Source organism: Bufo gargarizans, chromosome 4, assembly GCF_014858855.1.
Source record: "Bufo gargarizans isolate SCDJY-AF-19 chromosome 4, ASM1485885v1, whole genome shotgun sequence".
Classification (NCBI taxonomy): Eukaryota; Metazoa; Chordata; class Amphibia; order Anura; family Bufonidae; genus Bufo; species Bufo gargarizans.
The window spans coordinates 479853824-479921808 of NC_058083.1; the positions used below are offsets into that span (position 1 = coordinate 479853824).

General features: G+C 46.1%; 3 protein-coding genes across 3 annotated transcripts in view; 2 read left to right on the forward strand and 1 right to left on the reverse strand.

Moving 5' to 3' along the window:
* The window catches only part of RBM7 (RNA binding motif protein 7), a 13791-nt gene extending 3377 nt beyond the window's left edge, over window positions 1–10414 (forward strand). Inside the window, exons 2-5 of the mRNA XM_044291330.1 lie at window positions 2018–2180; window positions 4902–4995; window positions 7406–7505; window positions 9495–10414. Coding sequence (XP_044147265.1) covers window positions 2018–2180; window positions 4902–4995; window positions 7406–7505; window positions 9495–9803 — 666 coding nt within the window. The 3' untranslated portion in view covers window positions 9804–10414. The remainder of the gene's footprint in view (window positions 1–2017; window positions 2181–4901; window positions 4996–7405; window positions 7506–9494) is intronic.
* A 14291-nt stretch (window positions 10415–24705) lies between these two features.
* VPS11 (VPS11 core subunit of CORVET and HOPS complexes) lies at window positions 24706–53890 on the forward strand. Its single transcript, XM_044290614.1, has 16 exons — window positions 24706–24881; window positions 28481–28629; window positions 30038–30173; window positions 30363–30526; window positions 32952–33184; window positions 34414–34591; window positions 35444–35595; window positions 36304–36490; window positions 36755–36898; window positions 37021–37185; window positions 38273–38434; window positions 38762–38901; window positions 38990–39192; window positions 41081–41252; window positions 44951–45173; window positions 53075–53890. Exons 1-16 carry the CDS (start codon window positions 24740–24742, stop codon window positions 53237–53239), a joined length of 2715 nt encoding a protein of 904 aa, XP_044146549.1. The 5' UTR covers window positions 24706–24739; the 3' UTR covers window positions 53240–53890.
* An 8900-nt stretch (window positions 53891–62790) lies between these two features.
* The window catches only part of KMT2A (lysine methyltransferase 2A), an 87457-nt gene continuing 82262 nt past the window's right edge, over window positions 62791–67985 (reverse strand). The window contains exon 29 of the mRNA XM_044291275.1: window positions 62791–66455. Coding sequence (XP_044147210.1) covers window positions 66180–66455 — 276 coding nt within the window. The 3' untranslated portion in view covers window positions 62791–66179. The remainder of the gene's footprint in view (window positions 66456–67985) is intronic.

The window sequence follows — 67985 nt, forward strand, 5'->3', positions numbered from 1 at the left end:
ATAAGTCGTTAATATCTTACTCCCAGGGCCCTTGTATACATTATACTTACCTGATCCCCAGCACGCTTGTCGCTCTGGTTCCCTGCATGTCCGCCGCTGCATCTCCCAGTCTCATGGATCAAAACATATGAGGGGGCGGACAGCCTCAAGGGGTCACCGTCGCGGCCTGCTATTGGCTGCTCCAGAACACACACCCCCTTGCCGAATGTTTTGATCTGCGTGCTGGGGAGATGTAGCGGCTGTGCAGGGAACCAGAGGGCCAAGTTTGCCGGGGAGCAGGTACGTATAATGTATATGAGGGGCCCGGGCATTGAAGGGGGTCTTCTAGAATTTGGGTAACTCCTTTAATAAAGTGTATTACTAAATACGTTTAACTTTCCCTGCACTTTTAAAGGAACACTGACAGGCCCTATAAACATATGTAGTTATTCCTATGCAGTCATAGATCTATTAAAGTGTATTCCAATGATATGAGTACCCCCTGTCCGCTTTGTAAACCATGTAAAAACAACGTTATATTCATCTGTCAATCACATTTCTTTATGCCCAAGGGGTGTTTTTTCTCATACTTTTGTGCCCAGCCGCGCCTCAACTGTCGATTCCTAGCGCCGCCCAGCTCATGGATATTCACTGCACTGGGCGGCTCTTACATTCCCCCATCCTGTCACCCGAGAGAAGAGTTTCTTGGCCGGCGTAGGCGCATTAACCATCTGAGTTTCTGATGACGTCAGCGCTCTGAAGCGCTGGATACGAGTGCCTTGGAGGAGAGATCAGACGCATTCAATTACAGGCTTGGGAGGGTGCCGGCGCATGCGCAGATGGTCCGATTGAGGCCGATGCCCATAAGTATCTATCGGGCATGCGCGGGAACTGACAGGATCGGGGAATGTAAGAGCCGCCCAGCGCAGTGAATATTAATGAGCTGGGCGGCGGTAGGAATCGACAGTTGAGGCGCGGCTGGGCACAAAGGTATGAGAAAAACGCCCCTTGGGCATAAAGAAATGTGATTGACAGATGAATATACAGTTGTTTTTACATGGTTTACATTGCGGACAGGGGGTACTGTTATATCATTGGAATACACTTTAATAGACCTATGACTGCATAGGAATAACTAAATGTTTATAGGGCCTGTCAGTGTCCCTTTAAGGGGTTGTTTTTTTTTTTTAAATATAACTGACGACATACCCTCTGGGTCAGTCGTCAGTATCTGATCAGTGGGGAACAACCCCTTTAACTGCCAGTTCACACTGAGGTTTTGGCTCTGATTTTGAAGCTTTTTCTGCCTCAAACCTGCCTTCTGTTAATTCTAGTGTTAGTGCTGTTTTCTAGAAAGTGTGATTTTATTTTTTCAGAAAGCTGGAAAAAAAATATAAAAAAAAATCATCATGTGCTATCTTCAGATAGAATTTGCAATGAAAATCTATTTAGTTAATTTGAAGCAGAAAAAAGTAAGTAATCAAAATCTGCTCCAAAAACAGCCTGTAGTACAAAATCTGCTTATTCTGAGGCGATTCAGGTCCTGATCAGCTGCAAAAAGTGTGAACATGCTCTAAGGCCTCTTGCACACTAACGTTTGCGTGCCGTGCTGCGGCCTGCAAATTGTGGGCCGCAATGCATGAACACCCACCATGGGGCAGCGGATCGCGGACCCATTCACTTTAATGGGACTGCCATCCGCAAAAAGATAGGACATGTTCTATCTTTTTGCACAACAGAAGTACGGGACGAAACCCCACGGAAGCACTCTGTAGTGCTCCCATAGGGTTCCATTCCGCATCTCCGGACCCATTGAAGTGAATGGGTCCGAGTCCGTGATGTGGAATGCACACGGAACGGTGCCCATGTATTGTGGATCTTCAAATGCGGTCTGCTATACGGCCATTGAGCGCACACGTTCGTGTGCAATAAGCCTAAGGATGTATAAGGTGACTGATGCAGGGGTTAATAGACATAATACGAGCGTCTCCTCTTCAGATATGGCTTTGTATTTCTAATGGGCTGCTTGGTTTTCCAGGCTGGACCTGCACTGAGCGTTAAAATCCCCAAGGATAAAGATGGCAATCCGAAATTATTTGCTTTTGTAAACTTCAAGCATGAAGAATCTGTTCCCTATGGGATGAGTCTGTTAAATGGAATCAAACTGTTTGGACGGCCTCTGAAAATCCAGTACCGATCAGGTAAATGGGTCGTCTCTCGTGTTCTAGGAGGACATGGGGCAGTGACTATAGCTGCTGTGTCTAGGAGGCGGACATGGCTCCTCCCGACTGCTAGGAGCGAGCTAAGCAGTTTTAGCTTGGTGTCTATAGATAGCGGATGGTGTCGGTCTCCCTCACCATTCTGTCCTCCCCCCAAGAAGACAAAATGGGACCGGGCAGCCCTGTCACCTGCCAGCCATGAAGTCTCTTGGTTCACAACAGCCTTCCCATTCAATCAATTCTCCTGTGGGTGCAACGTATTGTTTACAGTTCTTTATGGAGCTACTCCAGCCTCCCCTTGGCTTCCTCAGCCCTGTGAGGGATATTCCAATTTGGGCTTCCCTTCCCAGTTCTCCCAAACCAGGCAGCAGTTTCTTCTGGATGACTCCGTCTTCTGTGGCCTATAGGGCCTCATGCTTCTGGCTACTGCGGCCTTCCTCCTCCTCTTGGTGGCGTGGAGCACATTCTTTTCCTGACCTTTAGTGGGGGACGTCCTACCTCTCCTGCTGTCACTTGCAGCCCAGGGCTTTGCTATTTTTCTTTCTTGGGTACATCAGGGCCAGGATATTGCCCGTTTGCTCTCTGGGATCCTTATCCTGGTAGCACACATGATCTAGTAGCATCCAACCAGTCTCGCACATGCCAAGACAGATGGGCAGAGACTTGGGGTCTGTTTATATGTCAGCATCCGTTCCGCAATTTTGGCCTCAAAAGATGCAGACAGCACAACATGTGCTGTCCGCATCCGCATTCTGTTTCGTGGCCCCGCAAAAAAATAGAACATGTCCTATTCTTGGCCACTGACAAGAAAAGGCATTTCTGTCATAGTGCCAGCCATATGCGGTCCGCAAAAATTCACAACACACACGGCTGGTGTCTGTATTTTGCGGATCTACAATTTGCGACCCGCAAAACTGTTGCGGACGTGTGAATGAACCCTTCTCAAAACTGATATAAAGTAAAACTTAGTTACCCGTAGCAACCAATCAGATTCCGCCTTTAATTTTTCAGAGCTTGGAAAATGAAAGGTAGAACCTGATTGGTTGCTATGGGCATCTAAGCTACTTCTCCTTTACTCTAGTTTTTATAAATCTTCAGTTTATTTATGTTGTTAAATCCAACTTGTCCCGCTTCCCCCGACTGTGGATTGTATGCAGAGGCTGATGGCTATTGTACTCTACAGCTGAGGCAATTAACAGAGAAGTGGCCCTATCTATAATACTTTTAATCATTCAATAAAAAATAAAAAAATTAACAAATCACAGCAAGTAGTGCAAGTAAACCAGTGCACAAGTTAAGAAAAGGAACGGTCTTGCTGCTTTGTAGATTATCGGTAACGGGGGGTCTCCCAACATTGAGCCCGGGGTCTTGCCCCCTACTTGGCCTGAGCTACGTTTTGCGCTGATAAGGGCGACCCCTCTGAGCCGTCCCTCAAATCTGACTAGGGCTTCTTGCTGTACCCTAAGGGCTTGTTCACATGACCGTTGGAAGCCTGTGCTGTGGACCGCAAATTGTGGTCTGCAATGCCTGGGCACTGACCGTGGCCCAGCCGCATTAGGATCACGGACCCATTCACTTGAATGGGTCCGCGATCTGTCCGTTCCGCAAAAAGATAGAAAATGGTCCATCTTTTTGTGGTGCAGAGGCACGGAACGGAACCCCAGGAAGCACTCCGTAGTGGTTCCGTTCCACATTTCTGGATTTGTGGCCCCATTGAAGTGAATGGGTCCGCCTCCATGATGCAGAATGCACACAGAACGGTGCCTGTGTATTGCGGGTCTGCAAATGCAGTCCGCAATACGTCAACGGGCAGCACACGTTCGTGTGAATGAGCCCTAAGTGAAATGGTTTCCAGACTCTGGAATGAAGAAATAGGAAACGCTGCAGGGAAGTCCCAGATAATGATTCAAAAATGTCGGGACCGTAGCTCAGGCCAAATAGGGGCATTTCTGGGCAAGACACCCGGCTCGACATTGGGAGACCCCCTGTTAGCAATATTCTACAAAGCGGTAAGACCGTTCCTTCCCTTAAACTGCGCACTGGCTTACTTGCACTACTTGCTGTGATTTAATATTAAATATATTATAAATTAGTTTTTTGTTGTTTTTAATTGAACAATTAAAAGTTTAAGTATTCTAGATAGGGCCACTCTTTTGTTTATTGCTTTTGAAAATGGGGGCGCCCGACCTCTGTATCCTACTAACCATATGTGATGTTGGTTGTGTTACGGTCTACTCTACATCTAACAAATATTATTTGATCCATTTTCTTAGTCGCTTCCATGTATTCTGAATATTAAGGGCTTGTCCACAGAATAGGTGAAAAGTGTCAGTGGGGCTTCAACAGCTGGGACCCCCACCAATCGCAGCGTAGGTTGTGTCCCCCCTGTTTGAATGGAGTGGTGGTCAAGCATGTGCACTACTGTTCCTTTTTAAACTCTATGGGCTGCCTTTGACAGTGTACCCATTTACCCACAGCTTCATTTACATGTGAGACTTGGGGACCCCCATTCTCAAGATCAATGGGAGTCCCAGCAGTCGGACTCCCACTGGTCAGAAACTTTTCTATCCTGTGTCTTTCTTCCGGAGGAGAGCTTTTTAATGACTTTACCAATTATGTATAGTAGGAGAGTTTACCCAAAGGCGAAAAAGAAAAATGTAAAATTCTGGTTCTCTTATTGCCTCTATTTTCTTATTTTGCCAGGGAGCAGTCACGCCTCTCAAGATGCAAATAATGCAGCATCCTCTCCACATGGAAACGGTGGCTTTGGCAGTGGTCCATCACCCAACGGCAACAGGTAAGCTGTAACCTGAGCTGCAGTAGCAGAATGGTGACTATATGCTGTACGAGCGCCAATTGTAAGACCCCACCAATCTGATATCGTAGACTTATCATGTAGACTGGTTATCAATATCTTGGACCTGAAAAACCCCTTTAACTGTTCATTTGCATGTGGATTAAAGGTACTGATTGCTGTGCGACAGGTATTACACTTGGCTGAGGTAGCCCTACAAGGCAAAGTGCCTGGTGTAACGGTGAATTTCCTGGGGACACACTCCGTTAAGTGTGTGTATTAATCCCTTAAAGGTGTATTTCTGTTGTGACAAGCTATCCCCTATTGACAGGATAGAGGATAACTATTTGGTCATGAGGATTTGGATTCCTGAAGTGAGCGGGGCAGCAGGTCATGAATGATCCACCCCCTCACCTGAACGCCGTAGAAAAATTTAAATAAACTGCTAAAAAAAGTTCAACACCAAGCGATCAAAAAGGGCCCCCCCCCCCCCAAATAGTACCAATAAGTCACATCATACAAAAAAAATGTGCACCTACACAAGACGGTCGCCCCAAAAATTGAGAATATGGAGAAACTAAAATATTTTTTTTTTCAAAAATGCCTTATGTAAAGCAAACAACTAAAAAAAGTAGTCATGTTTGGTATTGTCGTGTCTGTAACAATCTGCTGTATAAACATACCACATGATCTCACCTGTCAGATGAACATTGTAAAAAAAATACAAAATAAAAACTGTACCAAAACAGCAATCTTATTTATTTTGTTACCTTGTCTCTCAAAGTGTTTTATATAGAGCAACCAAAAATCATGTGTACCCTAAAATAGTACTAACAAAACTGCCACCTTATCCCGTAGTTTCCTAAATGGGGTCACTTGTTTTGGAGTTTCCACTCTAGGGGTGAATTATACCAGTGAAATCTGCCTTCTAAAAACCATATGGCGTTCCTTTCCTTCTGCGCCTTGCCGTGTGGCCATACAGCAGTTTCCGACCACATATGGGGTGTTTCTGTAAACTACAGAATTGCTATTAACCCTTGATTTGTTACTGGAAAAAATGGATTAAAGGGATTCTGTCACCAGGTTTCACCCCTTTAAGATAAAAATATGGTTATGTTCAGGGAGCTTTAACCATTCCTAATGTGGTCTTATAAATGTAATCTGTAGGCTCATTTTGCTAAAAATACGCTATTAATAACCTGTCAGTCATAAAAATAAGGTGCCCAAGGGGATGTAAATGGCTCCAAGCTGCCGCCCTCACCTGCTGCCGTTCGTGCCCAGCGCCGCCTCATAATCTTCTGTGATGCCTCCAGCTCTCCCTCTGTAACATCGCTGTGAAAGCCTCCTGCTCGCTCTCTCTCCCTTCTCCCTCCTCCTGCTGCAACATCGCAATGTTACGGAGGGGGGAGAGAGCGATGTTACAGAGGGAGAGCTGGAGGCGTCACAGAAGATTGAGGCGGCGCTGGGCACGAACGGCAGCAGGTGAGGGTGGCAGCTTGGAGCCATTTACATCCCCTTGGGCACCTTATTTTTATGAATGCCATTACTAACCTGGCAGATTTTTAGCAAAATGAGCCTACAGATTACATTTATAAGACCACATTAGGAATGGTTAAAGCTCCCTGAACATAACCATATTTTTATCTGGAGGGGGTGAAACCTGGTGACACAATCCCTTTAAAATGGAAATTCTACCAAAAAAAGTGAAATTTAATCTCCATATTACTTTAATTCTTGTGGAACCCCTAAAGTGTTAACAAAGTTTGTAAAGTCAGTTTTGAATACCTTGAGGGGTGTAGTTTCGAAAATAGGGCTATTTATGGGTGCTTTCTATTATGTAAGCCTCACAAAGTGACTTCAGATCTGAACTAGTCCTTTTTAAAAAGTGGGTTTTTGAAATTTTCTGAAATTAAGATTTGCTTCTAAGCTTTCTTGCGTCCCAAAAAAAGAAAATGTCATTTACAACGTGATCCAAACATGAAGTAGACATATGGGAAATGTAAAGTAATAACTATTTTAGGAGGAATCACTATCTGTTTAAAATGCAGAGAAATTGCAATTTTGAAAATTCCGAAGTCTTCAAAATTTTTGGTAAATTTTTTTTTTTTTTTTTGAGTCTTGGCATTAATTGTGTGCCAAAAATGACATGGAGACCTTATTTTGCGAGTTGGTATAAGTGGTTGTGCAAAATTTTCTGTCGCTTTTTTTTTTTAACTTTCCTTTAACTTTTTTCCCTCCGTACACCATGCAGGATAAAAACATTTTTTATATTTTTGAAAATTGAACACTTCTGGACGTGTAACTTTTTGTAACAAAAAAAAAACTCTCTATGCAGTAGGAGCTAAAGAAAAAGGTCATGTGTGTCTGTATCGTGGGTTCATTGCATTACTTTTTTCTTTTATTTTCTTTACAGATACGACTATAGTTCGGACATGAGACACGACTACTCGCCGCCTGTTCCAGGCTATCAGAAACCATACTCTTCTCCAGACAGTCTTCAAAAACAAGCAATGGTGACTGCACAAATTTTCTGTCTATTAGCGTAATGTGCATCAAATATATTAAGAGGGCTGTGCTTGTAAATAAACTTGTTGCATCTTGTGGTGTCCGTGCACCAGATCCTGAAATGAAATCTAGGCCAGAGTTGGAAAACCAGTGTTGGTTAGATACATTTACCTTAATAAGACTGGCATATGAAGCGCCATTGTTTAGCAAATGTTTACCAAGGCGTTGTTGGAAAAGACACATGTCCATCAAGTTCAACCAAGAGATGGGAGCATGAGGGGTAGCGTCAGATCTAGAACTCTCTTGTATCTACCAGTTGACCCAGAGGAAGGTAAAAAAAATTAACCCCTAAAGCATGAGCCTATATGCCCTACAGTGGAAATTTCACTCCAGATTCCCCCAGTGGCAATCAGACTTGGTCAGCCTGCACAGTGCATGATAATGGACATTCTTGTAGTGGAATCTGCAGGGAAAAGCCACAGATTAGCTCCATGTCAAAGTCCCACAAGTATTCTGCTGCCATACACCAATTCAATGCCCAACTAAGGGTACTTTCACACTAGCGTTTTTCTTTTCCGGCATAGAGTTCCGTCATAGGGGCTCAATACCGGAAAAGAACTGATCAGTTTTATCCCCATGCATTCAGAATGGAGAGAAATCCGTTCAGGATGTCTTCAGTTCAGTCACTGAACGGCGTCTTGGACGGAGGAAATACAGCAGCATGCTACGGTATTATCTCCGTCCAAAATTCCGGATTAGATGCCTGATCCAGCACTAAAAATACTGCAATGCCGTCCTTCCGGTCTGTGCATGGCGTTTGACATCCGGAGAGATGGATCCGTTTTTGCAATGCATTTGTAAGACTGATCCGGATCAGTCACCAAATGTTGTCTGTTTGCATGCAGATTGCCTGTTCCGGCGACGGAGCTGCTTGCCGGATCACTCTGCCGCAAATGTGAACTTTTGTTCTCTGTAGGATAAGTCTGGACAAGAGATCTGTGGCAGAGGTTTCCTCCCAGTTCACTGCACATGCATATGTATGGGTAGATCAGCAGGAATGGCTATCTGCCAAACGAGTACTCGGCTGACTAATTTTGTGTATTGCCAGCAGGGCTGTGGAGTCGGTAGATAAATGCTCCGACTCCTTCGTTTTTTTGTACTTCCGACTCCTCTGTATTTAATATGCGAATGTATTTTATACATTCCTTGAAGGAAAGAAAGGCAACATACATGTCATTACCAAATGACTACTGGCTGGGAAGCCAACAGTCTACTGTATTGAATAGTTTAAGCAAAAGACAAACACAATGAAAACAACAGTTTTATTCATTTTTTTTAATCAAGTGGCTGGATAGTAGCAGCAGGCATAAACATCAGGAACTTTACAAGTTAAAAAATACAAACCACATTATTTGGTTGTTTTAGAACAAAAACAAAGCTTATCTATATGAACCAAAAACAAAATCTGTAAAACCTAGAAATGGTTTATATTAATCTTCACATCACTGAACGCGTTTGTTTTGCGGTTACGTGAGGCACTGCATGCATTGGCCTTTATTCTTACAGTAGAGAAGTCATTAATTATAACTGTTTATGAATTCGGACATTTAAACTTGCTTTTTTAATTTTTTTTATTCCAATTTAAATTTCGTCGGAGTCGGTTAATTTTTTGCCGACTCCGATTTTTGCTGACTCCGACTCCAGGTACCCAAAATTGACTCCGACTCCACAGCCCTGATTGCCAGCTTTAGAAGCAGCTGACTGACATTGCATACAGTTATTTAGTCTATGACCTACAACAGGGATCAAAAATCCACAGCACTCCAGTTGTGGTCCATCTACAACTCCCAGCATGCACACTTCCTTAGTTATTCTCTGAATTCTCAGTTGAATGTGCCAAGTTGGGAGTTGTAGATTCCCTTTATCTTTAATTGCTTTGGCTATGCAGAAAGTATTCACAACTTTTATTAAATTAACGTATTTCTCTTTTTCCCCAGATGAATAACTTTTACAGACAAGGATCTTCTCATGGTTCCAACTCGGAGATGTCTAACACTAATTCCTCTGCATCAAATTACTCCCCCTACTACAGTCCATATAATCCAAGCTCCTCCCAGTCCGCCCCAGTGCGCTATGAGTCCTCCCACAGCCACCGAAAAATAAGGAACCAAACCTCTCATCCTTATCAGAACGATGGTTACCAAAGCAGTAAAGACGCCTATTACAGGGGAAGTCCGGAGGAGCACTACTACGAAGATCGCGGTCCTCAGAGAAAAGAGCCTAAGTGGCGCCATTCTCGCTATTAAAGAGTCTCGTTTATACCTGTAAGGAGAGATCGGTTTCAAGGAGTCTTTCATAATTGTGTGTTCAAGAAGAAAATACATTTGCCTAGAGTCCCATACAAGGTTGGAGACAAAGCTCACACATTTTGGAGTGGGAGAATGTGACGTCATGTATCGCCCTTTTTTTATATATATTTTTAATTTTTATTTTTTTAATGGGAGTTTTAAAAAAATTGTATTCACTGTGGGGAAAAAAATATTGGTTAATTTAAAAAAAAAATTGAAAATTGTTGCATGTACATGAAGCTACATATTCTATTCTGTATTGGAATACCTCATGTCTGGGGGTCCTGCATTGTAAAAAGAAGGAAAAAAAATGTAATATTGGAGATGATCAGTGTTGTACTTAACGGAGCAGTTCACTTTATCACTACCCCTGCATTAGACAAGGCTAGAAAAAAAAAATCCCATAGCAGAAGTGTCTCCATGCTGGGGGTATATGCTGTGTATTTTTCTGCTGCAAAAATTTTACAGTAGCAGCAAAGTGGATGATATTTAAAGGGAACCTGTCACTGGGATTTTGTTTCGAGCTGAGTACATGGTTTGCTAGATGGCCACTAGCACATCCGCAATACCCAGTCCCCATAGCTCTGTGTGCTTTTATTGTGTAAAAATAAAAAAAACGATTTGATACATATGAAAATTAACCTGAGATGAGTCCTGTACATGAGATGGGTCAGGACTCATCTCAGGTTAATTTGCATATGTATCAAATCAGTTTTTTTTACACAATAAAAGCACACAGAGCTATGGGGACTGGATATTGCTGATGTGATAGCGGCCATCTAGCAACCCATGTCCTCGGCTCTATACACAAAATCCCGGTAACGGGTTCCCTTTAAACAGATCTCATCCACACGCAGTTTAAAAAAAAAAAAAATCTTCAGCGTGTCGGCTTATGCTGCAGAATTTACCCTTTGCAATGCATCGGGTGAAAAATGACAATCGCGGTACAGTTTATCCTGAAAGCTGCAAACATGGAGGGGGCGACAGAGGTAACCCCAGCCATAGTTTGTCATTGCTCCCGATATGTGCTTAAAGTGGTTGTCTCCATTCTCTGCCATTTGGCGTGGTGCTCATGCTTGCACGCTACCACTCTATTCAGCTCTGAGCGCTCGTCTGTCCGGTAGCCCCCTAGAACTGAATGGAGCAGCAGGGCATGCACATGTCTGCCACTCCATTCAAAAGGGGAGCACAAGCCCCCATCCTTATGATTAGTGGTTGGACCCCCGCCAATCAAACACTTATCTCCTATTCTGTGGATAGGAAATAAGTGGTCTTATGCCTGTCTCACACTGTCAGCAGACAACAGCCTGCCAGACCTCTGGATGTTACCATAATACCTGACGGCCCCATTGGCTATAATTGGGTTCAGAGGGGATCCGACCACTACTGGGCAAATGGCTACATAGCGCTGGCAGTGTGAAATAATCCTTAATGGGACAACCCCTTTAAATGGTACTAGGTTAGCCAGGTGCCTGGTCTAATGACCCTTGGTAGTGGATCGTGAACTTTCCCGTAAGGTTATGTTCGCACCTGGCCAATTTGTTGCAAATATTTGTGACTGTCCCAGGGGCTTGCAGAATTCCACTTGTATACTGCCGAAATAGTCCCATTCAGTTGCAGACCTTTCTGAACAAATGCCATATGTGAATATCCTGTAATGGGTCCAGTTTTATGTAAGCTGAATATTAACAAAAAATAACTTTCTATCCAGCAATAGTATGTAAGTATTACGGATGCTTCTGTTAAATATTAATCTTGATAGTGATTTTTCTTATATAGTAGAAGTTACAAGAGTGTATATAGACTTTTATGTATTGTGCCATTGACTCAGCCAGCATTTACACCTATTAAGTATTCAGATTAGGACAGGGATCGGCGACCTTTGGCACTCCAGCTGCTGTAAAACTACAACTCCCAGCATACACACACTGTCATAAAAGTGAGAGGAGTTTCTGGGAGTTGTAGTTTCAGAACAGCTGGAGTCTCGGAGGTTGCTGACCCCTGGATTAGGGCATATCACAAGATGGAAGTCAGTCTAGAATTGTGGCTAATGGCATGAAATTAGATTGACAGATGTTGCGCTGGTATGTGGAATAAATCCATTTCTACTGACTTGTATCTCGGCCTCTGTTTTATGTGTAGTCTCAGTGACTGGACAAATGTATAAAGGTCCTAGGGGTTATACACAGTTAAGTCCCATCATTATGAACCCTTCCTACTCTTGACGTTGTCACGGGAAAATTTTGATCTTTTGGAAGTGCACTATTTTAATTTAAAGGGGTTGTCCAGCAGTATTAAGGGCATCTGTCAGCAGTTTTGTACCTATGAAACCGGCTGACCTGTTACATGTGCGCTTGGCAGCTGAAAACATCTGTGTTGGTCCCATGTTCATATGTGCCCGCATTGCTAAGAAAAAGCCGGAATTAGACTTACCGGTAATTCATTTTCCACGAATCCACCATGACAGCCCAGAGAGATTGACCCCTGACCTCTGTAGGGGCAGGAACAGAGGTTTAAAAGGACCCCTCCCACCACCATTCACCAGTGAGTTCCAGATTATAGTGCTACAACCACCAGTTACAAGTGAGACAACTCAGTGTTTTTTTTTTTTTGTTTTTTTTGTTTTTTTTTAGGGCGGGATATCATGCAGTCATGGTGGATTCGTGGAAAATGAATTACCGGTAAGTCTAATTCCGGCTTTCCACTTCACCACCATGACGGCCCAGAGAGACATAACAGAATATATACGTCTTAGGGTGGGGCAACGGCCTGAAGGACCTTGCGACCAAATGCGAGGTCGGAAGACCTGGATAAGTCGAGCCTATAATGTTTAATGAAGATGTTAACGTTAGACCAGGTTGCAGCCTGGCATATTTGATTTAGGGAAGCTCCTGCCCTTTCAGCAAAAGAGGCAGATATAGCTCTTGTGGAGTGAGCCCAAATGACCTCTGGACAACTGATGCCTTCGATCTTGTAGCAGTCTGTAATAGTCTGTCTTACCCAACGGGCAATGGTAGATCTGGAAGCTGCCTTCCCTTTATTTTTACCACAGAAGAGCACTAGTAAGTTGTACACCTTCCTCAGGTCTTTAGTGACCTCTAGGTATTTTAGTACTGTTTGTCTGATGTCTAGCGTATGGAAACGTTCCTCTCCAGAATTTTTAGGATTTACACAAAAGGAGGGAAGAAAGACTTCCATAGAAACCAGGAGATCAGTTACTACCTTTGGCAAAAACGTAGGGTCTAGCCTCAAGGTAATACGATCCTCCTGTATCGTGAGATATGGTTGTCTTACCCTAAGTTCACACCTGAGCGTTTTACAGCGCGTTCAAACGCGCTGTAAAACGCTCAACACATGAAAACCAATGCTTCCCTATGGGAATGGTTCTCACCTGGGCGTTTTACAGCGCGTACGATTGCGCTGTAAAACGCCCGACGCATAATCAAGTTCTTGAGCTTCTTTGGGGCGTTTTGACGCACGTTTGTGGCCATAGGACACTGCAGTCAATCACACAAATGCGCATTTACTATTACAAAAAACGCTTGAGAAACGCTCAGGTGTAAAACGAGGTTAATTGACAATGCTTGGATCTCACTCAGTCTTTTTGCTGATGTTATGGCTATAAGAAAAGCCACATTCTGAGAGATTCTTCAGGGAACTTGCGTCCACGGGTTCATACGGTGGACCTGTGAGTCCTCTAAGGACAATGTTTAAGTCCCAGGTAGGCATCTTTGATCTGAGGGACGGTCTAAGTCTGGCTGCAGACCTTAGGAATCTTTGGATCCATCTATGGCTGGCTAATTCGGAATCGAAATAGGCGCTAAGTGCTAAGACCTGGACTCTAAGGGTAGAAGGACTTAACCCTTACTCTAGTCCCTTCTGAAGGAAATCCAGAATCCTCTGTATATTTGGTCTGGTTTGATCTGGGGCTTCGTCGCCTGACCAGGTGCAGAATCTTTTCCAGATCTTAAAATAAATGGAGTTAGTCACCTTCTTTCTGCTGGCCTTCAAGGTAGATATAACACCCTCAGACAGACCTCTCTGCCTTAGGAGGTTGGACTCAGGATCCAGGCCGAGGAGGCTGAAGATTTCCGGATGAGGATATCCTTTCTCCCTGGGAGAATAAATGCTTCCTGTGGGGAGAGTTTGGTTAGGATCGAGAACCAGCTCCTCTTGGGCCAGTACGGGGTGACCAGGATTACTCTGGCTCTGTCCCTGATGATCTTTTGGAGAACCCTTGGGATTAATGGGAATGGAGGGAAGGCATATGCAAGGTCCCAGTGCAGGGAGAAGGCGCCGATCGCTAGGGGCCAGTCCCTTGAGTTTAGGGAGCAAAAAGTTGATACCTTTGCGTTTATCCCTGTAGCGAATAGGTCTTTTACTGGAAGGCCCCATCTCTGGACAATCAGATTGAAGATCTCTATGTTTAAGGACCATTCTCCCTGGTCTATGGTAGTCCTGCTGAGGAAGTCCGCCGCACAGTTTAGGCTTCCTTTTAAATGAACTGCCGATATTGATCTTAAATTTTTTTTCTTCTCTCCAGAGGAAGATTTTTCTGGACAGACCTTCCAGCTTCTGAGACTGTGTGCCCCCCTGATGCTTGAGGTAGGACACAGTCGTTACATTGTCTGAATAGACCTTTTATATGTTGGCTCCTTAGTTTTGGAGCGGCTGTTCGTATGGTCTCCCAAACTGCCCTGAGCTCCCTGTAGTTGGAGGACTGAGCTGCAATCTTCGGAGGCCAGTCTCCCAGGTAAAGATCGGAGTAAATTTTTGCACCCCATCCTTTTATGCTGGCATCGGTCTGAATATGTACTGCTGGGGTCTTGAACCAGACCATGCCCTTTTTTAAATTTTTTTGTTTGAAGCCACCACCGGACTGAAGATTTTACGTGGCCCGGGATCAGGATCTTTCTGTCCAACGAGGTCAGATTTTTGTCCCATTTTCTTAGATGCCAGGACTGAAGGGCTCTGTAATGGGCTTGGCACCACGGGACTGCTACAATGCAGGCTGTCATCTGACCTAAAAGGCTCATCGTTTCTCTGAACAAGGAGCGACGTCTCAGGAAGGCCCTGATTGATGACTGTAGGTTCTGGATTCTTTCTGCTAGAAGGAAGGTTGTTTGTTTTTCCTGAATCCAGCAAAACCCCCAGGAATTTTACCCTGGTATTCGGAACTAGGGAGGACTTCTTTAGGTTTATCACCCAACCTAGATATGTCAGAAGGGAACAGAAGATTTCTCGATCTGCTATAGACTGAACCACCGTGTTTGAAATTAGTAGAAAGTAGTCTAGATAAGGGACGACCGTCACCCCCTGAGGTCTCAGGGAGGCGACCATCTCTACCACCAGCTTTGTGAAAATCCTTGGGGCTGAGGCCAGCCCGAAGGGGAGAGCCACGAACTGGAAGTGGTGAACAGACCCCCTGTGATCCTTTACTGCAAAACGCAGGAACTTCTGAGACTGGGAGTGAATGGGAACATGATAGTATGTGTCCTTCAGGTCGATTGTACAGAGGGACGCATCTTTTTGAATTAAGGGGATGGTAGAATTTAAAGATTAAATCTTGAACCTTCTGTAGATCACAAATTTGTTTAGCCTCTTTAGATTTATGATCATGCGGAAGGAGCCCCCCTGGCTTTTTTTTACCAAGAAAAGGCTGGAGTAGAACCCCTGCCCTTGTTGAAGCTCGGGAACTGGAATTACTACTCCTAGGTCCAGGAGATTCTAGACCTCCTTCCAGATCTGGCTGTACTGAAAAGAAGGGTGGTGAGAAATCAGAAATACATTCAGGAGGGGGGGGGGGGGGGGAAGATAGTTCTATTCTGTATCCAAACCTGACAAGATTTTGCACCCAGAGGCTCAGAGAAGTCTGCTGCCATTGAGCAAAATGTTGGGATAGTCTTCCCCCTATCCTGGCGTCACTGTTTCTCACCGCCCTTGTTTTGGGGATTAAGCAGGTACCCTCTACCCCTTTTGGGGTAACTCCAACGTCCGGTTTTACCTTTACCATGAAAGGAACTACTTTGGGTATATTGACCACGAAAGGAGGGTTTCTTTTTAGGGGTCTTATCCTCAGGCAACCCCTTTTTATCAGTAGCCTTCTCGAGGATCGTGTCCAGTACAGGACCGAACACGTATTCACCCGAGAAGGCTATGGAACACAATTTCATCTTGGAAGAGATGTTTCCCGACCAAGATTTCATCCAAAGTGCCCTCTGGGCTGCATTGGACAAGGCTGCATCCTTGGCTGAAAATCTAATTGTCTCTGCAGAGGCGTCCGCAAGGAAACCTGTGGCAGATTTTAGCAAGGGAATGGAATCTAGTATTTGTTCCCTGGGCGTTTTGCTGCATAGATGACCTTCTAACTCATTCAGCCATAGGTACATAGACCTAGTGACTGAAGTAGCGGCTATGTTTGTCTTGATACTAAACATAGCTGCCTCCCAGGACCTTTTTAATAAGCTGTCAGCCTTTCTTTCCATAGTGTCCCTTAACTGACAGGAGTCCTCAAATGGAAGTGAGGTTCTCTTATTGACCTTGGCCACCTGGATGTCAATTCTAGGGACCTCGTCAAAAATTTTAGAGTCTGATGGGTCAAATGCAAGGCGGTTTCTGAATTCCTTGGATATACCCAGCTTCTTTTCTGGATGGGCCCATTCATCCATCACCATCTCCTTAATGTTTTCGTTTATGGGGAATACCCTGGAGCGTTTGACCCTCAATCCCCCAAACATCTCTTCCTGAACCGTATGGGGTTGCTGAATGTCTTCTACCCCCATGGTATCCCTGACAGCTTTTAGAAGGTCACTCATTTCACTGGGAGTGAAGAAAAATTTTCTGGAATCCTCAACGATCTCGCCCTCAGATAGGTGGTCGTCATTCTCTTTTTTTTTTTTTTTTTTTTTTTTTTTTTTAGAGGATGAGGCATCGTCCTCTAAATCTTCGGAGTCAGAGGGGATGTCTGCCCCCCCCCCCCCGGGTCTTTTAGGTGGGCGGATCTCCCTGGTATCCTCACGGAGGGAGGCCAGTGAAGACTTAACCTCCTCCTGGATCATGGATCTAAACTCCTGCATAATTGAGGGCTGTTCGTCTCTCACTATTTTAGCGGTGTAATCCTCAGGAAGCCTGACGGAGCACTGGATGCATCTGGCGGTCGTCTTTACTTTTTTTTAAAGTAAGTTTGGCCTAAGTGAGAGAGGCAGCCCATTAAATTTGTTAATCTGGTATAGGAGCAAAGACTAGATGCAGTATACCAGCAGACACCACAAGGGGGAGGGGATAGTGGTTACCCTCTAAGGCGCACCCCCCTCCCCCACACACCTATGAAGCTGCCGTCTTGCCCAGGTGGGCTACTCACGCAAGGGCGCTCGGGAGTGCTTCTTCTGCTGTGGCCTCTTTCCCCTGATCTGACATGTTCCGGTAGGAGAGCGATGCAGCGGGAAAGTGCTTGGTAGCATCTTTTATAAAAATCCGTCCACTGCCGGGTTTCGGCCGGCGGTCCGGAAGTGACGTCAGACGCGCGCGACAGTGCAGAGCGTCTTTCTGGTCGGCTACTTACAGAGAGGTAGGTGACCCACGGCAGCTCAGGGCAGGCTTCCCACAACAGGGAGCGTGACCCCGGCGTCCCCTGTCAGCTTGAGAACGAGTCCGCCGGAGAGCCTGGGACGCATCTCTGGGTGAAAAGGACCCGCAAGGGAGGCAAGGAACACCACTGATGCGGTCACCCAGGTATTTCAAAATAATAAAAACGAGGTCCACTTCACCTCCCTGAAAGCCAGAGAGGACTTTACTCTGTCCTGGCCACTATAGGGGCAGGAACACACTGGTGAATGGTGGTGGGAGGGGTCCTTTTAAACCTATCTCTGTTCCTGCCCCTACAGAGGTCAGGGGTCAATCTCTCTGGGCCGTCATGGTGGTGAAGCGGAAATCATGTTTTAATATATGCAAATGAGCCTCTAGGAGCAATGGGGGCGTTACCATTACACCTAGAGGCTCTGCTCTCTCCAACTGGTGTAACATCTGCATTTGACAGGACCATGTATAGTTCCATTACCTGGTCCTGTCAAAGTGCAGAGGGAGCTACATTTGCAGAGAGCAGAGCCTTTAGGTGTAATGGCAACGCCCCCGTTGCTCCTAGAGGCTCATTTGCATATATTTTCTCAGTAATGCAGGCACGCATGAACATGGGACAAACACAGATGTTTTCAGCTAAGTGCACATGTAACAGGTCAGCCGGTTTCATATGTACAAATCTGCTGACAGATGCCCTTTAAATAAGGGTTTAGCAGTCATACATAGCTGGTAGCCTTTCTTGCTAAGAGAGGTGCTAGGAGCATTATAAGGGAGGCTTCCGGTGTTCTGCCTAATTTGCTGACAGACTCCTATCAGGTATGTACATGTTATGTTGCTGCATATTCCCCCCCTTGCTTCCATTGTGAAAAGCTGCACAAAAGGTAAATGTTTTAGCAGATCTTCTATTCAAATTTTTTTTTTTTCCCCCTGTACGGCGTGTGGAGGAGATTCGTTTGGCATAAACGTGTTTGTATGGATTTTATGCCCCAAAATAGACTAGAAATCTGCAGCATTTCTGGAACATCCTCCACATGGTCTGTGTCGGGACTGGAGCCCTTGCTTATAAAAGACGTGATCACACAGAGAGCAGCCAGTGTGAGCAGCTGATGTTCTTTTAATTAGCTTTTTCTTTATAAAAACTCACTTTTGTTATTAGAGTACTCTATTACAAAAATAGTTGATAGCTGCAGCCCTAATCTGAACGGAGAGGGCCTTCTGTATTATAGCTCTTCCTCCCTCCAGAAGGATTCCACTCCGCACAGCGCCATCACATATGTATCAGATCTGCTAGTTCCACTAAGCAACAAGGACATTCTGCATCAGATGACGCCCATCCGGGGTAAAAAGACTGGTGTTTTCTACTCTATGGACAATAAATAACTGTGGAAGCGTCCCACATAGAGGATAAAGGCACTGCTTCCAAAATATTAGACCATTGCTCCTATGAGATGTTGCCCAAATATTGCTCTCATTTACACATATGGGTCAGTGGATGCAACTCCAGAAATGTATTAAGCATCTGATATCATCCAAGAGATGCCCCACCCTTGTTGCCCCTCTCCTTCCAGTCTCCGAACCCAGTCAGATACATATTCAGTCATAGCGGGGTATACTGATTCCTGTAACTTCTTTCAACTATTTGATATTTTCCAAACCCCCCCCAAAATGCACTTTCAAAAGTGCCATTAATTCCTGACAGCTCAAATTATATCCAAGTACCCAACTAGTCATATCATTGGCCCCCAGTTCTATTCACCCTTTAAAATACTGACTTTGAGCCGCCAAATAGTACACCTACAGGTTGGAGATCGTCAGTCGTCCCACCGCTTTTGGATTTTGCAATGTCTTGAGCTTTATTCTTGGTTGTCCCTTGCACCATAACAAAGTCCTGGGAAATTGAGTTAATCTTGTGAAACCTGTCCAGGGGCAACCAGACCGGGGCATTATCACCATTTTAATGAAAGGTGTTGTCCTGGTTTAGAGCTGGTCCCGGACATATCCCCCTTCTTCACCCAGACAGCCCCTCTGAGTGGAGCATTTCATGCTCTCCCATGCCTTGTGCTGGATCGCGCAGGCTAAAGGCTTTTTTTGTTTGTTTTTACACTGCTAGGCGGAGACTTCCACCTAGCAGTGTTCCTGTTGACGTCTCCGGCACTAATGGGCAGGCTTTAGCGCCGCCCTAGCCTGTTTTGCAGGAAGCCTCCGCCTAACATTCCCATGGTGGGACCTGGTATGTCACCGGATCTGCAGAAGAAGCCCTTGACCTGTGTAATTCAGTGCAAAGGGGAGCATTGGAGCATGAAATGCTCCACTCAGAGGGGTTGTCTGGGTGCAGAAGGGGGTATGTCCGGGTTCAGCTCTGACCCAAGACAACCCCTTTAAGAAGATTGGTCCTACCCACTACAGAAAGATACAGTTCGCACCAGGCTTTAAGCTTAGTATGAGGTTCCGATCTTCAAAATCTGACTAAGTGACACATTTATTCCCAGGTATTTTTAGTTTTTTCCACACATGGGGCTGTTTCTGTCCAATATAATACATGATCTAGGTCTAGGCTGACCATCAATGAGCATCAGAACGGACGTGTGCCAGTTAACTGTTAGCCCGGACAACCGGCCAAATCTAGCAATAAGGCCTCATGCACACAACTGTTTTTTCACTGTCAGTGATTTGGCTTCAGTGGTCTGTGTCCGATTTTGTTTCCTTGTCTTCCTTTTTTTTTTTTTGTCTGACGGGGAAAAAAAAGGAAGGTTAATGAAAAGTGTAATTTTATTGCACCAAGGTCTTATAGCAAAAAAAACGGACACGGATGACATGCCAGTTGTGCATCTGTTTCTTTTTGATGGACTCATTGACTTGAATTGGTCCGTCCTCCGTTTTCCACTGACAAGAATAGGACAGGTTATATTTTTTTGATGGACTGGAATCGCGGATCACGGATGTGTAGAAAAAAAACCCGGAGGACTATCAGTTTTTTTTTTTTTCACAGCTCCATAGAAATGAATGGGACCTCCGCTAAACTGTTAAAAATTACTGAACGGACGCGGATGCACACAACGGTCGTGTGCGTGAGGCCTAAGAGACATAACAGCAGTCGAGGAAGAGAACGTGTCACCTAAGAACAGCAAAATGTCATCTGCACACATGGCCACATTACCGTATTGAAACCCCTGTATATTAGCGGAACTGCGTACAGCTGCAGCCAGAGGCTTTATTGCCAACGCAAACAGCAAGGGTGACAAAGGGCAGCGTTGCCGAGTGCCACATGCAAACTGAAACGTTGAAGATTGACCCTTATTCACGCCTTAAACTAGAGTACGGGTACTTTCACACTTGCGTCAAAGTTTTCCGGTAGTGAGTTCCGCCTTAGGGGCTCAATACCGGAAAAAAAAAAAGGTTTATCCTAATGCATTCTGAATAGAAAGCAATCCATTCAGGGTGTCTTCAGTTCAGTCCTTTTACGGTATTTGGACAGAGAGAAACCGCAGCATGCTGCATTTTTTTTTTTATCTACGGCCAAAAATCCTGAACGCTTGCCAGAACGCCGAATCCGGCATTTTTTTTTCCCATTGGAATGTACTAGTGCCCCATTGACGGTTCCGGTCTGCGCATGCGCAGACCTTTAAAAACAAAATACCGGATCTGTTTTTCCGGATGACACTGGAGAGATGGATCCGCTATTGCAATGCATTTGTCAGACTATTCCGGATCCGCCTACAAATGGTGACAATTTGCATACAGATTGCCGGATCTGGCAGGCAGTTCTGGCTTTGAAGGGGTGTGTCCAGGATTTTGATATTGATGCCTATCCTGAGGACAGACCATCACTGTCAGACTGGCCTGTCAGCTCTTAGCTTGTAGTTCCTGCGCCAGAACTATAAAATCCAGTACATAGCGGATGGAGATGGTGACTGCAGAGCTGCACCATGGACAATGCTGTGTAGTTCAGGTGCTACGGCGTAACTACCGCTGGGAACCTCGCCAATTTGATATTGATGGCCTATTCACATGTGCCGCCAAACAGTTCATGTCTTAAAGGTATTTTCCCAAGAAAAATATGCTAGAGTTTTCAAACCAGCACCTGGATCTAAATTATTTTGTAATTAAATGTAAATAAAAATTTAGCATAGCCTCTGAGTTATTCAATAAAATGCATCTGTATAGCGCCACCCGCTGTTTTTTTTTTTTTTTTTTTCTTTCTTATTATTACTTTGACCTGCTCACTGAGATGGCCGCACATGCTCAGTTTCATCCTTTAACAGCCTCCTGAGCTGTGATAGGGAGAGCTGAGACACGCCCCCTGAGCTGTGATAGGGAGAGCTGAGACGCGCCCCCTGAGCTGTGATAGGGAGAGCTGAGACACGCCCCCTCAGCTGCAGCACAGAAGACACTCCCCTTGAGCTTGATATAAATCTAACAAGAATGTGGAGATCTCTGGATCCATGTGAGGTACAGGGCTGGTTCTAGCTTTGTTAAAAAGAGATTGTCCTGTACTATATGATGTCTGATTTTCATTTTTTCACAGTCATGGGATAACCCCTTTAAGCAATGATGTTTTAAAAAATGGCACAGAGCAGTGACTGGCTGCAGCGGTCATCACTTCCAGTCCAATAGAAACTTGGAGTGGTGGGACTGCTGGCCAGAAGTGGTTAGTTAAAAAGAAGAAAAAAGACTAGGGGCTCATGCACATGAAGTTTTTTTTACAGGTCCGTATGCAGAAGTATTAATTTTAATGGGGCTTGAAAAAAAAAATAATGGAAATTACTCTGTGTGCATTCTGTGTCCACATGTCTGTTCCGCAAAAAAAATAGAACATGTCCTATTCTTGTCCATTTTGCAGACAAGGGCAGGCATTGTTACAATCAGGGGCAGATTGGAAACTTGAAGTAGCTCATGTTGTAGGAGGGTCTAAATTGACAGGAGGGGTCAGCAGTACTTGATTCTCCCAGCATTAATTTCCGCTGAAAGCTCATTATGTACCTGGCCAGCGGCAGAGAGGAGGACTTGGGCGGCCCCATGAGGCATCGGCCCACTGGGAAATTTCCCTGTAAGGTCTATGGCCAATCCGCTCCTGGTTACAATGGATCTGCAAAAAAAAAATAAAAAAAAATAAAATGGATGCAACACGTGTTTTTGTGGACCTCAAAATACATACGGTCGTGTACATGAGCCCTAAAGGGGTGCTAGCTGCACAGGCGGACTTTTCACGGTTGTAGATCAGCAGCAGAAGTGCCCGGGCTGCACTGGTAAGCGGCTCTAACATGGGAGCAGGTGTTCCCATTCGTACCTGTGGTGAGGTGAGTATTTTTTTTAAATTTGTTGGCACTACCAGGGATGGGGTGTGGCACTGTTTATACTGGGGGAAGGACATTATATCTACAGAGGGCACTGTGCAGGGGCATTATTTATACTGGAAGCACTACAGAGGAGCATTATTTGTACCAAGGGCACTGTGGGGGCATCAATACATAATGAGGGCACTGCATGGGTTGGGGGTAGGGTTGCCTCCATTTGCTCCTGCTGCAGACTGGAAGCTCAGGACAGGACCTGCGAGACGTCATCACGCTGGAGCGCAGTTCCTGTCCTTAGCTTCCAGTCAGCAGAGGGCATTAACAGCAGCGGGAGCAAATGGATGAGGTGAGTGTTTTTTTTTGCAGGAGCAGAGAAAGGCGCACTCATGGGGGCCATGGGCGTAGGGATCACCATAGCAGCCATAGCAATGGCTATGGGGCCCTACGCCACTGGGGGCCTGGGCTGCCTGCTGAGGATTATTATAGTTTTTTTAATTCATGTGGTATAGCTACAGGGGTCGCAGGCCCCTCCAGGACAGACAGAGAAGGCGCTATCTGCAGGGCCTGTAGGCTGTGGGCAGTGCAATAGGGCGCGGCCGGAGGCAGAGAGGCCTACCTGCAATGAGGAGATGGAGTGGTCCCGCTCCCAGCCTGGGCGGCAGTCCTACTGGCCGGAAGTGGAGGAGGCGGAGCGTACAGCAAAGCTGCGTGCTGCTGGGCCTGGCAGCACTGCTGGAGTGTGGGCGTGCAGACGTTCAACTGGCTGTGAGGTGAGGGCTGGCTGACTCTGGGACTGGTAAAACTTACTGTGGAGTCCTGGACCATTATATCTAGGGAGGAGGGGGGAGCAGGACCCTGGAGGTCTGGACCAGTACATTTAAGGAGAAGGGGGGAGCAGGACCTGGAGGTATGGTCTGGACCATTATATAGGGGGGAACACGACACTGGACCATTATATCTTGGGAGGAGGGGGAGCAGGACCCTGGAGGTCTAGACCAATTTATTGAGGGGGGAGCCGCAGGATCTCCAAGGTCTAAACCATTAAATTGTGGGGGGGGAGTAGGACACTTGATGTTTGGACCATTATATCTGGGGACTGGCGGTGGGAGATTTAGGATGGGTGTGGGTGTGGGGGTGGGAGGTCTTGGAGGAGTGTGGGGATGCTGGGGTGGGAGGTACTGGAGAGGTGTTTGGGTGGGAGCTCTGGAAGGGGTGGGAGGTCTGAGAGGTATGTGGGGGTGGGAGAGACGGGAGGGGGCCCATAAATTTTTTTGCTATGGGGCCCAGTCATTTCTAGTTACGCCCCTGATGGGGGCATTATTCTTACTGGGGGGCACAAATGGAGGGCATTATTCTTATTGGGAGTACTAGTGGGGGCATTATTCTTACAGGAGAGCAATAATGGGGGTATCATTTTTACTAGGGGGCACTAATGGGGACATTAATATTACGGGGGGCACTAATGGCAGCATTACAATTACTGGGGGCACTAATGCCAGGCCCCCACAACAACACCCCCTTTGGGGTGTGGCTTAACTTGGCCGGTATTTTTTGTTGAGGTATTTTTTGTTGGGAAAGGCGGCAACCCTAGTTGGGGGTAACAAAGGAAAAAAATATGAAATTTATCCGATTTTTAACAGCTATTAAAAATGGATGACAATGACAAATGGATATTAAAAACAGATAAGATGGCCCAAAAATGATTTATCGGTTTAAATAGCCTTTTCTTTCCCACTGTGGTGTAAATGAGACCTAATTGGATAGGTAATTTTTTTTCTTAACCAACCCTCCAACTCAAATGTGAACACAAGAACATCATTATAAAAATAGTTTTATAAGGGATGGAGAATACTTCTTTCCCTCTTGGTTGCCATTTGCTTTTACACAAAGTATGGGCATTTTGCCCTTAGTAAAGATGGCTGCCGCGCACGAGGAAGCAAGGGCGGGCCGAGTGATGTTTTGACAGCTCATCCCATCACGTGCTAGCCCTCCGATGTCATGTGACCGGCCCGCACGGAAGACGGAGGAATGGCGGCGTATCTGCAGTGGAGGCGATTCGTTTTCTTTGAGAAGGAGCCGGTGCGGCTTACCGGGGAGGGCGGGGAACCTCTCACCCTGCCGCCCGGGCTGAGCGTCTGCGACTCCAGCCGCGGTAGCCTGCTGTTTGGGGATATCCTTTTCTAGGAGTGCTCTGTGGAAGCTGGGGGGTTGTGGTTTTCCAGCATCATACAGATGTCAGTAATGTAGGTGTGGAGCCTCCATAAGGGTGAATTCACACACTGCAGATTCTCTGCGGACGTCTCGGTCACCGCGCTCTACGTCTGAATGCGGTTTACAGAAATTTTTGCGTAAATTTAAAGTGTTCGGTCGCAGAAATGTTTCCAGCAAGTCGGCTGCATGTGAATTCGCTCTTATGGAGGTTGCAGGCTCGCATTGGAAGTACAGGGGCCCCTGAAGAAGGCGTGCACAGGGCCCCGCGGATCCTGAAGGGCTCCTGTATACCGTGAGTCCTTACCGCTGGCTGACGACTGTGCCCCTCCGTACACTTGCACACTCGGCGGAGCGCAGCTTACAATCCAGTCCGTACCATTAAGAACCGTAGAGTGTCGCGTGTTACGTGCACAACACGTGTCCCCTCTGATTGCGCTAGGGGGTCCGCACTTTACATTGGGTGCTTCATAGGAAATACCACCTTCAGTTTGACTCAGCTTTTGGGGTCCTCCGGGCTCAGAGGAAATCATTCCTGGAAATACAAGTCTTATAAGCACTGAGTATTGAAATGGGTCGGGGGGCTTAGAGCCCACCCAGTGGTCATCTATTAAAGGGGTCGTCTGGCCTACACATACTGAGGATAAGTCATCCATATTGGATAAGGGGGTCCGACAGCTTATCAGTGGCGGTCGGGGGGGCCGTGTGGAGGACCGCCGCCAATCTGATATTGATGACCTTTCCTGAGGATCACCACAGTTTCCATTTATCATAGAATTTTACTTATTTGTGTCTCAAATATATACAGTATATAGGGGGTCACTCATCAAACTGGTGTAGAGTAGAACTGGCTTAGCTGCCCCCTAGCAACCAATCAGATTCCACCTTTCATTTTCCAAAGGAGCTGTCAAAAATGAAAGAAGGAATCTGATTGGTTGCTAGGGGCGACTAAGCCAGTTCTACTTTACACCAGTTTAAAAAATGACCCCAATATTTTCCAATTGGTCTTTATTAAAGAAGATTTCTCCAGTTTTGCCACTCTGCAGACCGTTGCTTCTCTGTCAGGGAGCTGATCTGTCTGCAGACCGTTGCTTCTCTGTCTGCTGAGCTGATCTGTCTGCTGAGCTGATCTGTCTGCTGAGCTGATCTGTCTGCTGAGCTGATCTGTCTGCAGACCGTTGCTTCTCCTCTGTGAGTCTGTCAGGGAGCTGATCTGTCTGCAGACCGTTGCTTCGCCTCTGTGAGTCTGTCAGGGAGCTGATCTGTCTGCAGACCGTTGCTTCTCCTCTGTGAGTCTGTCAGGGAGCTGATCTGTCTGCAGACCGTTGCTTCTCCTCTGTGAGTCTGTCAGGGAGCTGATCTGTCTGCAGACCGTTGCTTCTCCTCTGTGAGTCTGTCAGGGAGCTGATCTGTCTCCAGACCGTTGCTTCTCTGTCAGGGAGCTGATCTGTCTGCAGACCGTTGATTCGCCTCTGTGAGTCTGTCAGTGAGCTGATCTGTCTGCAGACCGTTGCTTCTCCTCTGTGAGTCTGTCTGCAGACCGTTGCTTCTCTGTCAGGGAGCTGATCTGTCTGCAGACCGTTGATTCGCCTCTGTGAGTCTGTCAGTGAGCTGATCTGTCTGCAGACCGTTGCTTCTCCTCTGTGAGTCTGTCAGGGAGCTGATCTGTCTGCAGACCGTTGCTTCTCCTCTGTGAGTCTGTCAGGGAGCTGATCTGTCTGCAGACCGTTGCTTTTCCTCTGTGAGTCTGTCAGGGAGCTGATCTGTCGGCAGCTCATAAAAACCCCCCACCCATTTACCCTAGATTATGACTGGACGGATAAGACTTTGGCATAAATGAGTGTTTAATTTAAAGCTGTTAGGAAAGTAAAGAGAAGGGCGACAGACGGAGCCGTCAGGGCGACTGTCTGACGGATTCACTGAGGAGGAGAAGCAGCAGAATGAAGTCAAGCAAAGCTGTAAAGGAAAACTTTAAAAGGGTATTCCCATCACAGCCAATGGGGGCGCATCGCTGGAATATGCCCCCATTGTCTCATAGGTGCGGGTCCCACCCCTGGGACCCACCCCGATAACGGAGCCCTGAAATTGCGCAGCCGCCCTCTATTCATTTCTATGGGGTTGCCGAAAATAGCCGAGCTCTTTTTGTCGCCCACCATGGAAATGAATGGCCGCCAAGCGCGTTGCACTTCCATTCACTACTGGTAGCTGGACCCGGGGAAACCTGGGGTCCTCCGGCTACCACTTTCCCCGCTCCGTTCTCGGTGTAGGTGCCTGCACCTCACAGGCAATGGGGGCATATCCCCAATTGTCTCAAATGTGATAACCCCTTTAATAAAGACCAGTAAATTTTTTTTATTTTTTCCCCCCCAAAATAAGTAAAATTAATTTTAATGGGACCCGTTTCAGCGATCGTTTAGGTCGACAGTAGTGGGTCCCCAGCGATCACCTGCCATGCGGATAGATTGCTGAAATTGACGGTAAGGTGCTTTTTTTTTTTTTTTTCTTTCCTCATGGAGATCTGCAGACGGACAGCCTTAGGCCTATTGCACACGACCGTATGGCTTTTTCAGTGTTTTGCGGTCCGTTTTTCATGGATCCGTTGTTCCGTTTTTTGTTTCCGTTGTGTTTCCGTTTCTGTTCCGTTTTTCCGTATGGCATATACAGTATACAGTAATTACATAGATAAAATTGGGCTGGCCATAACATTTTCAATAGATGGTTCAGGAAAAAACGGAACGGAAACATTTCCGTATGTGTTCAGTTTTTTTTGCAGATCCATTGACTTGAATGGAGCCACGGACCGTGATTTGCGGGCAATAATAGGACATGTTCTATGTTAAAACGGAACGGAAATACGGAAACGGAATGCATACGGAGTACATTCCGTTTTTTTTGCGGAACCATTGAAATGAATGGTTCCGTATACGGACCGTATACGGAACGCAAAAAACGGCCAGTAAACGGGAAAAAAAAACCGGCCGTGTGCAGGAGGCCGTACCGTGATACGGAGATCTAAGGCGTCTTTCACACGAGCGATACGGATTGTGTCCAGGGACTAGGGGATGGTTCGGCACGTAGGTTCAATCACTTTCGTCTGCGATTGCGTTCAGTGTTTCAGTTTTTCCCGCGCAGAGGTGATCAGTTAATGATGTTTTTTTCGTGCACGTGATAAAAATCTGAAGAATAACAATCTACAGTACATCTCCTAGCAACCATCAGGGGAAAATGCATTACATCCGGATGCAATCCGTTTTTCACCCAAGCCCCATTCACTTCTATGGGGCTAGAGCTGCGTGAAAAACACACACTATAGAACAGGCTGCGATTTTTCCTGAACGCAGAGATGATGCGTAAAAAAAATAAAACGTCGCTCGTGTGCACAGAGCCATGGAAATTAATGGGTCAGGATTCAGTCCGGATGCTATGCGTTTGCTTCACGGGTCCCCACCGGACGAAAAACTAAAAGCTTGTGTGAAAGAGACCTAAGGGTTCTGCCTCCACCCTGAGCGCCTGTACATGCATCTCTATGGAGTCCGCTGTGTGTCCTTAACTGAGAATCAGATATGACCGGCCAGATTTGGTTCCTGCCCCGTTCCCTCCAGCTCACCTCTTTCCAGGCTTATAAACTCCGCGTCACCCACCTGCATCAGCTAAAGCAACACAACATCCTGGTCTCTGTCGGCGAGGATGAGGAGGGGGTGAATCCTGTGGTAAGTGAAGGGAATGAGTTTGGGATGGAGCCTGCTTGTTTTTTTCTTTTGTGCTTTTGGATTAACCTCCGTCCTTTCCCATCATTCAGGGTCTTCGTCAGTATGCGTGCGCTTCTTCATGCCCACCTGTTTCCTCTTAGGGTGCATTCACACGGCCGTATAAATGGATCGACATCCGTTCCGCAATTTTGCGGAACGGGTGCGTACCCATTCATTTCAATGGGGCCGCAAAAGATGCGGTCCACACGGCTGGTATCTGTGTTTTGCGGATCCGCAATTTGTGGACCGCAAAACACTTACGGTCGTGTGAATGCACCCTTACAGTAAACAATTCAAAGAGGATCACTACAGGGGTTATCCTAAGGATTGGTCGTCAGAGTTAGATCGGGGCTGGGGGTCTGACTTTTGGCACACCTACAGCTTCATCCAATTCACCGGAATAGAACTGAGTTTTAACCTCTTAGGCTCCATTCACACGTCCACAATGTGTTTTGCGGATACACGGAGACACGGATCCGCAAAACACGGAAAGCGGCAATGTGCGTTCCGCATTTTGCGGACCGCACATTGCCGACATAATAGAATATGCCTGTTCTTGTCCGCAATTGCGGACAAGAATAGGACATGTTCTATTTTTTTGCGGAAACGGAAGCACGGATGCGGAAGTGCTGATCCGCAAATGTAGATGCGGACAGCACATTCCGTCCCCATAGAGAATGAATGGGTCCGCACCCTTTCCGCAAAATTGCGGAAAGGATGCGGACCCATTTTGCGGACGTGTGAATGGAGCCTTAGTGACCACTAATACGTCTTTTTACTGATGTAAACAATGGGGGTTTTAGCTAAACAGCTGGCTTTAATCAATCATTACATGTTTACAAAATGGTTCATTAAAAACTATAACTCATCCTGCAAAAAATAAGACCTCATACAAGTACATTGATGAAAAAACAAAGAAGTTATAGCTCATGGAATGCGATAAAAAAAAAATTTGCGTGGTCACTAAGGAGTTAATGATGGGCGTAGTCGCTACTACAAATACGTAGCTGTGCCTAGTATGCAGTGAAGGTTTCACGGCGCCGGCCTGGTCACAACGGCCTCTCTAAACAGCATGTTGTCGACGGTCTGAGTGTATGACCCCCACGATCTAGTGTAGTCAATGGGTTCCTGGCCACACACTTCTGATAGCTGTTGGCCAAATGCATGTTCAGTGGAGCTATTTGGCTATTCCTCCCCCCCCCCCCCTTCATACACATGCAGGCTTGGCTTGGCAGAGCATGCATATGTTATGAAGATTCAAAGGGGAAAAAGCCACTGACAGACACCGCTCCTCTATCCCAGCCCAAGCGCTGCCGGCCATCTCCCTCTGTCCTCCATATCGGTTTTAGCATTCTTCTCTTTTTCCCAGGTCAAGGTTTGGAACCTGGAGAAACGGGATGGAGGAAACCCCCTTTGCACAAGAATCTTTCCTGCAATTCCTGGTAATAAGCCGACGGTTGTTTCGTGCATCACAGTTCATGAAAATCTCAACTTTATGGCCATCGGTGAGTATCTCACATTGTAGACCTTTCTGTCCAGGGCTTGGCCTGATGCGTCTCTGCGTCGACCTGTATTTTGTGGGGTCGCTTTCACCTGGCAGTGGGGCTCGTGTGTACATGGTTAGATCTGTCATTGGCATAGCTGGGCCTCCTTTTTCTGTTTCATTGATTTCTTTTCTTTTTGCTTGCCTCAAGGTTTTGCCGATGGAAGTGTTATCTTAACCAAGGGGGATATAACTCGAGACAGACATAGCAAGACGCAGATTCTGCAAGAGGGGAGTTATCCGGTCACAGGCATGGCTTTCAGACAGACCGGCAAGACCACCCATCTCTTTGTGGTCACAACTGAGAGTGTCAGGGTAGGCAGTGAGCCCGTTTGCGTATTCGTCATTATCCCTTTAACCTCTTTTTCTAGATTAAAGGGGTCGTGCCTGTTTGAGGGTTTTTTGGCAAATACTACATTCGAAGCATACTTCCCTGCTTCCCGACGGGGTCTTCCGCCTCCTGCGCTCTCCTGCCTCTGCTGGGGTCCCTGGATGTAAACTTTCATTTTGACGCCGCTGTAGTCAATCCTCTGGCTGCAGTGGTTACTTGCGCCCCTTACGGCATGGCAACTGGTCACGTAACGCAAAGGGAGCAGGTTACTGCTGCAGCCAGCGATTGGCTGTAGCAGCGTCAAACCGGAAGTTTACATCCAGGGACCCAAGCGTAGGCTGGAGAGCCCGGGAGCTGGCGTTGAGTTTTGCAGGTCTGCTCCGGGAAGGGGGTTGCCAAAACACCCCCAAATGTGCGCAACCCCTTAAAAACATTGATGAGACACACATTTTAAAGGGGAAACCAGTGACTGCACTGGTTACCTATCCGCTATAATTTATACTTGCCACTCTCGCCCACAAAGCTCTTGACATGGCAGCCCCCTCTACATCTCCCCCCTCATACTGCCTATGTTCTCCATTCTTACAGCTTCCATATTCTGAAGCCCTCGCTCCCGTCTCCAGTTCTCTAGAATGCACTGCCCCAGACAATCCGATTTCTCCCCACACATATTTAAGTGGACCTTTTACATTTCCTAATCTGACCTTACACTGGGTTCACACCTGAGCGTTTTACAGCGCGTTCCTACGCGCTGTAAAACGCTCCACAAGGAGAAACCAATGATTCCCTATGGGAATGGTTCACACCTGGGCGTTTTACAGCGCGTACGATCGCGCTGTAAAACGCCCTATGCTCAAAAAAGTACAGGTCCTTCTAAAAAAAATTGCATATTGTGATAAAGTTCATTATTTTCTGTAATGTACTGATAAACATTAGACTTTCATATATTTTAGATTCATTACACACAACTGAAGTAGTTCAAGCCTTTTATTGTTTTAATATTGATGATTTTGGCATACAGCTCATGAAAACCCAAATTTCCTATCTAAAAAAATTAGCATATTTCATCCGACCAATAAAAGAAAAGTGTTTTTAATACAAAAAAAGTCAACCTTCAAATAATGATGTTCAGTTCTGCACTCAATACTTGGTGGGGAATCCTTTTGCAGAAATGACTGCTTCAATGCGGCGTGGCATGGAGGCAATCAGCCTGTGGCACTGCTGAGGTGTTATGGAGGCCCAGGATGCTTCGATAGGCGAACAGAAGTTAGCCGCGCCCACTATAGTTGATACAAGTCGTGACGTCAGTGGGCGGGCGGCCCGACGGTAAATAGTGAGAAGGCAGCGGCGGGGGTCCGACACCCGGGACCCTCGCCGATCAGCTGTTTGAGAAGGCAGCGGCGCTCCAGTAGCGCCGCTGCCTTCTCACTATTTACCGTCGGGCCGCCCGCCCACTGACGTCACGACTTGTATCAACTATAGTGGGCGCGGCTAAGTTCTGTTCGCCTATCGAAGCATCCTGGGCCTCCATAACACCTCAGCAGTGCCACAGGCCGATTGCCTCCATGCCACGCCGCATTGAAGCAATCCTTTCTGCAAAAGGATTCCCCACCAAGTATTGAGTGCAGAACTGAACATAATTATTTGAAGGTTGACTTTTTTTGTATTAAAAACACTTTTCTTTTATTGGTCGGATGAAATATGCAAATTTTTTTAGATAGGAATTTGGGGTTTTCATGAGCTGTATGCCAAAATCCTCAATATTAAAACAATAAAAGGCTTGAACTACTTCAGTTGTGTGTAATGAATCTAAAATATATGAAAGTCTAATGTTTATCAGTACATTACAGGAAATAATGAACTTTATAACAATATGCTAATTTTTTTTGAAGGACCTGTACATGAGCTTCTTTGGGGCGTTTTGTCGCGCGTTCCCGTACACAATGGGCGTTCGCTTGTCTCTGTATGCGCGATTGCAATCGCGCATACAATCGCGCATACAGAGCGCTCCTTTCAGAACGCTCAGGTGTGAACCCAGGGTTAGTCTTCAGAACCCCCTCCCTTCACTCATCTGTGTCCCCCACACTCCTAGCAATATAATGCATTTTATAACAATGACTGGCTCATACAGCTTCTGATTTTAAAAAATCACATATAAAATGGCTGGACCGCTATTCTACCTTTTGTATCAACCCTGTTTCCTCACAGATTGTAAGCTCTTGTGATGAGCAAGGCCCTCAGTCCTCTTGTTGAACTGTACATTAGTTGGTTGCAGGTTCCTCAGAAGCTCCCGCTCTCTTACGTTCTGGTTACTTTCTTTTTAGGCCTATGAGTTAAGCCAGAAGGATTACCCGTTGCAGGTTCCTCAGAAGCTCCCGCTCTCTTACGTTCTGGTTACTTTCTTTTTAGGCCTATGAGTTAAGCCAGAAGGATTACCCATACACCGAGTTGGACTCTCACGGCTGTGGCCTGCGTTGCTCTGCGTTGTCTGATCCCTCTCAAGACATGCAATTCGTAGTGGCCGGTAATGAATGCGTATACCTTTACCAGCCGGACGAGAGGGGACCCTGCTTTGCCTTTGAAGGACAAAAGCTTATAGTACATTGGTATCGCGGTTATCTAGTCATTGTATCAAGAGAAAGGTATGAAAATAAACCTAAAGACTCTCTGCACAATGCACCGATCTGTATTTAAAGGGGTTTTCCCCATATCAGACAATGGGGGTATATCGTTAGGATATGCCCCCATTGTCTGATAGGGACTGCACCTACACCGAGAACGGAGCCCTGAAAGTGGTGGAGGGTGCACTGTGCATGCGCAGCCGCACTCCATTTATTTATATAGGGCTGCCCAAAAATTTCCCTCGGCCCCATAGAAATTAATAGGAGCGGTGGCGGCGAAAGCGAGGTTCGCTCCCGTTCAGTACTATGGGAACAGCCACCACTTTCTCTGCTCCGTTCTCGGTGTAGGTGCGGGTCCCAGACAATGGGGGCATATCCTAGCGATGTGTCAGACAGGAATTCCCCTTTTAGTTGATTTCTAATTAATAACTTTTTTCCTGGATTTACATATTGATGACCTATCCTCAGAATCCTGCCGATCAGCTGAGCTGTTAAAACGGGCTGTGGCTCTTGGACGGTCACTGCGGCCTCTTCCTTGGCCTATGACATCACATCCATCGGTCACAGGGTCAAGTGAATGAAACAGAGCTGCAATACAAAACACAGCCACTATACAACGTATGGCGCTGTGCTTGGTATACTTTGAAGAGTCTGCCTCACTCATCCAAGCTCCGCAGCCCCTTCTAAGAGCTGATCTGTGGGGGACCCCCTACTGATTAGATACTGATGACCTATCCTGAGCATAGGTCATCAATATTTTAAATCCTGGAAAATCCCGGAAAAGGGCTCTGCTACACGGACCAAGGATCAAACCACGTATTGGGTATGACCACTCATATGGACTCTCATTCCCAATAACTGGGCCATGTAAAGTTGCGCTGTTCACCCATGTACACGACCATTATTGGTTGGTTTTGCATGATACCAGCCTGTATATTGGTCTCGTTGTAAGTGTGCACATACTTATGCTTCTAATTGATTTGGCACCACACAAAGATGAAAATCGCTAGAGTGCCGATAACAGGATAATTGATAGTAAAGATGATCATTCATCCCCTTTTCCTTTCAGGCCATTTGGTAGGAATTTTAAGCAAGCGTCATTTGTCAAAAGCTTGTTATTGTCCCGGCCTTAATCCATATAACAAGACCCTTAGATCTTCGTGTATTGAAATTGCAAACAAAACTATGAAATTGCTGCAATGTTTTTTTGTTTTTTTCTCTTGCACATCGGATTTTGCTGGACGTGATAGCCATGCACCGGACAGGCAGACGCTGACCATATATGACCTGGGAAACAAGTTCATTGCTTATAGCTGTGTTCTGAATGACGTGGTGGATGTACTGGCAGAGTGGGGCTCTCTCTATGTTCTTACACGGGATGGACTCCTGCATGGCTTACATGAGAGAGACACGCAAACCAAGCTGGAGGTACACAAACGTTCTCTTTCAATCTGTACACTGCGCTAGCTAAAATATGTATGGGGTAGTTCCTGTAGATGCCTAATACACTAAAAGCTGCTGCATTATTGTGATTATTACATGGCGGGATTCGAACTCCCTACCTTGCACATTAGAGGCAAAGACGTAAACGCTACACTATACAGCTACATATAAATGTTTCTGCCGGGATTCGAACTCCCTACCTTGCACATTAGAGGCAGATGTAGCTGTATAGTGTATTGGTTTACGTCTTTGCCTCTAATGTGCAAGGTAGGGAGTTCGAATCCCGGCAGAAACATTATCGTGATTGTTGTAGTCTATAATAAGCGATTGCTGGTACAGACAGGAGAATTGTAGGGCTTTTGCTGCTTTGTTAAGGAAGGGTCCTTTTCGACATGAAAATGTCCGATCCCCTTTGCCAGTGATTGACTGACTGGTCACATTTCCATGTTGATGGGGGTCAGGAAGTAGAGACAGAAAATGCTGGAACAGGAGTGACAGAGAACTGGTAAAGTGAGGTCTTTTTAAACTTTTTTTTTTTTATGTGGTCAGACAACCCCTTTAAGGTGATTCCTCTAACGGGAATTTAAAAAATGCCATATCCTAGCTTTAATATTGCATCGATGGTCAGATCAGTTCATACCCCCTCCCTTCTCTGTCTGCAATGTACAAGATGCCCATATATTGCCCAGAGAGTGTGTCCTTTCTGTAACCACATCACATACTGTCAAATACGATTAGATAAATATTATATTAAATTTGCACAGATTTCATTTACGGTAGCTTTTGAGCAGTAGTTTAAGCTGCAGTATTTTATTTTATTTTTTTGTTTCTTTTCAGATGCTTTTCAAGAAGAATCTTTATGTTATGGCTATCTCTTTGGCCAAGGGCCAGCACCTGGACAGTGATGGACTGTCTGAGATCTTCCGCCAGTATGGAGACCACCTGTACAGCAAAGGAGACCACGACGGAGCTATCCAGCAATATATACGGTATCCTCTAGTTCTATATAATCTTATAGGTGAATCCATTTTTTGTCCTGTATGGAGATGCATGAATTTTCCTTCTTGCAACACTCCGAAAAACAGGATTTTTGTACTCAAATGTAAAATCCCTTTCTCACTACGTTCATTGGGGAAAGTGTTAGCTCCTCCTGCCAGCTATACCCCTCCTGCAGACACTCAGTTTGTGGCCTAGCATCCGGATGTATATATACAGATCCCAAGGAAGTCGTACCCTAAAAAGGACTGATCTCTACCATTTGGGGAGAAAAACAAAACCCTGCACCGAGAGAGAGAGGGGCACATGGTGTCAATACGGCTGGGGCAGAAGAATACTTACTCTCCGTCTTCTGCCCTATACCAGTTTTCTGGTATAGAAAAGTTGCATTTTTTGGTTCAAGTCTAGATCTGCACCAAAATTGCAACTTTTTCCCCTTTCTAACAACCTCTCCACTGCTATAAAAAGTGGTCAGGAAGGGGTGGGCCATGGCTATGACTTTGACTGCCGGATACATTTACCTGCATGCAGGGGGGTGACCTAGCAGTGGTGCTGTGCCTATGTGGGTTTTATGGCCCAGAATCAAGGAGGCTTGGTCTGGCAGCAGGGGTACTGTTGGGTTGCTGGGTCGCCAAAATTGACAGTCAGGGAAGAAGACCTGTCCTTTTTAATCATTGACTCCCTTTTCTTCTGTCCAATAGAACAATTGGGAAGTTGGAGCCGTCTTACGTCATCCGCAAATTTCTAGATGCCCAGCGCATACACAATTTGACAGCGTACCTACAGGCATTACATTTGCAATCTCTAGCCAATGCCGATCACACCACTCTTCTACTGAATTGCTATACTAAGCTAAAGGACAGTGCCCGTCTAGAAGAATTTATCAAGGTGAACCACAGTGACGTCATGCTTCTTTGGGTGCAAAACATAATTACTTCTGTTTTCTGAAATCATCTTTGGTTGTGTATTGTCTTGTATTGCTTATCTTTGACAGTATGAGGGTCGACATTTAGCAAAGTCGACTTCTTCACCGTGAATGATGAACTTCTACTTTTTATAATGCTTTCTAATATTATTGGCATAGAAATATAGTCGTTTGTATACATGTATGCAAAAAACAATAAATCCTGTTTTTTGCATTCGTTTTTCCAGGCCAGTGAGGGTGAAGTACATTTCGATGTGGAAATAGCAATCAAAGTTCTTCGGCAAGCTGGCTACCATTCACATGCGCTCTACTTGGCAGAAAAACATGCCCATCATGAATGGTACTTGAAGATCCAACTGGAAGACATTAAGGTGATGTCAAAGCCCTGCTTATATAGAACTGTGACTTGTGCACTTTATAAATCTGTTGTCTAGAAGACTTGTGTACGTTTTAATGGTCTTTTATATATAGTACTTTTTGCCCTCTGTTATAGAACTTCCAAGAAGCTCTGCGATACATTGGACGCCTGCCCTTTCCTCAAGCTGAGAGCAATATGAAATGTTACGGGAAAATACTCATGTCCCATGTGCCCAACGAGACAACCCAGCTGCTGAATGACCTTTGCACTGACTTCCCCAATCCTGGCGGAGGGAACAGGGTGAGATATTTGCCATCATTGATGGGATATTCCCATCTCATAAAGTGGTGGCATATTGCCAGTATATACGGTACCATCACTTTATGACTGACGCAGATTAGACCTCTGGGACCCCCAGAGATCCTAAGATTGAAGTGGTTGTAGTGTTGTGGACCCCTCACAGTAGCACCCCGGCCACCCACTGTGCAAGAACTGCAGCACAGCTCCTTTCAATTAAATGAAGCCGGCTGCAGTTCCCTGCCAAGTGGCCAGAGATGCTGCAGGGAAAAACATTGAGGCCACAACAACTTGGCATTGGTAAGGGTCCCAAAAGTCAGAACCCCACCGATCATTTAGTGATCCCACTTTGGGAATATTTCTTTAGAAATTGTCATATCAGAAGGCATTGAGTGATTAAAAGGGCTTCCTGGGATTTTGCAAATGATCACCTATCCTCTGGATAGGTCATCAGTTTCTGATCATTTGGGGTCTGACATCTGGGACTCCCCACCGATCAGCTGTTTGAGAAGGCACCGGCACTCGCAGTAGCGCCACGGCCTTCTCGCAGCATAGTCTAAGCCATCTGACATTGCGTTTATTGGTCATATGGCCTAGGCACAGCTCAGCACCATTTAAGTCAGGCATCCTCAAACTGCGGCCCTCCAGCTGTTGTAAAACTACAACTCCCACAATGCCCTGCTGTAGGCTGATACCTGTAGGCTGTTCAGGCATGCTGGGAGTTGTAGTTTTGCAACAGCTGGAGGGCCGCAGTTTGAGGATGCCTGATTTAAGTGAATGAGGCTGAGCTGCGATACCAAGCACAGCCACTATACAATGTACACCGCTGTGCTTGGTAAGCAGAGAGAAGCCTGCGGCGCTACTTCAAGCATCGGTGCCTTCTCAAACATCTGATTGGCGGAGTTCCCGGGTGTCGGACCCCCACCGATCAGATACTGATGACCTATCCAGAGGGTAGGTCATCAGTTAAAAGAAGTCAAAAGGGGTTTTCCAGGATTCTTTAACACTAGTCCAAAAAAAAACTTGCCCTGTAAAATTTTTGGGACGCTTTTGGTGCTCTATAAAGACTGCATGTACCCTTCTCATATAGGCAAATCCTGAAGAATTCATTCCAATATTTGCTAACAATCCCTGTGAGCTGAAGACCTTTCTGGAGCATATGACAAGAGTGCAGAGCGATTCTCCTCAAGGAGTTTATGACACTTTACTTGAGCTACGTTTGCAGAACTGGGCGCATGAGAACGACCCTCGGGTAAGCCACGTGTGCTGCAGCCATCAATACTCTCAAGTAGTTTGGTGACTAAATTACGGTGTTTGCAGACTCAAGACAACCAGTACTTCCAATAAGCAATGCATTTTTTTCATGACCACTGTATGTGTTTTCACCATCCATATTTTCTCCAATTTGGGAACACTCATCTGGTGTGACCCTTGCAGTGTAACCAGCTTCATATCTGTCCATTTAATTTCATTCCATGTAAATCATCCGGTAGATGAAGATTATCAATGGAGACCCATATTGGTATATGTGGACTGTGAACGCATGTGATACAAACTAAGTACACGAGTTCTTTAACAGGCAAAGCAGCAGCTGCAGAACGACGCCATGACCCTCCTGAAGAGCGGACGCTTCAAGAACGTGTTTGATAAAGCCCTAGTCCTGTGCCAGATGCATAATTTTCAGAAAGGAGTGCTGTATCTGTATGAGCAAGGCAAACTGTGAGTATGTGCTGGACTCTAAGGTGCCACATTATATTCCAGCACTCTGACATACATGATGTGATGCATGGCTTTGTTTTCCTAATAGCTTCCAACAGATTATGCATTACCACATGCAGAATGACCAGTACCAGGAGGTCATCGAAGCCTGTAAGCAGTATGGGGAGCAAGAGAGCTGTTTGTGGGAGCAGGCACTTAGTTACTTTGCACGCAAGGAGGAAGACTGCAAGGAGCACATTGCAACAGTATTGAGGCATATTGAAAGCAAAAACCTCATGCCTCCACTGTTGGGTAAGTCTCTGGAAATTTTTATTGTCATGGAAAAGTATTTTAAAGAGGCTCTGTCAGCATGATCAACACTATTACACCAGGAATACTGCCCCCTAGACATCAGCATGCTGAGGGCAGAGCTGTCTCCTAGCATCTACATATCATATACACTACTTACTGTAGCTGGATCTCTATGATATTAAAGCTAATATACATATTACTGCTTTCTTTACAAGCTTAATATATGATTATAAAGACATCAGACATACGGTATGTGTTGGCTTCTAAGAATAGAAAAAACAGCCTACTGTAAGGCTCTAGCTTAGCGATAAGTGCTCAGCCATGTATATAGAGATCCTAAGTTCTAGTCCCAGAAGAGACTTATGTAAAAAAAAAAAAATTGTAAGAAAAGGCTATACTAGAATATATAATAATAATAAAAGGCCTTACTATATTGAGAAGAGTTTTTTTTTTTTTTATGCTTAGAAACCTAAAACCTGTGACGGGTTTATTCACAGGTACAGTATATGATTATAAAGAAACCAGCAATATTTAATGTTAATCTAGCGATACTCATAAGCCAACAGCTAACTTTCATGACCAAATCCACATTGTGGATGCTTGGCTGAGTGTTTATATATTTTCAATGGGGATAGGGCAGGAAGTCGCTGCCAGGCAGCTCATCATCCTAAGAACAAAAGGACTGGGCATGTTGCAATCCAGCAGCCCAATCCTTATCTTCCTTAAAGGAAACCTGTCACCATGATTTTGCGCATAGAGCTGGGGACATGGGCTGCTAGATGGCCGCTAGCACATCTGCAGTACCCAGGTCCCATAGCTCTCTGCGCTTTTATTGTGTTAAAAAACAGTTTTGAGTGATATGCAAATTACCTGATGTGAGTCCTGTAGCCGGAGATGAGTCAAGCGGAAAGGAGCCCAGCACCGCCCCGTGTCCTCCGAATCTCCTCCTTGCTGGATAACGTCACAGAGCTGGAGCGCCAAAATCTCGTGATGCGCGAGCTAGCGCATGCGCAGTGTCGGCATCATGTTCATTCCCTGTACTGGCATCAGCACAGGGAACGAACTACGCATGCGCTAGCTCGCACATCGCGAGATTTCGGCGCTCCAGCTCTGTGACGTCAGCCAGCAAGGAGGAGATTCGGAGGACGCGGGGCGGTGCTGGGCTCCTTTCCGCTTGACTCATCTCCGGCTACAGGACACATATCAGGTAATTTGCATATCACTCAAAACTGTTTTTTAACACAATAATAGCGCAGAGAGCTATGGGACCTGGGTACTGCAGATGTGCTAGTGGCCATCTAGCAGCCCAGCTCTATGCGCAAAATCATGGTGACAGGTTCCCTTTAATATCTGCCATCAGGGGAGAGTCGGGAGGACCCATACACAATACATGGTTTTCTGATCACACTGAAATCAACAGGTTTGGGCGATAGCTAATGTGCATGGCCAGCTTTAGTCACAGCAGTGGTTTTTACATCCTGTTTTCAAATTTGCAGCACATTTTATCTTTGTCCATGAGGATTATTTTCCCCTATAAGTGTCAAAGGAGCAGCCAAAAAATGGGAATTTTGTTTTATCTGTATTTGTGCCTGTATTTGCATCCCTATTTTATTTCCATGACAGCTGCAGCCAATCACTGTCCTCTGCACTAGCCCACTGAGACCAGTAATTGGATGCAGCAGTATCATGGGTAGATGGCACGCAATCAGTTGCGCAGTTAATCAGTTGCAAGTAAACAGAGACCGCTACATAGAGAGATTATAAAAGAAAATGAAATCCAAAATGTGAAATCCAAAGGTCGGCTTTCATGGCCACCAACTGAGTTGTAGTGAAGTATTGTCAACTGCAGTGATAGATACGTCTTATGCAGTGATCTCTTTGTTTTCAGTGGTGCAGACCTTGGCACATAACTCCACCGCCACCCTGTCTGTGATCAGAGATTATCTGATCAACAAGATGCAGAAGCTGAGCCAGCAGTCAGAGGAAGATGAAAGGACTGTCAGTCAGTACCGGGAAGACACTGCTCGCATCCGCCAGGAGATCCATGAATTACGGAACAGGTGAGAGGCAAACCTGATTGCAGGTATGTAGATCCGTAGCGGTTGTCTGAACAGACCGAGGATTTCCATCATATACACTGAAGTGGTCATATGTTAGTAAATCAGAAGCGCTTACTATGGTACAGCACTTGCGATGTTTCCTATGCGCTGTGCCCCTCGTATTGGTTTCCCGCCTGGTAATCTCATACCATCGGTACATGGAGGAGGACACGGCCCTGTTTCTCAATGGGCGTCTCCTTCTTCCTGGCTGTGAGCTGGCACCTGTAAAATCTCTTTCTCGCTTAGTTCATTGGGGGACACAGGACTGTGGGTATGGCTGCTTGCTGCCACTAGGAGGCGACACTAGGCTGAAAAGTGATAACCCCCTTCAGCCTGGAGAGAGCATGTCAGTTTGTGCCCAAGCAATAGGAGTAGGAGAAAAACCATACAGTAAACAACCAATAACTGACCAATGCCAGTCGGACCGAACCAACCGCCATCAGTTGGCGGCAAACTGAAATCACTGGGTGGGTGCTGTGTCCCCCAATGAACTAAGCGAGAAAGAGATTTTACAGGTGAGTTCACAAAAATCTCATTTTCTCGCTCGTATCATTGGGGGACACAGAACCGTGGGACATCCTAAAGCAGTCCACGGGGAGGGAAACAAATCGCACGCCCATGGAGAAAACGCCCTCGAGGATGTGTAATCCACTGCCGCCTGCAAGACCTTGCTGCATGTAGCAGCATCCGCTGATGCCTAGGAAGGTACCCGGTAAAACTTGGTGAACGTGTGCCCGGAAGACCAAGACACTACAACTGGAAAGCTGACGCCATAGCTCTGCAGGGCGGTGCCTTACCCTGGGAGCGGAATGCCCAAGCAACTGTAAGACAGATATATCCTGGAAAAACGTCCCTTTGGAGGCCGTCAAGCTTTGACAAGGACCTCCAGGAAAAAACTGGTAAAAGTCAGAACGGCTGTAAGCGCTAGTCATGGACAAGCAAACCTCAGAGGCCAAATCACATGATCACATGGCTGATGGAGAGCTCGCTCTCTATAATGCGAGGGAGAAGGAAGAGACACCCATGTCTGTGATTAAGTGGAAGGCGGCGCGACTACCTTCTGCAAAGAAAGAAGATACTGGGCGGAGCACTGCCTTATGTTCATGACAAAAGAAAAATGTACGTACAAGAAGGCGCTATCAACTCTGAAAAACGCTGGGTGGATGATCCCGCCACCCGGAATGTCACCTTTCCAGAAATAAAAAGGAGAAGATGTCCCAGAGGGAGGACCTGTACCTCACTGAAACGCCACCAAACGACCCTCAGGTCGTTTGGACGAAGCCGGCTCCTGGCCGCAACTGTGGAAGCAGAACCAAAACTCCAGGTCCGCAGGATCCTCCTCTGGTCAAGAGAACGCCCCCTAGGAAGCGGTAAATTGGTAGACCAATGCCCCTAGAGCCGTAGGGGCTTGTGGTGAGACTTCTAGCAAGAGAAGCTGCTTGAGAAACCACAGAGAAAAAAACGCCTGAGCCAGGCATGCCCAACTGCAGGCCAAAGAACCAATACCTCGGAGAAAGGTAGAAGTAAAGCCGATGTGATGGTAAGTCCCGCCAGTGACCATATATTGACAATGTGGTAACCCTGCCTGGAAGGGCAGATGACCAAGATGAAAGAAATACTCTTGCCATGCGGAGTGCGATTACGACATCCAACGCCCCCACCATACCCGAGGAACCCTGGTCATGTGGAAAAAAATTGAGATGGGATTCCAGAGCCGTACAACCCATGGCTACTGGTCATCTAGACAGAAGGGCCAGCTCGAGGAAGGACAGGAAAAGAAAAGGGTGTTCCATTCCAGGAACGAAACCCCTACCAGCAGTGGCAAGGCGTGACAGACACCCGCTCTTCTCGGCGTGGGGAAACTTGTAGTCCACCACCGCGATGAGCAGTGAAAGGTATGACCACCATCGGCTTGAGGTGAAGTAGACATTACTCATATCTGAAGAGAGCTAGCACCGATGGCGTCACGGCATCAACTATTAGCAGCCAAGTCCCGCTTATAACGGCAATCTAGTGGTAGACGAGTGCTGTAGGGACTAAACTACCCAGTAGGTGCTGATGAGCTATGGCAATTATGCCATCGCAAAGCCTGAGTTGACGACAGAAGGACAACAGATGTCAGAGCAACGGCCAATTATTGGTAGTGTAAACCAGTAAGAGGCCAGGGCTAAAGCCCATCTGAGACTGGCGCTCTACAGAATCTAGTGGTAATGCAATACTCCGCCTGAGGAGGCCATACAAGGGAAGCCACAAGAGTCATGCAAACGCCATAGCAAACGCCTCCAGCTGAGGAGGAGACCACCGATTCCAGTGTTAGAAGAATCCGTCACCTGACGAAGGAGCTATGCAGTAGGAACCCTAGTATGTAGTGGTGACGCAAATACCCCTTGTACAGTAGGAGCTACAGCATGCTCCGCCAGCCTAAAACTGAGGGGGAGGCCTGAGGACATCCAGTAGAAACCATGGTGCCATGTTGTCCCAGTTAAGTAGAGCTAACCTTAAACACTCCACCTGAAATGGACGCTGAACAGGAGAAACCGCCGAAGCAGTGCCAGGGTAGATCCCCTACCTGAGGGGGGGCTCCCCCCCTACAACAGCAACTACATACTCTAGCCCTAGCGTGAAAACTTCCCCTGCAGAGGAGAACACGCAGTAGCCACTGCAGAGTGCCAGCATAACACCCTCACCTAGATAAGGAAGAGTGGTGGACAAAGAATACAGAGTGAGTGCAACATTCTGCTCGCTGGATCATAATCACAATATTCTATGTAATGGTGTGCACACTACACGTTGTCGAGGACCAATACCATGACCGACCTGAACGGTGGAGGCCCATGAGGATGGGGGGTCTCTAGGACACATAAGTGTTGCTGGGTAACCCCCCTGAGAGAACAAAGTTCGACATTATTTGCGCCCCCAACCAGCGCCGGAAGAAAAGAAGGATACAATATGGAAGTAGCCACCACAGTATCCATATACCACGGCAGTGGCGACGCAGAGGACCGGAGTGGTGGGGAGCAGGTAAGTATAACTATTCGGTATCAGGGGCCACGATGCAAGAACTTGTTAAATAATTTTCACCAGGAAATCCCATAAGACCGATAATAAATAGGACTGAATAAGGGAAGAATGACTGTGGTAGTGATCATTCCTCCCCATTCACTTGGCTTGTGTAATAGACCGATGCAAACAGTGGATGGCATGTGTGTGACAAAGCTCCTGGATAGTTCCTGCAATTAAAGGGGGTTTCCGAGACTTTTTATTCTGATAACCAAAATTTGCAAATCAGTGTCTGATCGGTGGGGGGCTGGCGTCTGGGACCCCCAGCCATCAGATGTTTGAGAAGGCCTTGGTGCCTGCAGTAGCACTTCCATCTTCTCTCTGCACACCAAGCACAGCGCCGTACATTGTATAACAGCTGTGCTTGGTATTGCAGCTCAGCCCCATTCACTTCAATGAGGCCAGGCCATGTGAATGATGAACGTGACATCGCCCAAGCTAAGCTGCGAGCGCTGGTGCCTTCTCAAACAGCTGATCGGCAGCAGACCAGGGTGTTTGATCCGGAGGATAGGTCATCAGTGTAAAGGTCTTGGAAAACCCCTTTAATAATAATTACTTTCATCTTGGACCAGCTGACTTCTGTGCCTTTCCCTCACCAGCCCTAAGATCTTCCAGAAGACAAAGTGCAGCATCTGTAGCAGTGCTCTGGAGCTGCCATCTGTACATTTCTTGTGTGGCCATTCTTTCCACCAACACTGCTTTGAGAGTTATGCAGAGAGCGACTCGGACTGCCCCACCTGCCTGCCAGAGAACCGACAGGTGCTTGATATGATCAGGGCTCAGGAAGAGAAGAAGGATCTGTATGACCACTTCCAGCACCAGGTCAGTACAAGACGATCTGTTATATAATTTTGTTCATTGTCTTCAGCTGTACAGGCATAGACAGCTGATTTTATGTATGTATTTAGTTGTGTTTAGATGCAAATGTGATGACCCCTAACAACCAGACCTACTTGGCCTTAGTAACCTAGCTATTTTTTCTTCCTTGCACTGACAGCCAAAAATGTAATGTAACAGAGTCATACGAGGGCTAGTTTTTTGTGAGACAACGAGATTTTTGTATAACTTACCATTAAAATCTTTCTCGCTCTTCCTTGGGGGACATAGGTTTCACGGATGTAGTAGGGGAGAACACCAAAAGACAATCAAGAAGGAAGGGGAAAGACACTAGGCCTCACCGCTAGGAAAGGAAAAGGGTCACCACCTATAAAACCCTGCTCCTGGCCCTAACTCCTATCCGTATGGGCACCTCTCGATGGTAGAGATACCCATACACGGGAACCTAGAAAACCTTGGTGACCCTCAGATGCCCTAAAGATAAATGACAGGACAGAGACCACCTGTTTCTTCCCTGGTGGGGGGGGGGGGAGAATACAAAACACGACAAGCGGAACACTTAACTTCAGAGGATGAAGGATGAACAGAACTTCAACACGAACCACACCAGCTATTCCAAGCAAGGAGTGATGGGAAAAGTCAGACTAAATAGGGTGAGGTAAAGGTCACATGATCCACACCTGAACAGGAGGTGTGGACATACCAGCAACACACAGACAAAGTGAAACCAAAAGAGGCTGTCAGATCACTAATGCGTAGATAATCTTTCAGACCTTCTGGGACCTGTCACAGATGCGACAACAGGAGACCTTGGGTATAGCTCAGCAAGACCAGGCGTCCGAAAGCAGCATCCGTCGATGCATGAGTGTGCACCCTGTAAAATTTGGTAAAGGTGTGCAAGGAAGACCAAGTGGCCGCCTTGCACAATTGTTCAGCCGAAGCCCGATGTATCTGGGCCCAAGAGGCACCGACCGCTCTGGTGGAATGAGCGGTGACACCGAAAGGTGGAACCCTGCCCTTGGTGCCGTAAGCCTCAGCAATAGCTAATTTGATGAAACGGGCGATAGCCACCTTGGAGGCCGCCGATCCCTTGCACGGACCCTCCAGAACTACAAAAAGCGATTCCGAAAGGGGCGGGTGATCTCCAAGTAAATCTTCAAGGCCCTAACCACGTCCAAGCGGTGAAGTTCCCGTTCCCAGGGGTGGGAAGGGGATGGGCACAGAGAGGGGAGGACAATGTCTTCATTGAGATGAAAGGCAGGGACCACCTTTTGGAAGGAAGGAGAACAGCCTTATTTTGGTGAAAGACCAGAAAAGGCTCGGAACAAGAAAGGGCCGCCAATTCGGACACCCTTCTGAGAGACGTGATGGCCACAAGGAACACGACCTTACAAGACAAAAGTCGTAGGGAGATCCTCCATAACGGCTCGAAGGGGGAAGCTTGTAGTGCCGAGAGCACAATATACAGGTCCCAGGGCGGAATCGGGGAACGGTATGGAGGAACCGAGTGAGCCACTCCTTGGATAAAGGTCTTGACAGGTCCGAGAGAAGCTAGGGGACGCTGGAAGAGGATGGACAGCGCCGATACCTGACCCTTCAAGGAACTGAGACCCAGCCCCAGGTCCAGGCCGGACTGGAGCAAGGACAGAACCATGGGGAGAAAGAAACGGAGAGGGGGAGCACACAGATTCTCACAGAATCCCAAATAAGACCTCCTTGTCCGATAATAGATCTTGGACGAGGCAGGCTTCCGGGCGCGGATCATGGTGCAAACCACATCCGCAGAAAACCCCTGTTGCGTCAAAACTGCGGTCTCAACAGCCACCCGTCAAACGTAGCGACCTGAAATGCTGGTGGAAGATCGGCCCTTGAGAGAGGAGCTCTTCTCTGAGAGGTAACGGCCACGGCGCGTCTCCCAGGAGCAGCATCAGATCGGTGTACCAAGACCGGCGAGGCCAATCTGGAGCGACCAGGATCGTGGGAATGCCTTCTGCCGCGATCTTCCGGAGAACCTGAGGTAGTAGGGGAATGGGAGGAAACACATACAGAAGGGAAAATTCTTTCCACGGAAGAACGAGGGCGTCGCGCCGTACGCCCTCGGGTCCCTTGCCCTGGCCAGGAAGGTGGGAAGCTTGTGGTTGATCCTGGAGCCCAACGAAGGCAAATGGACTCAAACACGTCTGGGTGTAGTGACCACTCGCCCGGGTCGATAGTGGTCCGGCTGAGGAAGTCCGCCGGTCTAGTTCTCCACTCCTGGAATATAAATCGCTGACAGGGCCGGAACGTGAGCCTCCGCCCAGAGGAGAATGCTGGTAACCTCTCGCATTGCCGCGGCGCTGCGAGTGCCCCCCTGGTGGTTTATGTATGCCACGGCTGTGGCGATTGGACATGGACGGGACGGCCTTTTAGCAGGGAAGTCCAGTGTCGGAGTGACAAGAAGATCACCCTCGATTCCAGGACGTTGATCTGAAGCTTGGACTCTGATGCAGACCAAGTGCCCTGGACGGACCGGGAAGGAAACACCCCCCCCCCCCCCCCCCAACCCAACCCTGCAGACTGGCGTCGGTGGTAACCAACTGCCATGTTATTGGAAGAAAAAATTTCCCCTGGAGAGGGGTCCGCAACCACCATTGAGGGAAGTCCGAACTTGGGGAGTTAGAAGGAAAGGCCGGTGATTTGTCCCAGGCAGAGAGGATCACCCTTTGAAAGGTGCGGGAATGAAACTGTGCGAAAGGAATCTTCTTGAAGCAGGCAACCATTTGTCCCAACACCCGCATGCTGGATCGGAAGGACGGACGGCGGTGGTGAAGAAGATTGCGAACCGACCGGTGGAGGGCCAGACGCTTGTCCGTTGAAAGACTGACCGCCGCCGCCTCCGTATCCAGCAGCATCCCCAGGAAGATCAACCGTCTAGAGGGAATCAGGGAAGACTTGGGAAGGTTGAGAAGCCAACCGAACCGTCCCAGGGTCTCCAGAGTGAGGTCCACGCTGGCGGACGTCTGAGGAAAGGAGGGTGCTTTGATGAGGACGTCGTCCAAGTAAGGCAGCAGAAAAACACCCCTGGAGCGGAGCAAAGCTAGGACAGGGGCCAGGACCTTGGTGAACACCCGAGAAGCCGTCGCCAGGCCGAAGGGAAGGGCGACAAACTGATAGTAATCGTTCCCCACTGCAAAGGAAACGATGGGGACACCAAGCGACCGTAACATGAAGGTAGGCATCCTGAATGTTTATTGATGACAAAGTCCCCCTTCTCCAGGGAGGCCACCGCGGATCGGCCGCACCGAGCCTTCTTTTTTGGGGACCATGAAGAGGTTTGAGTAGAACCCCTTGAATCGGTCCGCCGGAGGCACAGGGACGATGGCTCCCTTGTCCAGTAGGGTGTGAATGGCTGTGGAGAAGGCGGCCGCACACATTGGGTCCCGCGGAGAACGGGAACGAAAGAAACGATTCGGAGGGAGAGAAGCAAACTCTATTATGGATCCGGAGGATACCATTTAGAGTGCCCAGGCATCGGAGACGTGAGCCCGCCAGACGTCCCTGAAAAGGAGAAGACTGGGGGCTGCACCTTCAGGCGGGGGGCTGCTTGGCCGTGGAGGGACGGGCAGCCTGTGACTTGCGCCAGGTGGGCTGAACCCGAAAAAGGGCTTCTTGCGCCTATCCTGAGAGGGGCCAGATGAGGAACCGACTGTGAATCTAGACCCGGAGGACCTGCTGGAGGACCGAAAACGAGACGAGCCAGAGCGACCCTGAGGGGTGCCTTTGGTTCTGGACTGGGGAAGATGGGTGCTCTTGCCACCCATGGCTCCTGAAATATTTTGTATAAACGGGAGCCCGGTAAGGGAACGTTTGGAGGCATCCGCCGCCCAAACCTTTAGCCAAAGTTCCCTTCTGACGGAAACGGCTAAGGCAGATGAGCCTGCTATGAGGGCACCCGCATCAATAGAAGCCTCACAGATAAATTTTCCTGCCTAAACTATCAGTCCGATCCCAAATCCTGTTCAAGCTGGGAGCCCTATTTGGAGACAGCTTTCCCCACCCAGGTGGAGGCAAAGACCAGAACCCGAGGAAGCAAAGATGGCCTTGGAGAGGGACTCCATACGATGGTCCTCGGTGGAATGAAGTGAGGAACCGTCTGTTACAGGAATGGCCGTGCTCTTAGACAGGCGGGCCACAGGAGGGTCAACCTTAGGCGGGGATGCCCATGTGGCAACACAATCCGCTGGAAATGGATAACATATGTCCAGCTTTTTGGGGGGAGGTAAAGCGGGCATCAGGGCGAGCCCAAGCTTTAGAAACCACTGAAGAGAAGTTGGCGTGGAGAGGAAAAACCTTGGATGCCTGTTTTGGAGCGGCAAAAGGACACGCCGGCCTGATCAGTGCTGGGAGAGTCATCGTGTATCTTAAAGGTATCACGAATGTTGGTGATGAGGTGACCCACTTCGGAGGCTAGTTTGGACGGTAGGGCCGAGTCCATGTCCAAACAGAATCCGCCGGATCTCTCTCAGAGGGTGTGTCCAGAGGGGAGGAGTGGCCCGACTGAGTCTGCACCCGTGGTGGGGAGAGAGACACATCTGAGGAGGATGCGCACTCTGTCCTGGAGCGCTTCTGAGAGGGCCGGGCCCTGGAGGATTCACTGTGTGCGAGTAAATCAGTGGGGGCGGCAGAAGCGGTAGAGCCAGAGGGTGCAACAGGAGGTGTGGCAGCCTGCGGGGTAGGCGGTTTATCTACCACGCAGCCTACGATGTGGGTGAGACTTTCCATGGCCTGGGATAGGGATCTGGCCCAGTCAGGCGGACCAGAGGGAACGGGGAGCTGCACGGCCGGTTGTGGACCCTGCATTGGGGCCTGGCATGCAGAACAATGCGGATCGGATTGCCCACGTGGAAAAGGTTCTTTACAGGCATGATACCAGGGCTTAGAGGCCCCTGTGGGGTCCGACATGTTTGTGATGAGGGGTAATATAACACAGGAAGGAAGACCTAAACCCAGGCTAGGGCCACTAGCACTGGGAGGGGGTTAACAGTCCTACCAGAAGTGAGGAGGAAAAAACTAGGAGAAGCAGGAGTGATAGCAAGTCTTTGTGCAGCTCTGGATGATGGAGGTAGCAGCGGTGGTGTGCTCATGCGGTCACAGATGCGGATGTAGCAGGAGCGCGGGAAGAATAGGCCCCGCCACCCGCTGCTGGGAAGTGCCGCGAGTGGCCAAAATTAAGCCCTGATGCAAACGCTTGTATCTGTTCAGAACGGATCAGTTTGCATTACCATGAACAAAAATAAAATAATCATCACTAACCAAACACTACCATGAATACCAAAGAACTCAACAAACAAGTAAGGGACAATGTTGTTGAGAAGTACAAGTAAGGGTTAGGTTATAAAAAAAATATCCAAATCTTTGATGATCCCCAGGAGCACCATCACATTTATCATAACCAAATGGAAAGAACATGGCACAACAGCAAACCTGCCAAGAGACGGCCGCCCACCAAAACTCACGGACCGGGCAAGGAGGGCATTAATCCGAGAGGCAGCACAGAGACCTAAGGTAACCCTGGAGGAGCTGCAGAGTTCCACAGCAGAGACTGGAGTATCTGTACATAGGACGACAATAAGCCGTACGCTCCATAGAGTTGGGCTTTATGGTAGGGTGGCCAGACGAAAGCCATTACTTTCAGCAAAAAACAAAAAGGCACGTTGTGAGTTTGCGAAAAAGGCGTGTGAGAGACTCCCAAAATGTATGGAGGAAGGTGCTCTGGTCTGATGAGACTAAAATTGAACTTTTTGGCCATCAAAGAAAACGCTATGTCTGGCGCAAACCCATCACATCACTGCGGTTTCCTCTTATGTGGATACATTTTAATCAATGCTTATTTTACCAACCTCATTGTGAGTATAATAAATCCTTATTTTGTATGGTGATTCTGGTGGTACTTCACTATGTGTGCCTACTTTTGAAACTTCCTCAGCAAACGGTTGTGGTGAAGATTTTCAGATCGTGGAGGATTTTAATGTCTGGCGGTGTCCAAGACAAGCGGGAATGTTCGGCAATTTTCTGATGTCATTGTGGATTTAGGCAGCGCAATCACCTTTACTTTCATTAGGACGGAGGTTCAACTTCCAGCAGGACGATGACCCCAAACACACTGCTAAAGCAACACTTGAGTGGTTTAAGGCTACTTTCACACTTGCGCTCGGAGCGGATCTGTCTGGTGTCTGCACAGACGGATCCGCTCCAATAATGCAGACGATGGGATCCGTTCAGAACGGATCAGTCTGCATTATATTTCAGAAAAAATTCTAAATCTGAAAGTTAGTCAGACGGATCCATCCAGACTTTACATTGAAAGTCAATGGGGGACGGATCCGTTTGAAATTGAGCCATATTGTGTCAACTTCAAACAGATCCGTCCCCATTGACTTACATTGTAAGTCTGGACAGATCAGTTTGCCTCCGCACGGCCAGGCGGACACCCGAACGCTGCAAGCTGCGTTCGGGTGTCCGCCTGCTGAGCGGAACGGAGGTCAAACGGTGCCAGGCTGAGGCATTCTGAGCGGATCCGCATCCACTCAGAATGCATTGGGGCTGTACGGATGCGTTCAGGGCCGCTTGTGAGAGCCTTCAAACGGAACTCACAAGCGGAACCCCGAACGCAAGTGTGAAAGTAGCCTTAGGGGAAACATGTAAATGTGTTGGAATGGCCGAGTCACAGCCCAGATCTCAATCCAATAGAAAATCTGTGGTCAGACTTAAAGATTGCTGTTCACAAGCGCAAACCATCCAACTTGAAGGAGCTGGAGCAGTTTTGCAAGGAGGAACGGGCAAAAATCCCAGTGGTAAGATGTGGCAACTGCTCAGAGACTTATCCAAAGCGACTTGGAGCTGTGATTGCCGCAAAAGGTGGCTCTACAAAGTATTGACTTTAGGGGGGTGAATAGTTATGCACATTGACTTTTTTCTATTATTTTGTCCTATTTGTTGTTTGCTTCACAATAAAAAAAACATCTTCAAAGTTGTGGGCATGTTCTGTAAATTAAATGATGCAAATCCTCAAACAAAAACACGAAAAAAGTTGTGGGGGGGGGGTGGGTGAATACTTTTGCAAGGCACTGTATGGAGTGAAACTAATTAACAGAGCTAACCACACCCCCTTTTCAAAACTGGCATAAAACTGAACATTTTTGCAACTTTTTGAAGGCAGATTTCTGAAGGGCAGGGCTTTATCTTTATTCTTCTGGCCAGTACAATTACAGTGATGCCCATTTTATTTAGGCTACTTTCACACTAGCGGTTCTATTTTCCGGTATTTAGATCAGTCATAGGATCTCAATACTGGAGAAAAACGCTTCCATTTTGTCCCCAATCGTTGTCAATGGGGACAAAACGTAACTGAACAGAGCGCTCCAGAATGCATTCCATTCGGGTTGCGTTCTTATACCGGAAAGCAAACAGATCTCCGGATGCTGCAGTTTTCTTTCCGTCATGGTATGCGGAGCAATACGGATCTGTCATGACCCACAATGCAAGTCAGAGTTAAACGGTTCTGTCCCCATTGATACAATAGAAAATGGATCCGTCCCCTATTGACTATTAATGAAGTTCATGACTGATCCGTCATGGCTATAATAAAGATAATACAACCGGATCCGTTAATACAACCATCTGCATCCGTTATGATCGGTAACAGAAGTGTTTTTGCTGAACCCTGCCGGATCCAGCAAAAACTAGTGTGAAAGTAGCCTTAGTTATGTTTTACTACTTTAGCACAATAAAAATGCTTACATCTTTTTCCTTTTATATTTTATTAAGGATGTATGAGAAAAAGGGAAAGGTAATATCCACTTACATTAGTCAAGTAAATTGAGTTTCATTTTTTTTCTTTTCTCAAGTTAAAGTACTCTCACGATGGATTCAGCGTGGTGGCAGAATACTTTGGCCGTGGTGTATTCAACAAATTGACGTTGATCACAGATGCCCCTGCAGGGAGGATAGCTGGGGTGAAAGAGGCAGGACTGCAGCGGGATCTTCTTATCAACACCAGGAGAAACATGTGATTCGGGGAGGAATACTGGATGTAATGGAGAACTTACAGTCTGTGGTCACTATGGTCTGGCTCCATGTCAGAACAGTCACTTGGCAATCAGATTAAAGGACTATGAGCTGAAGTTGTGAAATGGCATTTCTCTGGAATTAGAACTACAGGGAAATATCCAGCCGTCAGTGTAATGGGTCAGGAAGGACAGTATTTGTGCCTTGTGTTCTGCCTACTCCGTATATATGGTCATTTAACCACAGCTTTAGGCAAATTTGAAAAATAAATATCTTTTTCTTGGTTAATATGGCTTGGATTGCGCAGATTGTTTGTAATGGTCCTTTTACACAGACCAACAAAGTGGCTAATTATTGAGGATTAGTAGAAATTGAAGGAGCAAACAGCGATTCATCAGGTGATGTGATCGTGTCTTTCGGATGACACCTAAAATGATTGTTTCTGTGCAGCAGATCATCTTGTACAAAGTATCTGCTGCCAAGAAATACTGAAACTGTAGCTATTCCTTGTTCCTGTACAGATGAGATGATTGCTGCATGTAAATGTAGCTCTCATCTCCCCGATCATCAGTAATGTCTTGTTTGTTCCCAATAATCACCTGCTAGTAACTATACATTCTGGCATCAGTCTTATTAAAAGAGATATGTTCAAACTACTAATGCAGTGTGGTTAATGCATGCTATGATTTTATTTTATTTTTTAACCTACTTACATTAGGATCCATGGTGGAAACACAGCGACATCCATAGCATTAGAATATGAAACTACAACAGAATGTATTAGAGGTAGTTGGCGTTGGGCGCGGTTGATGCATTTTATGATTGATATGGCACAGCCTCAATGCTTCTGTAATCAACGCAAGCCACAACTCCTATTAAGTACTATCTGTTTATTATATTTAGTCGAGCAATTGAATCACAGGCCACATGTAATGAAAATGGTGGTACTGTATCAGGGGTGTCTTTTTTCCATTCTTTAATATGGTACATTTTAATCAATAGAAAATTACAAGATGCTCTACAAACACTGCATTTTCACACTAGCGTTTTTCTTTTCCGGCACTGAGTTCCATCATAGGGGCTCAATACCGGAAAAGAACTGATCACTTTTATCCCCATGCATTATGAAGGGAGAGAAATCCATTCAGGATGTCTTCAGTTCAGTCACTGAACAGCGTTTTCGACGGAGGAAATACTGCAGCATGCTGCGGTATTATCTCATCCAAAATGCCGGATCAGGCATCAATTTACATTGAAATGTATTAGGGCCGGGACGGCATTAAAAATACAGCAATGCCAGATCCCAGACTGGTAAATGTGAAGAAATTTTTTTTATAACGGATCTGTTTCTCCGGATGACATCCAGAGAACCGGATCCGTTCTTGCAATGCATTTGTAAGACGGATCCGGATCAGTCTACAAATGCTGTCCGTTTGCATGCAGATTGCCGGATCTGGCAGGCAGTTCCGGCGATGGAACTGCTTGCCGGATCACTCTGCCACAAGTGTGAAAGTAGCCTTAGCTGGGCCTTGGACAGCATATCTGAGGCTGCGTTCACAAACTCCTGTTCCAGCAGAGGACAGACTATCATAGTTTACCATATCGGGCATAGCCGTTTACTGCCGCGACCACCGAATCCCTATTGACTATAATGGGATCCGTCTGCTTTCCAGCATAAATGCCAGCTTTCGGACAGACAAAAAGTCCTGCATGCATTTATGCCAGAAATCAATCATGTAATGGCTATGCCGAATACAGTAAACTTTTGTAGTCTGTGCTCAGCCAGAACATACTACCGGAGTTTGTAAAGGGATATGTGAAAGTAGCCTAACATATAAAAAATAAACACTGACATCTGCCTCTTGCTGCTCCATTCCAGCTCCGAAGGTCTGGTCTCTTTTAGGCCTCATGCACACGACAGTTTTTTTTCACGGCCCGCAAAAACTGGGTCCGTGGGTCCGTGATCCGTGACCGTTTTTTCGTCCGTGGGTCTTCCTTGATTTTTGGAGGATCCACGGACATGAAAAAAAAGTCGTTTTGGCGTCCGCCTGGCCGTGCGGAGCCAAACGGATCCGTCCTGAATTACAATGCAAGTCAATAGGGACGGATCCGTTTGAAGTTGACACAATATGGTGCCATTTCAAACGGATCCGTCCCCATTGACTTTCAATGTAAAGTCTGGAGTTCTTTTATACCATCGGATTGGAGTTTTCTCCAATCCGATGGTATATTTTAACTTGAAGCGTCCCCATCACCATGGGAACGCCTCTATGTTAGAATATACTGTCGGATATGAGCTACATCGTGAAAATCAGATCCGACAGTATATTCTAACACAGAGGCGTTCCCATGGTGATGGGGACGCTTCAGGTTAGAATATACTGAAAAACTGTGTACATGACTGCCCCCTGCTGCCTGGCAGGTGCTGCCAGGCAGCAGGGGGCAGACCCCCCCCCCCCCCCCTGTTTTAAACTCATTGGTGGCCAGTGCGGCCGCCCCCCCTCCCCTGTAGTTAACTCATTGGTGGCCAGTGCGGCCGCCCCCCCCCCCCCTCCCTCCCCTGTGCGGCCGCCCCCCCCCTTCCCTCCCCTGTAGTAAACTCGTTGGTGTCCAGTGGGCCCCCCCTCCCTCCCCTGTAGTTAACTCGTTGGTGGCCAGTGGGCCCCCCCTCCGTCCGCTATAGATAACTCATTGGTGTCCAGTGGGCCCCCCCTCCCTCCGCTGTAGATAACTCGTTGGTGGCCAGTGGGCCCTCTCCCCTCCCTCCCCCTCCTGGCCACAAATGAGTTAAAAACAGGGGGGGGGGGGGGGGGTCTGCCCCCTGCTGCCTGGCAGCACCTGCCAGGCAGCAGGGGGCAGTCATGTACACAGTTTTTCAGTATATTCTAACCTGAAGCGTCCCCATCACCATGGGAACGCTTCTGTGTTAGAATATACTGTCGGAAATGAGTTTTCACGAAGTGAAATCTTAGATCAGAAAAAGCTTTTATGCAGACGGATCTTCGGATCCGTCTGTATGAAAGCAACCTACGGCCACGGATCACGGACACGGATGCCAATCTTGTGTGCATCCGTGTTCTTTCACGGACCCATTGACTTGAATGGGCCCGTGAACCGTTGGCCGTGAAAAAAATAGGACAGGTTATATTTTTTTCACGGCCTCGAAACACGGGTCACGGGCGCGGTGTAAAAACGGTGCACAAGCAGAGTTTTCTACGGCCCCATTGAAAGTCAATGGAGCCACGGAAAACGGCACAACGGCCACGGGTGCACACAACGGTCGTGTGCATGAGGCCTTATGTAAACTTTAAGATGAGGATAACGTGTCCCCAATCGGCAAAATGAACCAGCAGTGATGTGCTGCTTGGGGACACCACACCTCTGCAGCATGTGACCCCGACTGGAAGTTACACGCCAGGGATTGGAAAGCGCAGGACCAGACCCTCAGCGCTGGAGCAGAGCAGATGAGTGCCCGTTATGTTAGCTATACAATTGTGGTTCATGCTGGCCAATCCCTTTAAAAACTGATACTACTCTATTCTGCCTGATGAATCCTGTGAACTCTGATCCTTTTAAGTTAATGTACCCATCCGGTGTTTTATTCGCCACTTTTTAGTCCCCTTGCGTTGTTGGAGGATGCGCTAAATTTGTGCAGCAGAGGCACACACCTCTCATACATTTCCCACTTCCTCCAGCTGGCCATGCGGTATTCTAAAATCTACAGGAGTTTCCCCGCTGCCGTTTATTTGCTCCAGTTTTCTGGCGACAAATCAAGATAAATGTGGCGGACCTGCTACAATGCCCCTTCCAAGCCTCCTAAGTCATATAGATTTTGCTGCAAATATGTCATGACAAAATCTACAACTTATTTATACCACGACGGTGGCGTAAATCACATCATAAATGTCCCCTTGGATCTATAAACATGAGAAATAAAACGAACAAAAAAAAAAAAAGCGCCAAACTCATTTGTACATCAAGAAACTGGACAATTTTATTAAGTAAACTAATCACTTAAATTAAAAAAGTGCATAGAAAAAAAAAAGCAAACATGTTTAAAACTCCTCTCTTTAGTTTTTACAACTATATACACTTTACATTCAGACCTGACAGTTTCTGTTTTGATAGCAGACAGTTGTACATTTATTTTTTTCCTTCAGTTCTGTCCAAACGGACACTTTTTTTTTTTAATCCTTTTATATATTTTTTAAATAACACTGATAAAACTACGACAGTTTCCTTTTTCTTTCGTTTTTTTCATAACAAAAAAAAAAAAAAAAAAAGGAATAAAAACCAAAAATATTCTGGAAGAGCAGCAGGAAAAGGGATGGCGAGGGTTACACAGGATGGCGGTTGTAGAATACAAGTCAGCGGAAATAGTATATTGACTGTTACACCTGCTATACAGGCCAGTATAAAGCCACAGATATCTAAAGTCAAAGATCACAAGAACGCCAGTTTGTAAATGAGGGGCTGATGCCCCGCAAGCTCTAAAGACCTAATATCTAGCGGAAAAATAAAACCTTATTGTACAAGTCCTAATTAGACGCAAAATCTCCACAGTTTCCAGGGCACTCTGCGGCCTGAATAAACCTTTCCCTTGCTTGCTGCGGGAAGCCCGGGAGATTCAGAAATTCTGCATGGTTTATAAACGGAAACCGGTTCTGTACTGGTGAACACAAACGCTGTAGACACAGTTACGATGCACAATAGTGGCGGATTTCATGATGGCCGCCTGAATGGTTACACTGAAAAAGATGCTGGAAGCTTCAGATTTGGAGTATTATGGTGGGTGCACTTACTGTCCTGTGATATCTAGCCTGTTCACACTAGTCGAGGTGGTGCTGGTAATGCTCTTACTGTTTAACTATCAGACCCTTGTCCACCTTAAACATGAGTTGTTGGGACTGAAATCAGTCCAGCTCCAAATACTACCTTAAATATGGATTGTGGCAAGAAACCTATTACATTAGTCTTGATAACATTAATAGCTCGATTTAGTCTGGGCTCCCTTTTAGAGAAAAGATGCCATGTTGTATGATCACAGCCTTTTACATGAGCTGATAACTGGAACAATTAAAGATTAACATTTGCTCCCACCCGTAAAGGTGCCCACAGTAGCACACTGCCCTGTGTAAATGGCGATGTGCTGGCAGCAAATGGGGCAGTGTTACTATTAAAAATTCACTCATCTTTTTGGCGCATTGTGCCCCAAAAATACTGGCATGCATGCCTTACACACTTTTCTAAGCATTTTGCACCTTGTCTGGCAAGGGCCATTTCTTTGTGGAACATGGCCTAAATGTAAACACTTTGGGCGCATTGCTGGAGTGAAACTACTTTTTAGCGTACAAAAGTTTTTTGGCACACAAATGGAATTCTTGTGAAAATCTGGTGCAGGATTTACGATACTCCAAATTTAAAAACATCCACTTGCCAGAATAGTAAATTTGTCAAATTTTAAGACTGTGATTCTTATTTTTAGTGCAAAGTACGACAACACTAGTAAATCTATCTCACCAAGGCCTCTTGCACACGGCCGTTGTGCTCCAGTGGCTGTGTTGCGGGCCGCATACGACCGTTCCGCTTTATGGATGCGGACCCATTCACTTGAATGGGTCGGCAAATCCGGAGATGCGATGCGGAACGGAACCCCACAGAAGCAGGTTCCGATCCGTGCTTCCCTTCAGCAAAATTTTTTTACTTCTTCTATCTTTTTGCGGAACGGACGGATCATGGACACATTCAAATTGTGGTCCCCAATAAACGGAACAGAACCACAACGGCCGTGTGCAAGAGGCCTAAATCTGTACATGGATAAACAATCGTAGTAGTGATCCTTCATCCCCATACAGAGGGGATGACTGCTGCTTGTAAATGCATTTCAGGTGCACGTGAACGATTGGGAACAATAGTTTGTGCCTGATCCCTGTCCTGTTCATCAGCCTTGAGATGTAGCAGAAATCTAACCACTTAACTGGCAACAAACGTCTTAAGTGTCTGTATTCAGGTTTATTATTATTTTTTTTATGGACTGATAAAATATACTCTATATAGTGAATCGCAGTCTTTTAGCATAATGTCCTTTTTATGTCTAACATTCTTGGGGTGGGGCTTACTACATACAAATAATGCAGTAACCTGCCCCTCGTGGTGACGGCAGACAGAACTGTATCATTTGGCCCCTTCGGGACCCAGACAATTCTAGTTTCTCTCTCCCCCCCTCATGATATCCCGGCCTGGCATCCTGCGGAGAGCAGGAGCGCACAGTCATTGGTTGCTATGACGCCGTGCGCTTCATGCCGCCGCTGCACTACAGTAATACACTCGTATGAACTATACAAGCGTATTACTGTAGTGCAGCAGCGGCATGAAGCGCACGGCGTCATTGGTTACTTTGACGCTGTGCTCTCAGCAGGATGCCAGGCCGGGATACCACAGACCGCTCACAGCCGTGTGCATTCAGCCTTAGTTGTAGCTTTGCAACAGCCGGAGGGACATGAGTTTGACATTGTGTCTTAGGGCTTATGCGCACAACCGTTTTGCAGATTCACAAATCACTGATACCAGCCATCTGCATTCCGCATTTTGTGGAAGGTAACGGCTGGCCCCTAATAGAACAGTCCCATCTTTGTTGGTAAAGAGGACAATAATAGGACATATTTTATTATTTTTGCGGAACGGATATTTGATATGGCATGCACACGGAGTTCCTGAAGTGAATGGTTCCGCATACAGGCTTCAGGGGGGGAAAAAAAAATAAAAACACGATAAAATACATTGTGTATGAGCCCTTCTCTGATCGCTTATTACATAGACTGCAATAGCATACTACTGATATGTGTGGGATTTTGACAATCTCCCTATTCAGGCAGAGCTTAAAGGAAACGTTCGCCTATTAGGCTTAGTGGCCAGCGCGAAAACTGCAGGTTTTTGTTTAAATATACATCTTGACATGGAAAATTAAAAGTAATACCAAAAATTCTTAAAAAATATGTCACATAAAAATATGATTTAAACTATAGGTCATTTTCTGATGACACATTAACAGGCAGCGGGGGCTCTGATCTGTAGACCTGCCTCTAACCCCTAAAATGCAGAGGTCGCTATTGATCACATAATCTGAGGGGTTAAATGCCCAGGGTCAGAGCATTTCACAGACCGTATCCTCTGCATATAGATACAGATATGGATACAGAAGCTGCTCACGCACTTTGGACATTAAGTGCAACTGTAGACTCCAGTTAGATTGCTACTATGACACCTGGATCTGTGGCCCTTACCTAAATTTTCCTGACAACTCGTAAACATTCTAACTTATTATAGCTACATTGTTATCAGTTTATCAAGATTTTAGCCTTAGATGAGTGTATATGAGCTTTCAGGAGTTGAGAGATAAGTTCTTCACATCGAGCCGTCAGACCAGCTCTGACAGATTCAATGTGAAAACAGAAAGCGACGGTCTGCAGATACACTAAGGCTACTTTCACACTTGCGGCAGAGGATTCCAGCAGGCAGTTTCATTGCCGGACACAAACTGATGGCATTTGTCAGACGAATCCGTATGACAAATGCATTAAAATACCGTATCCGTCTCTCCGGTGTCATCTGGAAAAACAGATCCGGTATTAATTTTTGAGAAAATACTGCGGTATTTTCTCCGTCCCAAATTCCGGAACACTTGCCGGATCCGGCATTATTTTACATTGAAAGGCATTAATGCCGGATCCGGCCCTAAGTGTTATGGAAAAACGGATCCGGTTTTGCAGTCTGCACATACGCAGACCTTTAAAAATTTGAAAAAGATAAATACCGGATCAGTTTTTCCGCATGACAACCGGAGAGACGGATCCGGTATTGCAATACATTTGTTAGACTGATCTGCATCCGAATCAGTCTACAAATGGTATCCGTTTGCATACAGATTGCAGGATCCGGCACGCAGTTCCGGCGACAGAACTGCCTGCCGGAATCCAGCGACGCTAGTGTGAAAGTACCCTGAGCTGGAAGGGCTGGGTATTTATCATGCAAGTGATAGGACTCATTTTATGACATCCCTACACCGCCCCTCTCCTCTTTTTATTTAGTTTTTACATTGGTGCATTCCAAGAGCCATTATTTTATGCAGTGACTGAATAAGGACTTGTATTTGTGTGGGCTGAGTTGTAGTATTTAACAGCATTATTTCGATACATACAATTAGTAGCAATTTTTTTTTTTTTGGGGTGGGAATGTAATTCCACCATTGTTTTTTGCGCTGTTTGCCATGTGGTAGAAGCAACAACTTTATTTTACAGATTGACATGAATACAGAGATGTCAAATAAAAAGGAATTTTTATAAAGCCACATTCCAAAAGCCCCCTTTTATTTATCCGCTTGTCTTTTGAGGGATGAGTTTAAAAATTTGTTTTGGTACCACTTTGGGGTACATATAAATTCATAATATTAAAGAATTGATTTTTAGGACTTAAAAAAAAATAAAAATACAAGGTCCTGATGGCCGGACATTTACACCATCCTAGCATCTGGATCATTGGGATATGCCATGACTTTCTGACACCTGTTGATGCACCCAATGAAGGGTGCAAAAGTGTCAGATTAAGTGAATGGGAGCAACGCTGCAGTAACCAGGCGTGACCACTATGCCGTGACCAGAGCCGTGTAGTTTCAGACTGCTGTTGATCTGACCTAAGGATATGTCATCAATCAGTCCCAGGAAAATGGAGACAAAGGTTATACCGAAAATGACATTATGCTAAAACGTGGAGGATTCACTTCAAGGTTACAAAACCTGTGCACAGATCTGCAGTCCAGCCATATGAGGCATTACTATCCTACAACACTGTTCCGATCTTAGTTAAGTTAAACTGCGATATCTACTTCACGCTTCTTTAGAAGTCTTCTGCAGTTACATGCCATAAAGCAATATCATGTGAGGATTCTTCAGATTGTTAGCTTGCCACCACTGCCAGAGTGATAATCTCTAACATACTTAATGGATCACCCCATGTTTAAGGTGGTAAAGGGCTCACAATGATGATACTTAAAGCATACCTAACCTTTCAACAAACTTTGCATTAATCAATAGTACAGTGTGTGTGTACATGAATAATAACACTATATTAGTTTTCCCGTTTTTGCCGAATGTCTAGTTTGCAATTCTCCCAGAGATGGTGGGTGGTGACTGGTTGCCATGCACACACAGAAAGTAGAGAATAATCTGCTTCCTAACCTTCTCATACTCACTCAGAAGCAGCTCCAGGATCATGGGAGGACATTACAGAGAAGTACAATCCCAATTGCCTCAGGATACAAGATTTTCAACATACCATAGTCTTTTCTGACCCATCGCAAGATGAAACTAGACTCAACATACAATGTCTCAGACTCAGATGCAACCACTCAAGGCCACTTCTCTGGGAAAATAGCTGGATTAGTTGCTAGTTAACAGCTATCCTTGACTGTTATATATAAGGACTTTTATCTGTCTTAGACTACATGCCGCCCATGTGCGTTCTGCAATTTGCCCAATACAAAATGCCTATTCTTGTCCGCAAAACAGATAAAAACAGGACATATTCTATATTTTTTTTTTTTTGCAGGGTCATAGAACGGAGTAAAGGATGCGGGCTGCACACGGAGTGCTGTCCGCAGCTTTTGCGGCCCGATACAAGTGAATAGGCATTTTTTGCAGCTCGGACGCAGACGCAAACAGGTGTGTGCATGAAAGCTAAGTTATCTGCTTATTTTTCTTAAATCTTTATTTTCTTTTATCTTGGATGACATTTTGGAGCTTTGGTACCAATTACTCAAGTTACAACAGTTTCAACATACAACAGACATTCTTGAACCAAATAACATTGTAAATTGAGGGACCACTGTGTTGACCTGTGTGGTTGTGAATAAAGCACATGTGCTGAAATATAAGCTTCCTATTTAGCTGTGCAGTCTGTGTGTCTGTCCCATTCAGTTACTGCTCACTTATCCCCTTTCCCTATCCATAGAGCTGTAACGTGTAACATGATCCTTTTGTGGAGCTGATCCGTCCTGGACAGGTTTACGAATTTTTTTTCAAGTAAAAAACAATTAGCAAGGCTAAACTGCTGATAATGAGTACTAGACATTTCTCACTGATAAGACATATTACAAAGTTTCTTATGGTCAATTATACTATTAATTTATGCAAAGTTGTGTGAAAAGTTAGTGACTAAGTAAAATGATGTCCCCTCTGAAGAAAAACGCTTGTAGACCTTTCAGCTACTACCATAGGCTGTTCTATCAGACGACACTAGCCAGAGCATTAAAGGGGTTATCAGACACCAGAAAAAGTACTCCACTGCACCTGAGAAGCCAGAGAAAGGGGATGGCTTAGATAAAGTATTAAAAGTATTTATCACCTAGCCACAGAATAGGTGAAACTAGTGCAGGGAGTCCAAATGCTGGTTCCAATCTTGAGAATAAGGGGTCTCCCTGAGCAGTAGTGGACGTTAGTCAACTACTTTATCCATTTCTATGGGATGGACTCAGCACCGTCAATCCCTAGCAGTGGATCAGCATGTGCACTACTGCTCCATTTAGAGAGGGGATCCCTCATTATCTATATCAAAAAGGAGGTCCCCAGTGGTCAGAACCCCTGCAAATATCCGATATTCAACATCTATCACGTGGATAGGTAATAAATATTTCTCATTAAATCAACGGAAGGGGAGAAAGCTCCTGGTCACCTTCGTCTGTGTCAGACCATCAGGGACCAAAATCAGGATATTCTTACAGTTTTAAAATTGGCATACATTAGTAAGTTTCCTTATTTGACATTTGCAAATCAATGAAGACTTTACCAAGCGTTGGACGACCCTTTATCTTGCACCAGGGAGTGTGTGGTGCACAGAAACCTTGTCAGCTGAGCTCTGGCAGGCTCCATGAAATGCAGCAAAAGTACAAACAATCGCCCGACTTCCCAAGGGAGATGCATGGTAAGAGAGGGGACGTAGTCAGCTCTACAAATATTACAAAAGAATGTCTACCTGAGAGTTAGGTAAGGATGTAAACCCTCAGCCCAGTCTTCGTAAAATGATGGAATCTCACCTCAACAACTTCACGCTGAAAGCTTATGACGGACCGGTTAATATTCACTTTAAAATAATAAATAGTTCCTACAATTTACAGAATTGTTATGTGTTCTGCAGTCTCACGGTAAAGATAAAATGCGCCTCTTCAGTTATATGAAGGAGTTAATGCAACCCTAACAAGGCCAATAATGATTAACGTCTAAATATCATCAAAAAGGTTACCTCTTCAGCAGCCTACAAGAAAATAAATTTCACAGATAACAAAAACAAAATTATCAAAAAAATAAATTTGAATACACCAATTTCAGTAAAGACTTCCCATCCCCCTTCTTTAAGTGCTTCCTTAGCAATTAATAAGTGCTTCCAATAGAAAAATATAGAGTATTTACATTTTGTAAAAAACAATTGTTTTTCTTTTTCTTTTTTTTTTTTTAAATACTACGAAAAAATAAAGAGAAGATGTAAACGGAAGGCGGGAGCTGAGCGATGACATTGTGGAGGAGAGTGGCGAGAGTGCTTTGTCTCATTCTCTGCCATGGTTTAACTTTTAAGGGGGTGCTTTGAAATGTGTTGGTTGCCGAGGAGCTCTGAAGTCCTGCGTAGTGTCAGGAGCTCCCCCGACAGTAAACATAACCTGTTCCTCGCTCCTTTAGAAAGAGTACACTACATTGTATTGCATGATTTCACAATCATCTTAAATATAAAATAAATAGATTTTTTTTTTTTTCCTGCAATTCGGGCAATCCAAACCATTCTCCTAAGTCTTACCATGATTCATAATCTTCAGCATAATTTAATTTGGCAAGAATCCGATCTTAAAAGGTCATTAGGGGGTGCGGCAGGATATCGCCGCTTGTCCCTAAGATATCATCCCTTTAAAACATCATGGTTGATCTATGCTAGAAAATAAAAAAAATAATAAAATAAAAAAAACTTCTGGTGGCTTCAGTTTCTGGGCCCCCAACATTATCTTTCTTTAGGATAAGATCCTGGAGCTGATACTTCCAGAAGTCAGTGCTATCTAATGCCCCTAAGATATTGCAGCTCCTGAGTGTCATTACACAAAACTACAATCTCTGAATCCGCCCCCCCCAACCCACATGACCCTGAACCTCTTAAGAGGCCTCAATGCAGAAGAGTCTACGTGCAGAGCCTTCTACTTTTGCCTCCTTTAGTCAGTGCTGTATTAGCCCCTTCCTTTCACGATCAGAAGGAACGTACCTCCATGAAGGACGAGAGGTATGCAGGATTCTGGCTCTCTAAGGATAGTCAAAACGAATGTCTATATCATGTCAGTCCTCTAGGACTACAAACCGGAAGCGGTCTTACAAGACTCGGACGTCTTTCTGCAGCGCTCTAGTTGGCTCCCTACGCGAAGGTGCCCACAAATCGTCGTCTTCTGTTCTTCAACCTACAGCAGACCTCATGTGCGGTGGTCTTCTATACCCTAGCGTTAGGGTAGATAAGAAGGCGTCGCTTGCCCTTTCGGAGCACATGGAAAATTAAATTACAATTCTGATTACCAACAGTGCCATGCAAAGTTGGACACATGTACAAAAATAAATTAAAAATATAAAACTACTAGATCACTGCCATGTGACAGCGAAGCCGTACACAGATACACTCATGCTTGTAATACGCTGTAAGTCGTCACGGTTAGGGGTTGGTCCTTGTTATACATTACAGCATGTTTCCTATGGATATACTTAGGTTATTCAGTCGTGCGATGTATTCTTGGCCACGCAGCAGTGAAGTGAAGCCTGCTGTTTTCAGAAGGTGAAGAAAAGGTTTCCACTGAGCCGTGGCTGCATGCTTCCTGCATACTGGGAGCGACCTCCATCCCAGCCTGTTCTTGGAAAGTTTGAAAAACCTCGATTAGTTGAGAAACTTGCGGCATTTTTTGGTCCCGCAGTTGCACGCTAACTTGTTGCTAGCATCCTCGATGGGGAACTTGTAGTCATAGGTGAGCTCCTCTCCGCGGTAAATTTTACGCATTGCAAATATGACAATGTGTTTTTGCCCGTCAATCGGGATGACACGGGAGTAACAGTTGGGCTCACAAGAGTGGTTGATGAAGCGAGCAGCATTGCCATGCATAGTGGCATCCACCACCTCAGAATCATCTATACGGAACATATAGCAGCCGATCCCCTACAGGAGATAAACACAGAAATACATTAATGGCTAATAAACAAATTTGTATAAATAGCAGATTGGTGGGGTCCAAAAATCGGCACCACTGATCCGCTGTTTTCAGTAGCTGCTGGCTATTGGACTCAACGTTCTGATATTGATGACCTTTTCTAACACTGACAAATGTAGGGTTATGCACATGGGAAGGAATAATGCAAGTCACCAGTACATACTAAATAGTAACACTGACATGGAAAAGGATTTTTAGTGAACAGCAAACTAAGCTGCAGAAACCAGTGTCAGGCAGCTGCTGCCAAGGCCAATAAGATAATGGGTTGCATCAAAAGGGGCATAGATGCCCGTGATGAGAACATAGTCCTACCACTTTACACATCACTCGTCAGACCACACATGGAGTACTGTGTACAGTTCTGGGCTCCTGTGAACAAGACAGACATAGCAGAGCTGGAGAGGGTTCAGAGGAGGGCAACTAAAGTAATAACTGGAATGGGGCAACTACAGTACCCTGAGAGATTATCAAAATTAGGGTTATTCACTTTAGAAAAAAGACGACTGAGAGGAGATCTAATTACTATGTATAAATATATCAGGGGTCAGTACAGAGATCACTCCCATCATCTATTTATCCCCAGGACTGTGACGAGGGGACATCCTCTGCGTCTGGAGGAAAGAAGGTTTGTACACAAACATAGAAGAGGATTCTTTACGGTAAGAGCAGTGAGACTATGGAACTCTCTGCCTGAGGAGGTGGTGATGGTGAGTACAATAAAGGAATTCAGGAGGGGCCTGGATGCATTTCTGGAGCGTAATAATATTACAGGCTATAGCTACTAGAGAGGGGTAGTTGATCCGGGGAGTTATTCTGATTGCCTGATTGGAGTCAGGAAGGAATTTTTTCCCCTAAAGTGAGGAAAATTGGCTTCTATCTCACAGTTTCTTTTTTGCCTTCCTCTGGATCAACTTGCAGGATAACAGGCAGAACTAGATGGACAGAGGGCTTTTTTCGGCCTTATGTACTATGTAATAACTAGAAAGTAAAAAAAACAAAAAAAAAAAAAAACTTTACGGTTCTTTGCATACTGTGTTCTGCAGGGAGGATTTCACATTGGAAACCTCAACGTATAAAATTTAACAGATGCCACCAAGTGGCATTAGTCATCCATATTTTTTTTTATCAGATATTTCTGTATTGACTGCAATCTGTGGTACAATTCCATGCAGCATACTAAAAATAGCAAGGATGGTTTCACACAACATTTTCCCCATTTTTTGTTTAACTTTTAATGTTTTTTGCTCATTTTTCTTTATGCAGTGGCTTTGCCATAGGTTTTGAAATATACTGGATAATCATCCTTTGCTGCATGGGTGACTAAAAAAGCTTTAAAGGCACCAGTGTTTTTTTTACCTTTGGACAGTCCCTTTAATTTTCTGTCCAATCCTCAACAAAAGTCCTAAAAAGCAGATCTTTGAGGGTTCAACACCACCGCCGACTTCCTGTTTCAAGCAACTGCTCGAAACTACAGTGGA

Coding starts and splice junctions, on each gene's coding strand:
- VPS11 (XM_044290614.1), top strand. CDS start 24,740: ATGGCGGCGTATCTGCAGTGGAGGCGATTCGTTTTCTTTGAGAAGGAG. Junction 24,882..28,480: donor CGGTAGCCTGCTGTTTGGGG/ATATCCTTTTCT, acceptor ACTGAGAATCAG/ATATGACCGGCCAGATTTGG. Junction 38,435..38,761: donor CGCATGAGAACGACCCTCGG/GTAAGCCACGTG, acceptor GTTCTTTAACAG/GCAAAGCAGCAGCTGCAGAA.